Source organism: Pistacia vera, unplaced genomic scaffold (assembly GCF_008641045.1).
Source record: "Pistacia vera cultivar Batoury unplaced genomic scaffold, PisVer_v2 Contig196, whole genome shotgun sequence".
NCBI classification, from domain to species: Eukaryota; Viridiplantae; Streptophyta; class Magnoliopsida; order Sapindales; family Anacardiaceae; genus Pistacia; species Pistacia vera.
In genome coordinates this window covers 2,058,974-2,113,681 of record NW_022195997.1, presented here as the reverse complement: position 1 = coordinate 2,113,681, position 54,708 = coordinate 2,058,974, and the positions used below count along the sequence as shown (strand labels likewise).

Sequence of the window (54,708 nt, the reverse complement as noted above, 5' to 3'; positions counted from 1 at the left end):
ATTGATTAAAACCATGCAATGAAGCATCCTACCCCCTGGGAGCACACAAACCATCCAACAATAAAAAAAAAGTATCACTCAAAGGCAAACAAATTCAAGATAAACTTGAAACTTCATATTGTCAACCCCCTGCGTGTATGCGCCCTGAACGCACCCCTATGTGCGCACAACCCAACATGTGTGCAACTGATGGGTGATCTTGGGTGGGGATGATAGAGGTTTTGGTGAGTGGAAGCCGGTGAGGTGAATGGTGGTACTGTATTATCAATTATTTACATTAAATATATAACACAAAAAAACCTAATTGTCGTACCGTTAAATCAATAGACGGAATGACCACCTAAACTCGATAGATTTTTTATTGTCAATAAACTTATTAACAAAAAATAAGAAATCTAAGCATGCAAATTCCACTATATTGAATAGGCAATTCATGGGTCGGCACAATGGCACCTAATCCTCATATCATCAACAAAAATGGCCCAATTTTCAGAACCCAGTTCCCATGCCAAATTTCTCACCTTTTGAGGTCACAAATTTGCCCACCAATCAAATTTCTAGTGAGTAGTGAAAGAAGTTATAAATGTTTATTGAGATTTTTACCAAAAAAATATTCTTTATTCCCAAACTAAAACTTATATCAGTAGTATTATAAATGATTATTGAGATTTTTACCAAAAAAAAATTTATATCAGTAGTATTATTAAATGTTTACTATTATTTTTAAATATACTTATTTTAAAATTTCATTTAATATGTATAATGAAAATTTAATTAGGTTTCTTTTTCCAATTTATTTTAAATAGTCTATAATTTAACAACTCAAACAAATTCTCTCACAATCCATCTCTTCATCTCTCTCTCTCAATAGAAAGGACGAGCTCATTGCTCCATCGCCTGAGGCATCTTTCGAATTCCTCGGTCTCACCTATGGGGACCTTATTTATTACTCTGTTAACCCCTCTACTTTTGTTTCTCTACAAGAGACTGCCATTATAGAACTACCTCAAACCCCAGTTCCATATCAACAGGATTCCAAACCCAAAATCTGCCAAACAAAAAATTCAACTATATTACATAGGCCAATAAACTATATAATATTTTTAGAATTTCTTCCAATGAAAGGTGCTATAATAGGCAAAATCAAAAAGTTTGCGTATAATTATTCTTTAAAAAAAAAAAATCACCGATAAAATAGAATAAGTAGAACCAAAGAAACAAAGAGGTCACCAGATTATTAGAAGGATTTATCAATCAGAAAATTATCACTCAAAGGCAAGCAAATTCGACACGAACTTGAAACTTCATATTGCCTAACCCCTACGTGTGCGCCTTGCACATGGACGCCCATGCATGTGCATGTCCCCAGCACGCGAGCAACCCTGCACGCGCGTGACCCAATGTGTGCATGACTGATAGGTGACATTCGGTAGGGATGATAGGGGTTTTGGTGAGTGGAAGCTGGTGAGGTGAATGGTTTGATTTTCGACTTTTGGACAACATTTTATTCAAACCATTGTAACTTCTAATTTGTCTTAGTCCCCTGATGACTCTGCAATTGTTATAGCCCACATTATACGCCATCACATAGTATTTGGCATCTCTAGAGGTTCTCATTATGCCTCTTTTCATTTTCAAATGCTTGAATTTTTTAGTTTTTACTTCATTTTACATTAACAGGCATCCTACTCAAATCTGCTTGACAACACACATTCGAGGTATCATCTTGTTTGAGGACTATCTTTAGTGCAAAATTTATGAATAAACTCTCTATTTTAGTTGAGAAGGTCTAGGTTGATTTTTCACTTTTCTTTTATGTTTACACCACTTATAAATGTATGTTTGGTTTAAATGTACGTTGTTTAGACATAAAATTATTTAGCTTAGGAAGTATTCTCTTATATGTATATAATAACTTAATTGAAACTGAAATATGCTTCCTACCCTCAATACTGCCATCTTTCGTTTTGTGCTTGGCTTCTTGATTGATTGTTTGGATAACAAGTGGACAAGTCATCTTTTTGTAATTTTTGTTTCAATCTCTTAAACCCAAACAGTGGCGTCCTAGTTAACCATTATAATTTTGTTCAAGTTAATGCAATTTAAAACCATGCAATGAAGCATCCTACCCCTTGCACGCACACAAACTATCCAACAATAAAAAAATTATCAATCAAAGGTACATAAATTCAACATGTACTTGAAACTTCATATTGCCTACCATTTGTGCGCACACGCCTTGCACGCAAGCACCCTTGCATGTGCACAACCCAATGCGTGATCTTGGGTGGGGATGATGGCGTTTTAGTGAGTGAAATCTGGTGGATTGAATGGTGGTGTCGAGGTTGATTTTCGATTTCTGGACTACCTTTTATTCAATCCAGTGCAACTTCTAATTTGTCTTAGTCCTCTGACGACTCTGCAATTACCGTAGCCCCCATTATATGCCATCATGAGACATAGTATCTAACATCTCTAGATGTTCTCATTATGCCTCTTTTCATTTTCAAATACTTGAATTTTTCAGTTTTTACTTAACATTTTACATTAACAAACATCCTACTCAAATATACCAAATAACACATTCGAGGTATCATCTTGTTTGAGGACTATCTTCAGTGAAAAATTTGTGAATAAATTATCTATTTTAGTTGAGAAGGTCTAGGTTGATTTTTCACTTTTCTTTTATATTTACACCACTTATAAATGTATGTTTGGTTTAAATGTACATTGTTTAGGCATGAAACCATTTAGCTTAGTAAGTATTCTCTTATATGTATATATAACTTAATTGAAATTGAAATATGATTTCCTACCCTCAATACCTCCATCTTTCATTATGTACTTGGCTTCTTGATTGATAGTTTGGATAACAGACAAGTCATCTTTTTGTAATTTTTGTTTCAATCTTTTAGATCAAACAGTGGTGTCCAAATTAACCATCATAATTTTGTTCAAGTTAATGCAATGAAGCATTCCATCCCTTGCGCGCACACAAACCATCCAACAATAAAAAAATTATCAATCAAAGGCACATAAATTCAACATGAACTTGAAACTTCATATTGCCTACCACTTGCGTGCACGCGTGATCCTGGGTGGGGATGATGGAGTTTTGGTGAGTGAAAGTCGGTGGATTGAATGGTGGTGTCGGCGTTGATTTTCAACTTCTAGACTACATTTTATTTAATCCATTGCAACTTCTAATTTGTCTTAGTCCTCTGACAAATGTACAATTGTCATAGCCCACCTTATACACCATCATAAGACATAATATCTAGCATCTCTAAAGGTTCTCATTATGCCTCTTTTCATTTTCAAATACTTGAATTTTTCAGTTTTTACTTAACATTTTACATTAACAGACATCCTACTCAAATATGCCAAATAACACATTCAAGGTATCGTCTTGTTTGAGGACTATCTTTAGTGAAAAATTCGTGAATAAATTCTCTATTTTAGTTGAGAAGGTCTAGGTTGATTTTTCACTTTTCTTTGATGCTTACAATAATTATAATGTATGTTTGGTTTAAATCTACGATGTTTAGACATGAAACCATTTAGCTTAGTAAGTATTCTCTTATATGTATATAATAACTTAATTGAAACTGAAATATGCTTCCTACCCTGAATACTACTATCTTTCGTTTTGTGCTTGGCTTCCTGATTGATTCTTTGGATAACAAGTGGATAAGTCATCTTTTTTTAATTTTTGTTTCAATCTCTTAAACCAAATAGTGGTGTCCTAATTAACCATCAAAATTTTGTTCAAGTTAATGCAATTTAAAACCATGCAATGAAGCATCCTAGTACATTATACCCTAGCTCCTTACAAGACTCCACCTAGGTTATGCAACCTGTGTTTGATGATGCTTGTTTGCGTATTGTCCTTTAAATTGTTTCTTTCTACTGCTAGTAACTGACTGAAACCAATAGAGTTTGCATTTTCTTTGTAATATGATGTGATAGCTAAGAAATAAAATCATTTCTAGCTCTAGAGCCATCTAATCTCCTAATATTGTGATGCAGGATCTTTGGAGGAAACTTCTAGTTACTCATACCCATTTCCCTTGGCATACAGTACACAATTCAGGCTTACAAGAGAAATCTCAAAAGAACTTGAAATTGGAAAGTGAATACTATAGCATCTCAAAAACCTAGTCATTATCTTGATGTGTAAAATTGAGTTAGTTATTGATGATTTGCTTTCTTAAACATCATATCAATTCTTGGGAGAGTTCAGTTCCTCCCCCTTCCTCACCTCAAATTTGGTGATTTCGCCATTTGCCATCTGATTATTCTCTATCAATAGTGTTCTCAATTTTGGTGTGTAGTTTTTGTATCATGTTACTGACAAGTCGTATCGTGCATAGCATTTTTTTTTTTTTCAATAACATTATTTTTCCCTTCTGATGTTTGTAAAGTTTGTGACCTTAATGTACTTGTAGACTTTGTTTGCCCGCTATATCCTTAAATTATTTTGTCGTTTATTTCCTTTGAAGAGTTTGTGGGATGTCCATTTGCTTTATCGTTCTTCACTGAGAGCTATGAATTAGGGTTTTCATGGCAAAGAAGCAAAGTTATGAACAAATGCTTGCTTTAGTAATTCATAATTACAAGTCTTGGGGTTTAGTTAAGTTATTTTGGTAAGATTATTATTGCTTCGCGATGTGATGTGATGCGATGCAATCGATCGTGATTCAAGAGTTGATTGGAACGTATGATTGATTGAATGGTCCGGATATTGTTAGTTTATACATCATGATGATGAAAAGAATGTAAAAGATGATAGATCATTGACAAAAAATAATGAAAGTGAAGTGATCGATGAGACGAATCATATTGATGGTGAATGAGATCATGAAACATTTAGACTTCTGTTGTGACTCCAACTTGGATTGCGCCTCTCTTTGGCTTCTACTCACACGTCTACCGCGAGGTTGCATATTATATGATTCTTTATCAAATATTGTTCGACAAAAGATGCTGCAAGATTGAGCCAACATGAGTTTGCACTTTCATAATCATTTTCCTTCAACAGTTCAAAGATTGGAAAGCCGGATTCAGATTTCACTAAGATTGGAAAGTTGGATTTAGATTTCACTCACTGGAGAACTGGATCTAATAGGTGGAAAACCATCTAACAGTCAGAAAATTATCACTCAAAGGCACACAAATTCAACATGAACTTGAAACTTCATATTACCTACCCCTGTGTGCATACGCCCTACACACAAGCACCCCTAAACACACGTGACCCAAAGCGTACTCGACTAATGGGTGATCTTGGGTGGGGATGATAAGGATTTTGATGAGTGGAAGCTGGTGAGGTGAATGGTGGTGTCGGGGTTGATTTTTGACTTTTGGCTACCTTTTATTCAAATCATTGCAACTTATAATATGAAAATAGTGAACCAACTATAAGCGCAGTTTCAAGCTCAATCTTAAAACATAATTAAATCCTAAAACAGAAACATTGCAACTTCTAATTTGAATATTGTAAACTAACTACAAGCGCAGTTTCAAGCTCAATCCTAAAACAAAAGTGAATCCTAAAACATAAACAATTGCAACTTCTAATTTGAAAATTGTAAACTAACTACAAGCACAGTTTTAAGCTCAATAAAACAGAATGGAATTATATTGTGTTTATCAATCACTACCATCAATCAAGTAAATCATCAGTAGCTTCAAAGTTCCAATTCTACCATCAATCAATTAAATCATCTGCAATGTCAAAGTTCCAATTCGGCTAAGGCGGAGGCATCAAATTTAGCAAATTTCTATAGGTAGGTAAAGCGACGTCTCTAACCCTAGCTGATGAATGCTTCATGAGTGCTTCGATGACTACTCCTAGCTGCAAGATAAACTAAATAAGAATATGAGATGATAGTGAAAATACTAAAAATAATGAAATGCAAAGCAAAAGTTCCCAAAAATGAGTAGATGGTCAATTGAGCTGAAGAACTTGTTGTTAAGCATGTGAAGATGATTAACTTGTAACATTGACATTACATACGACGTAAAAGTGAAAACTGATTTTATATTAAATCAGTTTATTGTATTAATAGTCCACATTTTGCTTCAGTTTCAAACGTTTCTTTTCAGTTTTTGTATACATTATAACTAGAGTCATGGCAACCATTAAGTTTGGCCATTAAAGCTTGATGGGAGCTTTGGCTATAAATTGAGATTTTGGTCCTTAAGCTCATACACTTAACTCAAACAAAATACACCATCACATTGAGTGTTCTGAGAGCTTAGAAGAGCCAAAACGCGAGAGAAAACATGAGTGTGTGATTGAGAGCATCAATGGCTAGAGCTAAGTTTCTTGTTTTATCTTTAGTTATTTTGATTCCTTTAGTTTGTCAATTCTGCATCTAGGATCACAGATAATTCAAAATTTGGTATTAGAGCAAAAAATACCTTTGCCTTGATGTTTTGCAAAAAAAATAAAAAATAAAAATAAAAAATTGATGTTATTTGTTCATGGCCGTTCAAAAAAAAAATTCAAAGTCAAAGTTTGTTTTTTAGTTGTTTTTAATGCAAATAAATACTAGAAATCATTAGGAAATTGGATTTCTATCATTTCTAGGCTTTGAAACAATGATTTTGGCGTTTAAATGGTAGATTTTTAGCTGGGTTTGGCTACTGGGTTCTTGACTATGAACCAGGTCTGTGCGACCCGGTTGGAGGTTGAAGATGACAAAATTTTGATTTTTAGGCATTTATTTAGAAATATGTCTAATTTTGCTCTTTTTAATTATGCATATTGTATTCTGGTTTAGTCATATGCATTTTGGATAAGTTAAATTGTGCAAAATTCTAAATTAATTATGCTCATTTTATTTTTTCATGAATTGATTATCTCTTTTCTAAATTAATACATGCAATTTTTGATTGAGCATATATGGATAAAAGCATGAAATTAAATGTTATGAATAATATTATAGTCTTTAAATTATGCAATATTTTATGCTTAACTTATGAGAATATTTTGTGCATGATAATAACATGTTAATTATAGTTAAAATTATGCAATTTATTGTTCTTCTATTGAGTTTTTCACGTGTTATGGAGGAATATTCTCATAAAACTTAAATTTATAATGTCTTATGATCCATATAATTTTAATTGATTAGGGATTAGCCATATCATCTTTAGTTAAATAAAATTATATATTATGATTGTTTAGGATCACGTAAAGAATTATAAACATTAACTACAATTAATTATACTTAATATAAAATATTTTATCCCACAAGATTTTTTTTGTTATATTTATATAATTAATTAGGGTAGAATATCAAATTATATTTCTTAATTTACTCATAGGAATTAGAAGGAACATAATTTGATAGTTTTATCATAAAGATTATGATAGAATATCAAATTACTCTTATAATATATCCACTAATTATGAATTAAGAACATAATTTGATGATGAGTAATAGTAGCCTTACAAAGAGGCATACAAAAAGTCATACAAAAAGTCAAATCCAGCCCTTGAAAGAAGGGAAAGAGAGAGAGAGAAAGAGGCAATCATGAATTTCAAGGACAGGATTTGACTCTTTCTATGGTTCTTTGTATGCCTCTTTGTAAGACTAGTATTACTCTTTGATGATTCTATCATAAGCTATATATAAATCTGCTTGAATTAAAATTTTAGCCCACAAGCAAATTTTATGTCATTAGATTCAACTCTTACATGTTTTGCATTGGTAAAACATGCAATTTATTTAATTAGACCTCAAATTTTTGACATAAGCAATTTTAATTAATGCAGTTTCACAGCCTACTAATTTCTCTGATATTTGTTACGATATCCTTGAACTGAAAGGTAATAACTATAAGGTATGGAAGGAGAGAATTCTCCTCCATTTAGGATAGATGGATATTGATTATGCTATTAGGCAAGGCGAACCACCAACTATCATTGATACCAGCAGTCTAGTGGACATCACGCTTTATGAACGATGGGAGCAATCTAATCGCCTCAGTGTGATGTTCATTAAGACTAAAATTTCTGTTGGTATACGTGGTTTCGTCGATCAATATGAAAAAGTCCATGACTTACTGAAAGCCACTGATGATCAATTCATCACTTTAGATAACGCACTGGCAAGCACCCTAATCATGAAGTTTTCACTCATCAGACTCAACAACGTGAAAGGTGTGTGTGAGCACATCATGCATATGAGGGACATTGCGACTCAACTTAAGAAACTCGAGGTTGAGATGTCTGAATCCTTCATGGTGCACTATATCTTGAACACCTTCCCACAACAGTACAGGCCATTCAAAATCTCATACAACACACATAAGGACAAATGGTCAATCAATGAATTAATGACCATGTGTGTTCAAGAGGAAGGGAGGCTTGTGATAGAGCTTGGTGAAAGTGCAATGCTAGCAACAACGCGCAGGAAAGACAAATCTCAAGCCAATCAAAAGGGGAAAGGTAAAATACCACCCCAAGCTGATATCAAATAAGAGGCCAAATGTTTCTTCTATTAAAAAAAAAAAAAAAAGGACACGTGAATAAAGAATGCGCCAAATTTGGGATTTTTTTGTTATTAATATAATATCGTTAATGTTAATATTAACACCTGGTGGATTGACTCTGGATCTACAATCGATATTGCAAACTCCTTGCAGGGTATGCAAAATCTAAGGAAGCCAGTGAGAAGTAAGCAAAGCTTTTTATCCGGAAACAAGATAGGCTCACATGTGAAGGCTATAGGAACATGTGTTTTAAGTAGTGGTTTTGTATTAGAATTAGATAGGACTTTCTATGTTCCAAGTTTTTCACGAAACTTGATTTTAGTTTCCAGACTTGTACCTTTAGGATATTCCTTTAATTTTTCAAACACATTATTCAGTTTATTTTATAATTCTGATTGTGTTGGGAATCGTATTTTGTCTGATGGTCTTTATCATATTAATTTACAAGACAATATCACTTATAATTCAATGCATGTTCACACTGGGTCTAAGCAGTGTATTATTAACGAGGACTCCTCTATGTTATGGCATCAGAGATTAGGATAGATCTCCATAGATAAAATTAAGAGATTAGTGAATGATGGAATACTTAGTACTCTAGATTTCACTGATTTTGAAACATGTGTGGACTGCATTTAGGGAAAGCAGACCAACAAATCTAAGAAAGATGTAAATAGGGGTTCAGACATATTAGAAATCATACATATTGATATATGTAGTCAAGACATAGACACACATGGTCAGAGATACTTCATCACCATTATTGATGATTACTCACGATATATGTATCTCTACTTACTTTATAACAAGAACGAATTATTAGATATGTTTAAAACATTTAAGGCTAAAGTAGAGAAACAATGTGGGAAGCAAATAACGATCATGAGATCAGATAAAGGTGGAGAGTACTATGGTAGATACACTGAGGATAAACAAGAACCTAATCTGTTTGCTAAGTTTCTTCAAGAACATGGAATAATTGCCCAATATACCATGATTGGTTCAACGAACCAAAATGGGGTGGCAGAAAGAAGAAACCAAACATTGTTTGACATGGTGAGGAGTATGCTTATCAACTCCAATCTCCATAAATCCTTGTGGAATGAAGCACTAAAGACAGTTGTGTATATATTAGACCAAGTTCCAATCAAGCCTATCCCAAGGGCACCATTTAAATTATTGAAAGGTTGGAAACCAAGTTTGTAACATATGCTTGTTTGGGGGTGCACGTTTGAAGTGAAAATCTATAATCCACAAGAGAAGAAGCTAGACCCGAGGACCATTAATGGGTATTTCGTTGGATATGCTGAAAGGTCTAAGGGGTACAAATTTTATTGTCCATCTCATAGCACTAGGTTTGTGGAATCAAGATTCAAGGAATGCCAAGTTTCTTGAGTATGACTTGATTAATGGGAGCGGTCAAATTAGGAACAATGTTTCTCAACATGATCATTCAAATTCTCGACTTTCCACCTCAAGTGATAGATTCGTTATAGTTCACAGCACCCCTCAAGTATAAACCGATGTTGAACAACCAGTTGAACCACAAGCTTCTTATGAAAATGATGGTACAACATTAAGGAGATCCACTAGAACTATGAGGTCAACCATTACTAGTGATTATGCAGTGTACCTACAAGAATCTTACTCCAGTATTAGAGCTGAGAATGATCCCGAGTCTTTTTCATAGGCCGTGAGTTGCAAAGAGTTAGAACTATGGTACAATGCCATGAATGAAAAGATGTGTTTCGTGAAGAGTAACAAAGTTTGGGATCTAGTTGAGTTGTTTGATGGTGCAAAAGCCATTGGATATAAATGGGTCTTTAAGACAAAGAAAAACTTATTAGCCAACATATAGAGATAAAAGGCGAGACTCATTGCTAAGGAATTCACTCAAAAAAAGGAATCGATTACACAAAGGTCTTTTCTCCTATATCTAAGAAAGATTCCCTGTGTATTGTTTTAGCATTAGTGGCTCATTTTAACCTTGAGTTGCAACAAATGGATGTGAAAATGGCATTTCTTAATGGAGACTTAGAGGAGGAGGTTTATATGAAACAACTTGAAGGATTTCTCTCTAGTGATGGTAAGCACTTGCTCTGTAAGCTCAAGAAATCCACATACGGTCTAGAATAAGCATCCCGTCAATGGTGTTTTAAATTCCATGGAGTAATTTCTTTATTCAGATTTGTTGAAAACCCCATGGATCAATGTATATACTAGAAAGTTAGTGGGAGTGAGATATATTTTCTTGTTTTGTACGTGGATGACATTTTGGTTGCAACTAATGATAAAGGGTTTGCTACATGAGGTAAAACAATTCCTCTCTAAAAATTTCGATATGAAGGATATGGATGAGACATCTTATGTTATTGGCATCAAGATCCATAGAGATAGATTTCGCGGTATCTTGGGTCTATCTCAAGAAACCTATACCAATAAGATTTTAGAGAGATTTCAGATGAAAGAATGTTCACCAAGTGTGAATCCCGTTGTAAAGGGTGATAAGTTCAATTTGAACCTATGCCCAAAGAAAGATTTTGAAAGGGAACAAATGAAGAACATTCTATATGCTTCTGCTGTCAGAAGCTTGATGTATGCTCAGGTCTATACATGGCCTGACATTGCAATTGCTATTGGAATGTTAGGACAATATCAAAAGAATCCAAGCATAGACCATTGGAAAGCTACAAAGAAAGTGATGAGGTACCTTCAAGGAACCAAAAACTACATGCTTATGTATAGACGGATGACAATCTAGAAGTAATCAGCTATTCAAATTTAGACTTTCCTGGCTGTGTTGATTTATGTAAATCAACATCAGGATATGTTTTCATAATGGCTGGTGGAGCTGTATCTTGGAGAAGTATCAAGTAGTCCTTGACTACTACTTCCACTATGAAAGCTGAGTGCGCTTCTTGTTTTGAGGCTACTTCACATGGTGTTTGGATAAAAAGTTTCATATGTTGGCTTAAAGTTATGGATTCTATTTCTAAACCATTAAGAATGTACTATGACAATTCAGCTGTTGTCTTTATGGCTAAGAATAACAAAAGTCGAAGTAAACACATTGACATTAAGTACTCAACCATAAGAGAACATGTTAAAGAAAAGAAAGTGGTCATTGAGCACGTAAGTACTAAATTGATGATCATTAATCCTTTGACTAAAGGCATGTCACCATTGAAATTCAAGGATCAAGTAGAGAAAATGGGACTTGATTCCACTATGTAGTTGTATCTACAATGCTTGGATGAAACTCTTATTTATTGTCATGTTTTCTCATATTCATGTGTACCTTAATTTTATTTAAGAAAATTCAACTGTAGGACCAAGAATAAACATAAGGTTTATTCATTAAGTTGCCATATATATAGTGAACTTGAGAAATTAAATGCATTGTAATACATGGAAGATAATACTCATTTTTAGAAGACTTTTTGCCATGATTCATGGATTTGTTTCTTAAGAAAATAATGTTTTAAACGTGTGGACCAAGTGGGAGAATGTAACATTTACATAGCATACAACATAAAAGTGAAAATTGGTTTTGTATTAAATCAGTTTATTGTATTAATGGTCCACATTTTGCTTTAGTTCAAAAGTTTCTTTTTCAGTTTTTGTAACCATTATAACCAAAGTTATGACAGTCATTAAGTTTGGCCATTAAAGCTTGATGGGAGCTTTGGCTGTAAATTGAGATTTTGGCCCCTAGGCTCATACACTCAACTCAAACAAAATACACCATCATATTGAGTGTTCTAAGAGCTTAGAAGAGACAAAACGCGAGAGAAAACAATGGGTGTGTGATTGAGAGCATCAATGGTTGGAGGTAAGTTTCTTGTTTTATTTTTAGTTATTTTGATCCCTTTGGTTTGTCAATTCTGCATCTAGAATCAAAGATTATTCAACATAACTAACATTTGTCGCTCCTCCACAACTTGTGTAGAGGTTTGTTCCAAGGATGGGTGCGACGCGGGCAGAGGCAAGGCCAGGGAATAGGATCCCCAACCCCGTACCCGACACCCTAAGGGATTACTGGTACCCATTGCAAGTATGGTAAGGAATACCTATGCTTGCCCTACGGGGATGGGGTGACCCCTATTCCTGCCTCGCTCACCCCGTATATCAAGGAACTAACGGGGAAAATTCCCTCTAATTCCTCGAGTTAAAGGATCTCTTAACACACTAAACAGTTTCATTTTAATCAAGCACATTAAACAATTTCATTTCTACCATCATTAAACAATCATTAAAAGATATACCATCCGCGAAGAAAACTTTATCAAATTCAAATTCACACCCATCATCTACTTCTGAATTACACCAACCTTGAGCCTAAGGGGTCCAAAATGTCAACAAAGTGGAGGACATGGGTAATAGCATATATACACAGTTTTGATCTGAGATACAAAGTCATAATTGAGTGAAAATTGTACTCCAATTCTTGCAAACATCTGCCATAGATACAAAATCACTTAAACCTGACTTCTCTTAGATCATCTCCAGGATAGGATTAGGTAGATTTGACCAGAAAAAGAAAAAGTGAATATCTGAAATAGAATGATCCATTTCACTATTGTACGGTTACCCCCAATAGCAGTTTTATTTTCAGGAAGAGTATATGAACTAATTCGTAATTAACTAATAAGAAATAAAGACATCTCCGAAAATACAGTCGCAGATATGAACTAACACTAACACTTATATTGCAATTTGAAACGTTGTGTTTTGGATCCTAAATTGTCTTTTTCTTCTTATCTGTTTACTCAAAAGAATAAGATATTTCATAATAAAATTTTGATAAATTTTCATTTTGCAAATTTATTACATTGAATATCAAAATTAAAAACAAACTCATTTTACTTCGTCAATTAATTAATAAATCAATCTTACCATAATATACTTGGTCAATTAAATTACGTTAAAATTGATAAAACTACATTCCATATTAACGTAATTTACTTGATCAACTATATTATGTTAAAAATGACAAATCCAAATTCAATGTTAACATAATTTACTTGTACAATTACAATATATTAACATTGACAAAAATATATTTCATATTAACATAATTTACTTGGTCAACTAAATTATGTTAAAATTGACAAATTCAAATTCAATCTTAACATAATTTACTTGATCAATTAAATTATTTTAAGGTTGTTAGAACGATATCTAATCTTAACATAACTTACACTATTTCACTAGCTCCACTCCAACTAAAGAAATTAGAAATTAAACATCATAATTAATTAGTTAATTAATTACTTAAAAAGATAAATGAATTTGTGTAATTTAATTAAATTATTTGTGTTATTTGTTAGTCGTGTCAATTCATTAGAGAAATTTATGAAATTAGCAAATTTAAATTAAATTTCATTGATAATATATATATACTCATATGATCTTGATTCTTGAAAATATTATCAAATCAATTACTTATTTGAAAACATAATAGATTAATAATTTTTATTCTTTATTCAAAGTTAAAAATAATTTTGAATAAGTTATTATTAATTGAACACAAAGATTTATTTTTCGTCATTAGAACTTAAAATGTCAAAAAATTATAATTATAATTAATTGTATGGATGCAGGGTAGGGAATGTGCGGAGACGGGTACAAGGCTCAACAGGTCGAGTCCGTCGACAATCCCATCCCCGCTCTATACCCAAGGACAAGGAATTTCCTCATCCTCGTTCCCGTCCCCATCCTATACTTTTTTGGGTAATCCCAACCCCATTTGGTACGGGTCGAGTAAAACGCCTATCCTACTTATGACCAAATGACAAACGCTTTAACTTCTAAGATTAGTTATACTCAAAGGTCTTGTTCAAGAGAGAAAGTTACCAGATTTACCAACAAACATAGTAGTCCAATTTTTTTTACCAATTTGCGAGTATAATACAACAATTCCCCTTCATTAAACGGGAAATAAATAAGTTAAATTATTCATCTTTACATATTTGTCTTGAAAATAGTAAATTTGAATTGTGTTAAATTATTCTTCTTGCTATCATGCTTCTTGAAAGCATTCAAAAGGGGCCAACTAAATTCTCATTAGTCACAAACTTTATCATCTAACGAGTATAAAACCATCACAATAAAATAAACAAGGAAATTTATCATCTCAATATCAATCCTTGGGAGACCAAATTTCATTCAGAAGAGTACATGATCCTTCAATAATAATATTTCAAATTCATAGGTAGTGTGCTATACCTAATCATATTATTAATGAGAAGTCCTAGCATTTCACCATAGAAGTTCAACTAAGACTATGTTAAAATATAAACTGTTCACAATAACACAATCCCTGAAGGCACCAACCAAGTCAGGATCAATCATCAGATCTCACCTGCCAATGTCACCATAACCAGAATCAGGAAGTTGAGGAGAATGTAAAAGATGGTATATCATTGATAAAAAATAATGAAAATAAAGTGATATATGAGACGAATCATACTGACGGTGAACGGGATCGCGAAACACTTGGACTCCTGCTCTGACTCCAACTTGGACTACGCTCTCTTCGGCTTCTACTCACACGTCTGCCGCGAGGCTGCATATTATAGGATTCATTATCAAATATTATTCAACAATAGATGTTGCAAGATTAAGCCAACATGAATTTACACTATATGAATCATTTTCCTTCAAAAGTTAAAGATCGAAAATCCAGATTTAAATTTCACTTACAGGTGACACTGGAGATCTGGATCTAGAAGGTGATCTGCAAAAAATTCCAGAAACAATCCAATTCAATAGAACAATCCTTTATAACCTTTGATCCATAAGCCTCAACGCCATTTCCACCGCAATGTGAACACATTCAGAAATAGAAAATTACCATCAATCTTAGCAGCAATCAACAGTAAAACATCAAACCAGTATCGTATTATTGCACCTCACCATTTACTACCGATCCTTCCCCAGCATGTAATGTGAGCTAAAATAGACAAAAGATAAAAAGAAACCAGGCAAAAAGAGAATGGCGCACAATAATACAAAGTACAACAGGAAAGAAACACATCCACACAGTCTATATATATCACCAAATTAACGAGAATCCTGGGCAAAAGTTTGACAGAGCCAGAAATCTTGAACTTGTCAATAGCGCAGACTCATTGGGGATGGTGTCAAATCAATTGTACTTAAATCAGTATCCAGCTTTAAAATTGCTACCCATCCATCTTTCTTATACTGATCCATGCTAGCTTTCATTGGAACAGCATGCATAACATGTCAGAATTATTAAACCATTAGGGTTTTTCCAGAGGTGCTCATCAACAAAAACAGTATTACCTCAAGAACAAAATGAGTTGCAGGCTTTAGGCACCACATCCCATCAAGTTCCTAACATCCAATCCCAGGTCGCCGCAAAGGAGATCTAGCAAACAAACAGGCAACCTTCATAAACAAGGTAAGGCAACGGCTAACCCACAAATCCTTTTCTCAAATTTCCCCATTGAACTTTGAAAAATAAAACTTTGAAGTTTGAAGGGCAAGCCCAAGTTGTAGTAAGAAGGTATTTACAAAGAAAAACAGAATGGATCATTATGATAAGAATTGTCATAAAGAAATTGCAAGCAAAGTGACACTGAAATACTTCTCACAAGTCCAGCAAAAGATAATGTTGGGGTCCTTTTTGGAAACACAATAAGATTTCAAAGTGAGATGCACAAATCATGTGCTGGAATAAAAGCAATATTTGAAAAAAAAAGAGGAAATAAAAGCAATAAATATAAAAAGGTATCATTGCCAGAGATTATGGAGAACACAATGGAAAGATGCAAACGGAAGTCTATGAAAAACAAATAAAATGAAAATGTTTTAAGCACTTGTAAGAGGAAGTATTTCCTTCCAAGTGTCAAGCCTGGAGAATATGTAATAATAGGCAAGAATTGCAACTCTATAACTGGCAGGGAATCACACAGAGTAAAGATTTTACAAGCAACCATCCATTAAGCAACGATATAGAAATCAAATATATAGGGGTTTATATTACTGGGTGGTTGAAGTGACCACAAGCACTAGACCTAAACACAACTAAAGTCAGCTATTCTTTAGCTGAGTACGCTCATTAATTACCATATATGTCATTCGAAGTACCGACTTTGAGGATTACCATGTGAATGGAATATTTTGTAAAATTATGATGAGCTGACAACTTCAATAAGAGTGAACCTGAATAGGGGTAATATTTGGAGTCTAGAACCAGAAAGACTTTAAAGTTAAATCATGAGAAGATTGTCAAAATGTCAAATTTTAAAGAATAATGTGATGTCAACATATGCATAAACTCCTAGATGATGAACTGCAATAATCCCAAGCAGAGACCAAATAATGACAAGATGACAGTTTTGAAGGTTCTGGAATTGACAACTCAAGCTTGGTTTAACCACACAAAACTAGACAAGCCAGAATAAATCATTGACCAGCTCAACTTTAGCCAAGCTTGGTGTACTTATTTTGCAGTCTGATGTTAGCCCTACAGAGCAGGAACAGGCTAGCTACCACAGTTTCAAAAACTTGAAACTCATAATGCCTCAGGAAGGAAGTTCTATAAAGCATACAAAGGAAATAATAGCAGCTGCAATAATGCAGTAGGAATAATACAGCTGCTAGCTAGCCAGCCATGACATCAGTAAATTTCACTGTGTTTACAATGGGAAAGGTGAAAAGCCAGCAAGTTAAACTGAGCAGTTAACTATTTTTTCCCCTCGTAAAAGAAAAAAAAGAGAGAAAGTAACAAGATGATAATTGCTGCGAATTTCCAACTGGTGAACAGCAACATAACTGACAAAAGTTAAAGAACTTGACTTAAAGCATATTGTTATTCAGTGCAATTCCCAGCCGCATGATTATCTGTTAGCGATACTGGATGCTAAAAACTCATCCTATCAGACATAATTACGCATATTTAACAGGGAAAAAAGGTACTAACCAAGAAACATTAACAAACGGTTTTTATAAAGGGAGCTGCTACGTAAAAGCCACATGCAACACTTAATGAATACACACACACACACACACACACAAAAAAAAAATTCATTAAATAACTACATTTATGAACAAACTATTTATTGCATCTCAGAATTTCATTTTTATATTTTATTTTCCTAGGAAAAAAAATCAGCAAGACTATACCTTGAATAAGAGCGGCCAGGTGATCTTGAGTAAGAACTAGACCTAGCAGGAGATACAGATGGAGACCGACGTGAATATTTGGCCCTGGGAGAAATGCTGCATACGCTCAAACCCAGTCAATTTGTATTCTGCCTAAGCCAACTTTATAAGTTTTATTGTAAAAAAACTAAATCAGACCTCCTGCTCCTATCGCTGTAGCTGAGGCTGCGACTTCTGCTTCTTGAATAATATGGGCTACGACTTCGGCTTCTTGAATTATATGGACTGCGACTAGGGCTTCTAGAGTACCTTGAATCATACTCCCTCACCTAGATAACATGAAGAGGTAAGTACAAGCGATGTAGATGTGCATCCGGAATTCAGGATTTAGCACTGAAAAATTAACGAGGCATACCCGTACATAAGACCGAGAAAATGCATTACGAAACGCAGATCCATTGAGCTTCTTTATCTACAAAGTCAAAGCAGAAGAAAATATTACGAGAAACACTTAAAGAGGTTGTCACAGTCATTCTTCCAACCATCCCCAACCACATAAAACCAATAATGATTTTCCGATGAAGTACAATAAACTAACTTACAGCATATTTCATATCATCATAGGTTGTGTAATCCACAATTCCAGTCATACCTGCAAATATACCACGTTAAAGATACATAAATTTTCAAGTAATGATTTCTCATATGTTTAAAGTAACAATTTCTTATATGCCTTAAAAAGTCATCTACCTACATCAGAGTTCTATAATAAGCCATATCAGGTCAATCACCTTAATAGCACTGACCAAACTGTAATAAGTAATATATTCTCTCCACCCACAAAAATCCACAAATATTCAACAAGAGATTCTAATCACCCCCTGCAGTCTACCTGACATATCCATCTTAACTTCTTCAAAAATCAACTACAACTTTACTATAATCCGTAGTTGGTATTAAAAAAATGAACCATTACATTGCCTCTAATACCAAATGCCATTACCCTGCCAAGCAAGGACGTACCATATAGAAAACATCCCACACAAACAAAACTAAACACTGGAAATTTACTTACCCCCACGATCACGAAACACTTGAGAGAAACAGACATCCCCAGCTCTACGCATGTGATCCTGATCATTGAAGACATGAGCAATACTCAATTAATTAAAAAGGTCCATAAGCTCAATTATCCTCAAAATAAAAAGGCAATAGTCAATTCCTAATTAAATCCACACAAATTACAACACACAGTTATTGGAAATATCCATCACACTCACCTTAAGGTCTTGCCATGAAGCAGAAGAAGGTAATCCAGTCACCAAAACTGTAACATGAAAATTATATAAGATCACTCATCAATTGGATGTAGCTTTCTGAGAACACAAGTGCTGTCAAAGGCAACACATACCACGATAGTCGGTGCGCCTAGAAACTCCACGGCTACCTCCACTACCACTGTAACTGCTGTAACGATCAACTGATGATGAATGTCTTCGCCCCCCATGTGCAAGTTCAACCTAACACAAATCAGATAAAAATAAAAGCAACAATTCAATAAAGTAGGGAAACAAATAGAAACCGGAGGAAGTAAACAAGCAAGGAAGATTAGCTGCTCACCCGCAATCTGTATCCATCAAAATTATAGCCATCCCGACCACGAATTGCATCTTCAGCATCACGGTAATCCTCAAACTGAAATTCAGATGATAAAGCAAATTGAAAAATGCCAGAAAAAATGTAACCTATTAAATCCTTCCACAATTCAAGTACTTCTATATCAATCGAAAACTACTAACTCACCTCGACAAAGGCATAACCCGGAGGTCTGGGAGGGATCTTCAAGTCAATATCAACAATGGGCCCATACTGCAATCACAGAGTCAATACAAATTCCTTATAGTCCTTACCAAGCCAAAACATATATCATACAGGTTCACCAACAGCATCTCGCATTATTATTACTTATACAAAAAGAAACAAAGGCGACGCCAATAATACAAAAACTCACAATAAAATACAAATTGATTACCTATCTGCACTTAAGGTGGTTCGAAATGCAAATATTGCATCATAATAAAATATTCCTACTTATAATCAACAATAGTTTAGAACTTATGCAACACATCAACAAAAAGAACCAAGCTGAAAACAAACATGCAATGAGTCAAAATTGAAGTACAAACATTTTCCCCAAGCAGAATTATTTATCCCGGTTGGCTGAACAAAAGCAAAAGCCTATTTCACAACCTAAGCATAAGCATGATGACTAATACATAATTTAGTCGATGAAAAATAAAGGGTCCGAATATCATCCCATATCAAACAAGCAAATCATAATTCAAACTAAAACAAAAAGAAAAAACCTTGTAAAACAAGTCTTCAACTTCTCTCATTCGAGTATCTCCAGGAAGATTCCCCACGTAGAGTGTACGGCTCGATCGGCTGCTCATTTTCTGTGAAAAAGAAAAAAATCCTAAATCAAACAATAGTAAATGAAAAACTAAAAAAAAAAAAAAAAAAAAAAACATGGCGCAGCAACATAATAAGATTATGATTTTAAATGTTCTGAATGCCAGATCAAAAAAAAACCTTGCTGCGCGATTATGAGACCATAAATTTGAATAATTTAACAAAACTTAACTCAGAATTAATGAAACATAAAATAATTAAGTTAAGAAAACTGTAAACACAGACCTTTTCGCAGAAGAAAGTGGAGATAGAATGGTTTAGAAGATGGAGAAGAAGACGGTTCTGGAAGAATGCTCTTGTGGCATCTTTCAGTGAGGGCTTGAGGCTGAAAGAGAGAGTCGGGAAGGATCCTCTGGTGTCACGTGGACGGTTGTCGTTTGAGAGTTAGATTTTGATCCGACGGTTGAAGATGAGCAAGTTTGCCAAATAGGATGCCAAGTCGTTTAGCTGTCATAAATATGAACGAATTGTCGGATCAAGACTTGAATTTGCAATGAATCAAATGATTGATTCGAGCTCAATGGGCCACATGTGGCCCATTGACTTTTAGTCACGTGGAACATTTGCCTTACTATTTTGTGTTGACTAATTCAACCCAATGTCAAATTTGTCAACTACAATATATTAATATTAAATAAAATTTTCTAACGATTCTCTGACAGCTCATTTACCGTATAGAGAGATTGTTGTTATTTTCGAAAGGACGTTTCAATCCCATAATATTGGATTATTGAAAATTATAAATTACTGAAAAGTTACGTTATCATAAGATTATGAGATATATTTTTCTTTAATTGATGGGTATGTTATATTAATATGTTCTATTATAAAGAATAAATTAGTGGGTATGTTATTTAAATTACTGAATTATTTTTTAATTAAATATTATTATTTTTTTATATTGATTTTTATTTGGATTATATAACTCCTTACATTTAAAAACTTAGCAAAAATAACCCCATAATAAAAGTTTAGAAAATCAATAAAGTACTCTCACTAACCCAACCATCGCTGACCATCGATAACCACCGCAGGCCGTCGAAAGCCGATAACCTAACGGCGCACGGAAGGCAAGAAATGGTCTCCGTTTTCCTACCTTTCGTGAGCCAGAAATCTGGCCATAAATGGCTACACGTGACAGATCTGGCCGTCGATAGCCAGACCTAATCTGGCCATCAACGGCCAAGTCGATGGCCATTGACAGCCAAATTTGGCACACGGCTATTTTTGGTCTTCTGTGCATTGTTTCCACGGCGACGGTGGCAGATGGGTGGGGGTGGTAGCTTGGGTGAGCTACAATTTTTTTTAAATCTAAGGGTAATTTTGTCTAAAAAGTTAATTAATTTGGGTGAAATAGAAAAAGTCATATTCATGTAAATAAATTTAAAAATAAAGGCATTATTGTCCTAAAATTTTATTAATAAGGGATAAAATTATAACAAAAAAAGATAACCCCAGTAATCTTAGAATACTTAAGAAAATAGAGGTAATCAGATTACCTCAAATATTATAAATAGTAACTGTTATTGGTATTTGAAAATTATCGGTATCTTATATTACTTGACAACTAAACATAGTAATTAAGTAATATAAGATAACTTAACCCTAATAATCTCACATAACCCCCAACCAAACGTCCCCTAAAGAATTTTTATTATTATATTATACATCGTAAGAGGGTTTATGCCATTACCTCTTCATTGAATCACATTAGTATAAATTGTTTTACAATTTTGCTGTGGTCACATGATAAGCTCGTTTAATAAAACTTTTACTATAATTTATCAATAATTTTCCTCCATCATCTAGTAATAACTATCGCTTGATTGTTTTATTGTAATAAGAGTAATGCTATAGTTACCGAAAGGAGCACATCGAATTCATGCATCGAATGACATAACGAAATCCAGACTGTCAATTAATATTAATTTATAATTAATCAACAATTAGGATTACGTTACGTTATTTAGTGCATGAATTTGGTATGCTTCTTTCAGTGACTCTATTATTTTCCTTGTAATAATTGATCAATAATTACCTTCTATCGTTCAATAATAACGGTTATTATGAGAAGTGATTTTGAAAATTAACAATAGGAGAGGGTTTATTACCCCCACTTTGCCAACGTGGCCACATGGACGGTTGAGAAATCTCTCATTCAAACATGCAGATGACGTGGCTCGTAGATTACCATTTAAATTTAAACATAAAACCTAAAATTAAACACGTGTAATAACAACTAGACTCAAAAATCCACGTGGCATGATATGAACAGTTGAAACGTTGACGGTAAACAAAGGCTGTTAAATTGTACACGCAATTCCACCCGGTTTCTGCCAACTGTTTTTTATAAGGAGCTCCACAATCTCGACTTCGCTTCATCCTGCGTTTTCAATTTTCTCTTCTTACATTGACAAAATCACAAAAAAGAACGCACCTTGCATTCATTCTTTCTCTACAATGGCGGATGCTAAGACAAAGTTCGAATCTTTTAGGGAATGGATTGTTGAACACAAGCTTAGAACCGTTGGTGAGTTTTTTATATTCTTTTTTCCGATGTGGGTTTGTGTTTTTTTTTTTTTTTTTGTGTTGGGGGATTTTTTTTTTTTTTTGTTGGTTTTATTGATTTGTGTTGTTGTTGGTTTTGTTGACAAGGGTGTTTATGGCTTAGTGGGATCACGGGCTCTATCGCTTACAATTGGACTCAGCCCAATATGAAAACCAGCGTCAAGATCATTCATGCTAGGTGAAGTTTGATCCGTTATCATGAATTATCTATGTGTTTGTTTTTAATTTTCTTTCTGTTGTTGTTTGGGTGAAATTTTTATTTGTTTGTGTTGTTGATTTAGGTGGGCAGGTTTTATATGAGATGTGGAGAGAGTAATCAAATATTAGGAAAAACAAATTTTAACTTTTGAATATACTTGTGAATGTTTGAGATTCAATCAATTAAGGGGTTTATTGATCAAATGGTTTTATTTCTCTTTGGTGAAATGGATTTACATGAGAAGTTTTAGGCTTGAAATTGTTTTTATTTGTTTCATGGCGGAAGCTGGATTTATGTGTTGGAATGATTCAAATTGTGATTAGGTCGAAAAGGCGAAATCCCATTTCTACAGGGTGTTTTTAGTGTATGAAACTAGTTATCATATGCATTGCAATTTGATGTTTCGTCTGTTTTAACTTGTTCTCTGATTTGGTAAGTTTCTAATAGATTTTGTTTTGAGGCCTCACTTAACATGTATAAACACCCTGTCTGGAAAATTTGTCCATTCTTGAATTGTTACCCCGACATGTCATCATAGACAAGGTATTTTTTGAGTTACTGGTGATGTTCTAATTTTTATGCATGACTCTTTTTCGCGACAAAGAAAGATTGGCGGTGGTGAGTTTATGTTGATGTAATGGAGGTATTTTCACAAGTTGGGTGATCTGGTTGGTTGTGGATTTTACAAGTTGTTGGTTCCATCAGGAAGCATAATGGTTGTGGCTTTTTTTGGGCCCCTTAAAGGGATATGTTTTTCGATTTTTGTGTGTGTGCATTTGTAAGAGGTAGACAAGGTGATTCGAAGACTTGAGAATGAGAACTTAATTTTATCTAGTCTTATGGCTAACAGTTGTGAAGCTTGTTAAGACCTCACATGTTTTATTTCCTTTTATTAAGTCAGGGGTTCTTTAGCCCCAACAAAAAGGTTTATGGAGGTTGGAGTTCTAAGTGGACAAGGCCTTTACCTAGTAGGTTGAAGTTTAGTTTCTCCATATTGTTGTTGAGGCCTGGAACCATGATATATACAGTTGAATGCTTATTGCAAGCATCTTGTTTCTAGTACTTGCTTTGAAGTTAGCCCTTGGAATTCATAACAAAGACGCAATTATTATCCTGAACCTTTTTATCAGCTGTTTGTCACGAATGTTACACATTTCTATTTATGTTTTGGATTTCAGGCTTTGCTGTACTCTTTTCAACTAACTAATTATCTGCCATATACCAACGCAGGTTGCATGCTCAGGCTCTTACTCTGGCTGCATTAGCCGGTGCTGCAGTAGTTGAATACTATGACCACAAATCTGGACAGAAGGCTGAGCGATATGCGAAGTTCCTCCCAGCTGATGCCTACTCACACAAGGACTAAATAAATAACCTTTTGTTCGGCGCCTACTCATTCAAGGACTAAGTAGCCATTCGTTCAGCATATTCTTAAACAAATTATTGCTAAGCATATATTGAATGGATAGTTGCAGGAGTTTTTTTGTTGGAGAGGATTACATTGCTACTTCAATACATTTTTTTTTTCGGTGGTTGTATTGGTTGTTGAACATATCAAAAGTAGTACTGATATTTATTACTCAAATTGATCAACATCAAGTGTGTGAGAAAGATCATAGAAAAGAATGTATTTTCTCAATGTTACATTGCATAATCAGTAATATGCTTATTTCAGTTGAATAAAATTACACATTATGGCATCTTTATCAAGCACCTTCTACCTAAATTCTTTTTCTTTTTTATCTATTTATTCATGTGTTTGAGACTTGTGAAAGGGTGGGCTGGTGAATGCTACATAGCTGTTGGCTTATTGAATTTAGCTTCTGTGGAGCGAGTGATGGGGTAATATCTTTTATCCGTGGATCATTTGATGATATATATTATATCCATGAATTCTGGATTACCAGTTACAGTGTATATAGATTGAACATCAACTATGCCAAAATATTGTCTCTGCTTTGAGATAAATGGTGTGGAGTGCAGAGGATGATTGGGGATATGAGTTAGACAAAACATTGATTCAAGTATGATCTATTTCAATTTTCAACTCAAAAGTAAATTGATCAGTTAATTAGAAGAAATATTAAAACATTACACGTGCATTGTACTGAAAAAACTAAAACCTGCACATGGAGAACTGTTGTATTGTTCTATCACAGTAAGCAAGCCTAAATTTGTTGATAATACACAAACTAAATCAGAGAGAATGTAAAAACTTGTTAAAAGTAACAACAATCAGAAAAGATTATGTTAAATTTCAGAACCTATATGAGTAAAAAACTGCGACAACGGGTGAATTCCTATAAGACCAGGACAATAATCACTATAAGACAAATTTTTTTTTTTTTTTTTTTTTTTAATAATAAGAGAGAGGGATAAATTATAATACAACTTCTTGTTTGACTGGTTTTTGTAGCTTATTTAGTTTATTATTCCGTCCTAAACTCATAGTTGGAAGTACAAAACTGATTCTGAAGAGATTACCAAAAGAAACAGAAAACAAACACCACAACACATACAAATCGAAATCTTAACCTTTCCACTATATAATAACATTGCACGAGACTTTGATTTCACAAATTTACTATCAATTTGTTCATCAATCCATAGCTAAAGCTGCTTATTGATCAATATGGCTAAGAATTTCAACTTTGTGGCCTGCTCTCTTCTTCTTGCTTTGTTTTCTCTCTTTCTTCTTGCTCCTCCCTCCCCATGCCACGCTCACATTCTCAAATTTTGTAAGTTCAACGCCATATATCAACTCGGGGACTCGATTTCTGACACGGGCAATCTGATTCGGGAGAGCCCTCAATCTCCGTTTGCTCGGCTTCCCTATGGAGAAACCATCTTCAACAAGGCAACCGGGAGATGCTCAAACGGGTTACTAATGATTGATTATATTGGTAAGTAAGATCTTAACTTCTGTTTTGTCCTGATCTTCCCTCCATATTTGTATAACTAATTAATAATTAAACTGCGTTATAATTTGTAAATTTGTAGCTCTATCGGCTGGTGTCCCCTTGCTTGATGCCTACTTGAATCTAAACGCAACACACAGCCATGGCCATGGAGTGAATTTTGCGGTTGCTGGTTCAACTGCTTTGCCTGTGAATGTTTTATTAGAGAAAAGGATTTTAGCCCCCGTGACCAACTCTTCTCTCAACACACAGCTTGACTGGATGTTCACCTATTTCAATGAAACCTGCCCCAAACTCTATGAAGGCTACTGTTATGAGAAACTTAAAAGGTCTCTCTTTATGGTTGGGGAGATTGGAGGAAACGATTACAATTATGCATTGTTTCAAGGCAAAACCCTCGAGGAGGTCAAGGCCATGGTGCCCGATGTTGTCCAAGCCATTAAAGATGCTGCTACTGTAACTCTTCTTCTTCTTCTTCACTCCTCATAATTCTATGGTTATTAGAGTTAATTTCTCAATGGTACTGATTATTTAATTGATTTGGTTGCAGAGAGTAATCGAGAATGGGGCTCGTAGAGTTATTATTCCGGGAAACTTTCCCATTGGCTGCTTCCCAATCTATCTAACTGGATTCCAAACCAATGATTCTACTGCTTATGATGAGCTTCATTGCCTAAAGGGGTTAAACAACTTTTCAATGTACCACAATGAGTGCCTTCAACAAGCCATTCAAGAACTCAAACTACAATACCCTAATGTCGCTATTGTATATGGCGATTATTACAACGCATTCTTGTGGCTTCTGCGCCATGCTTGTTTGCTTCGTAAGTTTATTAATTAATCTCTTTTACATCTTTTAATATGAACCTTACGGAATTCTCTGTAAAATTGAACAGGTTTTGATGTTAAATCAGTGCAAAAAGCTTGTTGCGGAGTTGGAGGTGAATATGATTTTAGTCTAACAAGAATGTGTGGAGCTCCTAACGTTCCAGTTTGTGGAAATCCCCATGAAAGAATCAGTTGGGATGGCGTTCATTTGACACAGAAGGCTTATAAGATCATGGCATCATGGCTCATTCGTCACATCTTTCCAAAGCTTCAATGTTTTCACCACTGGTTTTAGTTTTGCAGGCTAACCATTTAATTTTCTTCATTAGAGGAATACTTTATTAATTAGTTAATTAGTAGCAATGACAGAGATTAGTTTTTTATTTTTATTTTTTAAATAATTTTTCAAGGAATTAAGTTGTTAATTTTGTTCTTAATTTAATATATTATAACATAGCAAACATTGACCTATTATTTTCATGGCTTTGAGGGTTACGCATTTTAGTGCTGTACTTAGCCTAACAAAGGTGATTACGAACTTAGATAGAACTTATTCTCAAAAACTAGTTTAAAGGGAATGACCACATATATATACTTACCCCACTAAATTAACAATGTAGAATAAATACAATTTTTAACAATAAGGGATTTCATATGCATACGCGATTGTGAAAACCAATCTTGACATTGGTGAGCGGCTATTACGTAGTTTTCATATCTATTTCAAATGAATTCTTACATTGGTTTTTGCCTTATTATAGTCTTTGAATGTTCAAAAAATTCATCTGTATGATGTCTATCTACTATTGCCATTTCTTTCATAGTTGCTTGGTTTAAAGCCTAAATTACTACCTTCAAAATGGTATGTAGATGAATGGGAAAACTACTTAAAACAACCCATTTTGAGTGGCGGGAATTGAAAATTAACTAACTTTTGAAGACTATGGTAGGGAAGAACCCTTCACCATCCAACCATGGAAAATAACCTTGATTTACTTGGTTTAAGGCATTACGTGCATGCAAATACACACATTGTGAGAACTACACTAATTTACATATGCTCGTTTCACCAAAGATTATCTTTGCAAACCTATATGACTTATTCTTCCAATTTTTTACCCTCGACAAACCGATGTATTGAAAATCTAATATACCAAATAAGGTAACAATAACATAACATAACGTAACAAAACCATCAAATCACTTAAAATGTTATTTGTTTGTCTTGATTTGGTAAAATCTCCCCTAAAATAAGATTCTAAGAAAGAACACCCAATCATCTATTGCAAAAGAGTATATGGCCAAACAAACAAGGCACCAATGTGAAATATTGAGTGTGGTTTTGGGCGCCCACACTTGATTAGAGATAGGCGTTTGCCCCGACCCCGCGAGGATCCGAACCAACCCAGCCTGAATGGGGGCGGAGAATCCTTGAAAAATTCGGGGATAGGGCTGGGGATGGTCCTTGGAAAAATCCCCGCACCCGGAGACGAGCCGGGAGAGGGGATAGTGCAATCCCCGCCTCGCCCCTCTTTTTTAAGAATTTTATGTTTTTTTTGTTTCCTTTGCGAGATTGTATAATATCTATTAACGTACTAATTTCTCACAATTAAAATAATTTAATATCGTTGTCGTGAGAACATGTGAAAAGTTTTGATTTACACGATGCAAAAATCCCCACGGGGAAAATTCCCCACGAAGCCCCATTCATCAAGTCGGGCCGAGACGAGGATGGTAGTGATTTCATCCCCACAGGCCAGGGACGGTCATGAGAAAAATCCCCGCCCATGAGGACGGTCATGGGAGTGGGTAACGGGGACTGGGACAGGGAATGGGGTCCCCGGATGGCACCCATCCCTACAATTGCTGTACTATTGTACTGTGAACTCTTGCTCGATGAAATGTTATTCACTGGCTGTGTTGTGAAGAAACAAACAAATAATTTCACCAGATTCCTGAGCTTTGGTGAATTCAGAATCTCAGATAAAAAATTTCACCAGATACTAGTTATTTGGCAAATCTAGAAACTATATAGCCTTTGTCATTGTGCCTATTCAAATAGGAACTTCTTCAAAAAAGCAGCTTTTACAGTCACTGATCTGATGCGATGTGATGTGTTGTGTCATTTTCACCTTCCATTTGCATCGGATTTACTGTGCTCCCTCCTTCCTTTCCAAGGCGCCTCATGTCTTTAAAGAATGTCTCAAAGTGCTTTAACTCTGTTATCTTCAGGTAAAGCTGCTGTCAAAGGCTTATGTTTTTAGACATTAGTAACCTTGTGCTGTCATTTTTTACTTGCAGTGGAAAGGGAAAAAGTGAATGTAACTTCAGAGATGGGACCTGGGAAAAATTTACAAATTGCATTCTAAATATAGGTAAACTGTGATTCAAAATATTTTGATTTGAGTTGTTGGCAACCCAAATTTCACTAGGACATGAAGTTTATAAGGTGGGGAGCCCATCATTTTTTCAATTAGTTCTTGGGAAAACACAGAAATGGAGAAAAACATAAGCCCATGAGCAATAATGGAGCTGGGTCCAGGCAGTAATGATGTGATTTTGCCACCATTAGCTGAAAATTTAATGGAGTTGGGGCCTGAAGATACCTAAATCTGGTACTTACAGTTATTGCTTACTTCAATTCAAATTTTTTTTGAACCATTCTAGTAAACTGTTTACAGGAGCTCAACAGTACAAAAGAACAAGAAAGATTTCCTGATATCTTCCAGGCTAGCTCTCCTGTTTGGTTGTCTTGGAAAGTTTGATGCTTTCATTTTCATCACTAGTTTTTGTTTTAATTTCATTGTACTTTTGTTGCAGAAATTAGTACATGAATGACATAAAGTTGATGTTATAGATAGCAGGCAAAAGCTAGGTGGTTCATATTAATGGTTCAACTTTTAAACTTCTATTCCCTGGATAAAAAAATGAAATGGGCAAAAATGATGACGGTGAAGAACCCAAAAGGAAGAAGCCAAAAAGAGGTGAAGCAAATTGTTTGGGATGAGATTTTGAGCATCAAACATATCAAAATCAAAGTCAATTGTCTCATAATCTTGAGCTCCTTTATGTCAATGTCTAGGAGACACAATGCCCCAACATAAATATAAGATCCAACTATTGATATTAATGATAAAGAAAAGCAAATTGGGTTGGCTTAAGATCTTTCCCAAAATCTCAACAAACATCTCATGGATACAAAAACTAATGTTGAGTGGTGAGTGCACATGCACCACAAGCTTGAGCCCAAGAAAATACAACCAAAATCACTTGAAGTTCTTTCTGGAATTGTGGGTCAGTGAGGGGGCATCCTCATGGAAATGTGGGTTCCTATGGGGGGGCCTCCACCACCTAACCATAATAGGGCTAGGGCTAGGGCTTAGCTATCTCAAAGTTGTTATCATATTATTGGTTCAATAATTCAAGATATTGCTTCATAAATTGTCCATTTTAAGTTACAGCATACAAGAAGCCAAAGATCTCACATTATCTTAAGCTTTTGAAAATAGGTAGAATACTATTCATTCATCTTACAATGCAACTGAGCTTAAAGAAAATAAGAAGAAAAAATATATATCTATACAATTTCTTTTGAAACCCCATCACAGATTGATTAATTAATTAATTACCTGGAAGAAACTGGATTCCAAGCTCTGGCAATCCCATTCATGGCACCATACCCTTTTGAACTAAACCCTAAGCACCCAAGTAAGCCTTGTCTGTAAGGCAAAAAAGTCTTCTTCCTCATCTCTTCAGCTTGAGCTCTATTTGCAGTGTAATGTAACTCATGTGGTGATGGTGGCATTCTCCTCTTCCCTATCCCATTCACTGGCTTCTTGACACTTCCTTTGCTTTTAGTATTATTACCACTACTACTACTACTACTATTTTGATGCTCTGAACCTTGATTGGTGATATCCTTTTGGTGATCTTTTGAAGCTGGAAGAGAAGAAGTTGTAGTGGTAGTGGTAGAGTTTGAGGATTTCTTCTCTTTAAGAACTGGTGAAAATGAGATTGTTGACCAGAACTTGTTGGTGCTTCTTCCTTCACTTTTACTTCTGTAAAGAAAATCTTTTAAAAACACCCACCTCTTTGAGCTTCTTCCAGCTGAAGATGATCTTGAAGAAGAAGCTGAAAGTGAAGCTGCTGCTGTTGTTGTTGCTTCCAAACCAGAACTTGACTGTTCATTCTTTCCATCATTCTTCTGATCATTATCTTTATCTAAACAAGAAGCACTTTTGAGTTGCTCAACATCGTCATCATCATAAGAAATGCTTCTCAGTGGAGACAAAGATCTTGTTCTTCTCCGTATAGATTTATCGCGCACAACTCTTAGATCTCTACCTCGATTCGACTCATTTGAAACCTGTACATTACATTCTTCCTCCTCGTCAAGATCCAACAATGGAGCCAGAACCTGAGGCCGCTCCAAATGACTCGACAGCTTCATGGGTCGGATCTTTCCATTCAAAAACAACTCATCAGCTGAACTCATCGACCCGGTTGAACCAGACCCGGATCCGAACTCAAAACCAAGAGCCACAGAACTACTACTCCTCCCAGTCCCATTATCATCCGGTGATGATGATGATGACAAAACTGGATAGGAATATGAAGCTGTTAAAGCAAAGTGCATGGGACTAGCAGGAGCACTGTAATAGAACCCACCATTAACGGGCTCGGATCCTCGACCCGGACTTGAAGGTGCACTAACATAAGGAGTGGAGCAAGTGCTGTCCATATCTTCAAAGAAGTGATGCTCTTGCTCTTGCTCTTGCTGTTTCCCCAAGTGGGCATGTTTTGGAAGGTCATTTATAGGGTTTTGGGTATTGTTGGAGGTGAAGTTTAAAGATTGGAGCTCCATTTTTGGCTGAAAATGGTGAGAGGTTTTCAGGGAGAAGGAGGGAGAGGGACAAGAAACATAGATAGCTGGTGCAAGCTTTGAGTGTGAGTTTGTGTTTAATTTTGGGGTTTTGGTTTGATTTATTTATATGACAAAATGGATTGTCCGTACAATAATTTTAGGCCACATATCTTTTGGAGAATATTTTCATGGAGAAAACAACTTTTTCCCACCCAAGGTTTACCTTAATGACTTTTCCCACCCCAGAAATTTTGAAATACCATTTTTCCACCCAAGGTTTATATTCCGTTACTATCTAAAATACACTTTACTTTCTTAGCCAGCATTCGGCGAATTACCAGGAGCCAAGGTGGGATGGGTTTGTAGAATGGAGGTCGATGGATCGAATGATAGTGATCGATTAAATATTTGTCATCGAAACTAACCAAAAAATCAACTAAAAATAGGAAATCTTGACTTTGCAATGGTTGATAATCAACAAGAAATCAGGTATCGGAGTGAGAAAGGTTTTATTGAGAGAAGACCGGAGGTTCAAATGGTGATGATAGAGAGAATTTTTGCAATCGAAATTAACCATATCAGCTTTGGTAATAACAAAATATAAATTTTGGGTGAGAAAGGGGTGTTTTGAAACTTTGTGGGTGGAAAAAGGTCTTTATCGTTTACTCTATTTTAATGACTTAATCATTTCTCACATTTTATTTTATTAAGTTTTATTAGGAACTCAAACCTTATTTTTGTTTTAACCAAGGTTACAATCTAAGTATGCACACCTCAACTAATCAACTTGATTAATATTAAAGGAGACTAGCATAATAACCTACTGCCATGGCCCTCACTTATATCGGGAATACTCAGATGTAGAATCGAACCTGAAACCGTGGGTCTATCCACGTTATCCTCAATTTGTCCTTACTAGTTAAGCTACCCGAGGATAGGTGGAACTCAAACTTTATCCTTATATGGAAAAAGATTATGATAATAAATGTCCCAATTTAACATTGTAGGGTATCTAATACATGGCACTTATGATGGTCACATAAGTGAAGATCCCAAAATTTCATATTTCAACAATGGAAATTCTAACGATACTTTTTTTTTTTTTAATTCAGTCTTTGTTAAAAATTATAAAGTCAAATTATAAAGAGTATTATAGTCTTTCATAACTTTACCCTTACCACATAACTTTACCCCCAAAAAAATTACTTGGATAATGAAAATACTAGCAACACTCTCTTTTTCTTTTTCTTTTTCTTTTTCTTTTTTTCTTTTTCTTTTTTACTTTTTCGAACGAACAAAAAAAAATATTAAGTTTGTATTATAATAAAATTAAAATTATCTTGAATTGACCACTTTATAAAGATCTAGTGATATATGTACATTAATAAACATTATAGTCAAATTTTATTTTATTTTTATTCTTTTTACTTTGTATAATAGAATATAAAAAATAAGAAATACCAACTTGCAAAGATAAGAAGAAAATCTTAATTATATTATTATATATATAATATTAACTCTACTTTATATTTCAAAAAAAAAAAAAACAAGGGTATTATCGTCATTTCAATTGCATACTAGTATTAATTAATCTAAGAAGATACCTCAAAAGAAGATGAAAATGGGTTGATTGGTGTACAATTTATTCTCCCTGTTTCAACGAAATCATATAAATGCAACAACCCCAACAAAGTCAATGCCTGCCAAACCCCAATTAATGCATTTAGTGTAAGGGTATATAGGACGTTACATTTTTCAACTTGTATTATAAAATAAATATTATATAGTTTGAAATATGAAAATAAAATGTTGATAGCATTGGGAGAAGAGTAGGGATCTTGGTGGACAAAATGTAAATATTTATTATTTATTATTATATTAAAAGTGAATTGGGTTCATAAAATGTCAAGAGAGCTCCACGTTCTCCTTTCATGTCACCCCACTCTTTGTTCTATTCTTTAATCTCTTTATAAGGTATGTACATTTACAAAATATTACTCCGTCACGTCACGGCTCTCCACTTAAATCTTGAAAGCCAGAAGAATTCGAACCTGTAAAATCTTAACCACGCATTTTAACGTTTATCCTATCACTTGAACTATTGGAGGGATTAGTGCTCTTTTTTCAAATGCCTTTGTTTATTTCTTTTCTTTTTTTGGTGATCGAGGGGATGTTTGGGCCAGCCTATACACACCTTGACAAGTTCATCAAAGTCCTGAAGTTAATGAATCGATATACCCTTTAATAGCCATTTGTATTAAAAATCGAGGTAACTTAAACTCATAATCTCTTAAATAGTACATTCAATAGTCATTGTCCAATCACTCGATCATTCATTATTGATTTATACATTTGTTGTTGAAAAGCAAGAAAGCGACCCATGAGAGTTTAGTCGTATAATTAGGTCCGTGGTTTATTCCTATAAAATTTAATTACTTTATAGACACATGCATAATCTAATCTAATTTAATCTAATCCTTGAAATCATAGCATATGGATCTCAAAGAGGAAAGAAAAATAGATTGTTCTGAAACTTATTATATAAAATAGAAATAGAAATAGATAAATAATGACTGACAAATTCTGAAGAAGAACAAAGTTATAGTAGGGTAGAGAAGCCCAAATATTCATAGGATCCTAACTTCTGGGCAGCTATTATATTTCAAGACCATCTAAAACCTCTCTAATTAATAATTAATCATTTGATTAAGGGACAACGACATTTTTCCCACCCAAGGTTTGGCCAAACATCACTTTCCCACCCATCAAGTTTCAAAATGACACTTTCCCACCCTTTGTTAGATTTTGTTATGATTTCTGTTAATATATTTACTAAAAAGGCGAAAATATCCTTAAGTATTTGACCTTATAAATTTTTTATTATTTTTTAATTAGCCAAAAATTTAAAAAAGAAAAAATAGGTAACCCCACCTTAAAAGTTAGGAGTAATGTTATAGAATTGTTTAAAGTTAAATGACATTAATATTTATTTATTTATAATGTCATCAATATCTTATCCACTATTATTCAATAATCTACTAAATTTATAATGTTTTTCATGATATAATGTTTTTATTTTTACTAATTAACATAGAAAATCAATATTCCTAATTAATTAAATAAATAAAGGAAAAAAAATATCTTTACACCTGAACTAATAAATAATCGAGTAAAGACTTTAACTTAACTAAATTTTAATTTATAATAAACTATTTAAAGGTATTTTCATCTTTTCAGTCAAATATTAACATGAAACACTAACAAAACCTGACGAATGGTGGGAAAACGTCATTTTGAAACTTGACGGGTGGGGAAGTGTCATTTTGAAACTTGATGGGTGGGAAAGTGTTATTTTGTCAAACCTTGGGTGGGAAAATGTTGTTCTCCCTTTGATTAATTATAAATTAATCAGAAAAATCAGAATGAACATGCCGATCTGCAAAGTCTTGCAGAGTTACAGGGGCTCTCTTTTGCAGCATCCAAGAAAGAAAGAAGAATATTGGTAGTCGACTCGATGGGGACCTACTAGAGAAGACTTTGTCAATAAAGAAATACTTCCACATGGTGTGTTTTCATATTTGTTTTACATGGCTTACCCATGTGGGTTTTTTTTTTTATTATATATATTCTAAATAAAGTTAAGCAGTAAAATATCATTGGAAATATTTGACTTATTATTTTTACCTATATTCTCAATTCTATTCTTCAAATAATATTTAACACATTATTCCAGAAATATTATCCTAATTTTTTTAATTACTTTAGACCTCATAAGGTTATTAATTTCATTAAATACCCTTGAAAAAAAGTTTAAAAACTAACAAAAACATCCTCGTGACCCATACTTGCCAGATTCCGGCAACCACCGTCGATGGTAGCAGGAATCTGCCACAACGGTGAATTACCGACTGGAACTGGCCGGTAATTCACCGATATGGCCGAAAAAGGCCAGATATGGCCGTCGTTGACCGAAAACGACGGCCAAAGATGGTCGTCGTTTTGGCCTTTTCCGGCCGTCGACGGTCACAGCAGGCCGTAGATCTGGCCTTTTTCGACCAGATCCGTGGTGGATCTGGCCGGAAAAGGCCATAACGACGCGTTACGACACAGACTTGACCGATCTGTGTCGTAACGCGATTTTCTGGCCAGATTCCGGCGGTGGTAGCCAGAATCTGGCACTGCAGGTGGTGGGGGATATTTTTGTCATTTTATATGTTGGGGTGTTTAATTAAATTAGTAAACCTAGGAGCTTTTTTATAAATTTTTAAATTTTACCTCGTAATACTCCCCTATTCAATTACCCAATATTATTCACAAAATACATTCTCGAAATATTATTATATATTTTTTAATATCTTTTAAACCCCCCTAAATTTGTTAATTTAACTAAACACCCCTAAATATTTTTTTTAGAAATTGCAAAAACACTCCGGCCACCGTCCAATGGTGGTGGCCGGCTGTCCGTATTTAATGGGTGGGTTGGGGGTGTTTTTGGTAACTTTTAATATTTTATTATATGGGTGTTTAGTAAATAAACAAACATGGGGAGTATTTTTGTTAATTTCCAAATCCTACATCGTAATACCTACCCAATTTAACTTTTTTCAAAATATTATTCTAAAAACTATCAGAATAATGAACCAAACAGAGCCTAAGAGTTACCCAATTTAACTTTTTTCAAAATATTATTCTAAAAACTATCAGAATAATGAATCAAACAGAGCCTAAGAGTCTCAAGTGAACTGTCAAGCTACCTAAAGGTAGTTCTTCTTCACAACATTCACGACATATTTTCTAAAACACACTTGTTGTCTTTCCTTATTTCTCTTTGTTATGACCAAGACTTAATGCTTTATATATATTATGCTAAATAGCCCGTCAGACTCATAATCATGCATCTCGACTAATTGATTACCGCAGCAAATCATCGCCACGATCTCTTCCTCAAATTGAGGATGCTTAGATAGGAAATCGAACCTAAGACTGTGTGTCTATTCACACTATTCCTAATTTGTCATTGTGATCGTAAGTACTTTTAATATTATTTGATCCAAAATAAACTCTTATTAATATTAAGGTCACTCATATGTGGTTAGGAACTCCTATTAATATTAACGTCACTCATATGTGGTTAGTCACTCATAACCAGTTATGAGTGACTAACCACATATGAGTGACGTTAATATTAATAGGAGTTTATTTTCGATCAAATAATATTAAAAGTACTTACGATCAAAATAGTGTTTGTGAGATTTAACTTACCATTTCGACCTCCATATTTGTCGAACATTACATTTTGACCTTCCGAAGAAACAATTTTTTAACTGGAGAGGTTTTTAAAGTTTTCAAGAGGGTTCTTAAAAATCTGTGGGTTTTGATTTGAATATTTAATATTGATTGATGTCACAACAACAAATAAAATGAACTCATATTAAGATTGGTTCTTATATGGGAAATCTTGGGGTTATTATTTTACTATTTTATATAGTTTTAAGCGGCTATGGTGTTATATTTTATTAGATTTTGACTGCTCAAGAATTAACCTATTTTTTGGCCTTAAATTAGTGAATGGATTTGGTCCACTTATATGCAGAGACTATATTTTATGGGATTTGGTCCATTCAAATTTAATTAAAGAGAACCAAAAACAAGAAACCCTAATCCAATATTTGGTGGGATTTGGTTTCAATATTGAATTACATCACATTTTCCAAACAAAATTATAGAAGATTTTAGTGAACCAACTATAGAGGATTTGAGTAAATCAACCAGATGAACTAGCAACCACAACTCTTGAGTATAATTATGTTCAGTTGGGAGTTGGGACTTTGCTATCATTAATGTTAAGTTAGAGGTTGAGAATCCTCTGAAGGGTCCAGCCTTTTAAGACATAAACTTACCAACAGAAGCTTTCTGCGGTGTGCTCCTATTTTTAAGGATATCACTAACACCATTGCCAACATTGTGACCACAACCTCAAATGTGGCAGGCCACTTCTGTCTCTGTGAAAACCATGGCTCATCCAACCCTCCTAGAAGAATACATACTTTTAACTGCAAAGACATGTCACACCAGAGTTGGAGAAGCTTTGGATTTTGCTATCATGGAGGAGAGGTATTAATATCGTACAAAAATTTTGCAACGTGGGAAGTTACACGTTGCAAAAACCTTGTCCTTATGATAATACCACAGTATATGTGATCAAATGCGACAGCTTGTGTAACGTTTGATATGAAGAGTTGCCTTAGAATGGAAATATACAAGCATGAATACATAATGGACATTTTCTGAATGATACATTTTCTTTCCTTCCAAAAAGGAAAGCGAACGAGATTCACCAGGTAAAAATTCATATAGATACACTAGAATTTGGAGAAAAGAAAAAAAAATACCTTAAAGAAGGGCTTTAGAAGAGCCAAAAATCAGAAACCAGTTCATCGACCAAAGAAGTTAATATATTATTCTCCATCTCTGTACCCTCTTCTAATGCTTCTATTTCAAAATCAATCCATTTGCCATATTGTGAGCTCATGTCCTTGTCTACAAGTTCGTCAACCATTAAATCTCCCATGTTATTCCAACCCCGTATTCCCTTGTATAATTCTTCTGCCAACCAATCCTTCCTTTGAAAGGGTGTTACACATTTAGACCAGCCCTTGCAGCTTCCGACAAAAAGTTGTAGGCCTTTGAAATCCAGGCATTCACGGACATAATCAAACAGAACCTTTCTTCCAAGTTGGCAGAATTCATCCCCATTGCTTCCCATTTTGTTTTTCTGATTCTCCAACTGATTGAAGAGATTTGGTGTTATTACTTGGTCAGTCTGACCCAATGCAAACTCATTCACCATTAGTTCTGAATTGTCAAGTATTTCCCTCATGTAGTCGAGTTCCCAGCTGCTCGATTCCTCGGCATCTACAAAACTGAATGATCTATTTCTATGCCTTTTTCCTATGTTCCCCACCAATATAGAAGATGCCGAGTCCGATAACTCTGTCTCCTCATCCACGGGAACAGATAAATTAGCAGGGAGCCAGCTGGATTCTGCTTGATCTCGAGCCAACAGAATGTGCTTGCTTTCTAAAAAGAAAAGTATATAATTTGGTTAGCAATCTTTCAGTAGACCATGCAGTTGCACTTAAGCACCAAGAAGCAATTCACATAATCATCTTGAACTGTTGTTTGGCATATACAAGCCTTATTATAAAACATCTGTTAATTTACCTTCAAACAATATGTAGATCTCATGTAGCAAAATAGATCCCCAATATGCAAAATATACGTATTAATCCAAATAATTCTGAACTTGTTGAGCACCATTTTCCCTATTTATCTCCAAAAACCTCATGGTTAATTCTTTTCTATACGTGCTTCCAAACTTTTACTAACTTAACATGTTTATATTTGGTTGCCAAGAAGTGAATAAAGGTAAGACCATAAATTTACCATCGGTACTGTTTCTGCTATCTGAGCAGCTCACACTCGTTACAGAGGGTTCAAGACTTGAAATGGCACTAGAACTTTGCCAATCTTCTGTTCCAGCATAATCTTTGTTGCTGCTACTGCTATGTATTTCCATTTCTTCAGGCTGCAGGTACTGTTCAAGGGAGATTGAGCGATGTAATGAATATTGCTTCAAGAAATGTCCGTTACATAAAACTAATTATCAAAATCATGCTGCTCTGCAAATTAAAAATCGAGGGCAACACCAGAGAGAAGAAACTTCATGGCAACCAAGGTAAAATACCTCATCTTTACCTTAGAATATGGATAGCTTGCTCTTATATTATGGACAGATAATAATAGAGAATATATAAAGATGACATTTTGACTTATGCAGGAAACTATAGGTTGCACAGGGTGGAGTAAAAAATTCTCAGTTGCACAGGGTGGAGTAAAAAATTCTCAGTTGCACATATCCCGACAGAAACTCAGATTTCTGCCTCTAGCACAGCTATAAAGCAACCTGTGCAATTATGCACCAAACAACTAAACATTCAAAGCCAAAATCTGTAGAACATGAAGCAATCAGTAATAAGCTAGTTTACTACTTAGCCAGTTAAGGTTAATTAATTGGCCACAATGGCACCTTCCCAAATGCATACAAAAGTAAGACTCATAGACTAGGAATCAACCTTTAACTCGTACAGTGATGGCCAGTAACTGCTACACTAAAACATTCCACTACTGCCTCCAGCATAGCAACATTATTAAGTTTAAGTTGGGGCTTAATTGAATTTAGTTGAGTTGTTTGGTCTAGTATAGATGTCTAACAAGTCTTTATCTTTAATCTTCTGACAAAGTGAAGGAGATCCAAATCTATTCATTCATTCAAGACCAAACATAAGTGTTTATGCATTGGAACACCTTCATCTGTCACTTTATCATGGAAAAACCCTGCTGCCGGGAAAAATAAATGACAAAGAGTAGATATAAAGCAAGTAACAACAACAGTAGTTATTACAATCCAATGAGACATACCTGCCACTTCTGGTTGATGCTAAGTGCCGCAGGGTCAATTGAGGAGCAACAGGAGTTGTCTAGGCCATCAAATGTATCTTTATCAAAAACAAGTTGAACACTTTTGTCATGTCGGGGAGATTTGGCGCTTATTGCATCAAGTGTGGTCACTGAATCTTGTAAATTGGATGCAGAACTACCGGTAGTACCCTCTTGGATCATATCACTGTGGGATGACTCAATCTTACTAGTTAGTTCCCTGAGTTTTTGGTCTAAAAGAACACTCAAAGCATCACCAGCACTTCCATTAAACCCAGGAGAAAAAAATGTAGAATTTTTTAAGTAGTGCTGATTATTGTTAGCAAAAGAATCAATATTGAAGCTGTAATTCCTCTCCATTACTCGACTGGAGGACTGAGAGTCAGCCATGGATCTTATGGGAGATGAAAATGTAAATGAAACAACGTCCGTTCCTTTCTTTCTATTATCTACACCCCAGTTCATGGATCCTTCAATCGCCACATTACACTTTACAGACTTTTCATCTTTCTTGTTCAATTCATTATCAGCACTACTTACTTCAAAGTGAGTATTCACAATTGCAGATTGTTTCTTTTGAGATAGATTCTTTCCTTTAGTTGATGAAAGGTTATTTCCAGTATTATTGGTTGTTAAGCCTGTCTTTCTGGAACCAGTTTCGGCATTGGCAACCACCCTATTTACAGTCCGCTTTGGCCCGATAGTACCACTTGTGGACTTAGCTTTTCTGCCTTGCTGATTGAGAACAGAAGTCTTTGAAGTTGAAGTGTCTTTATTCGATGTATAATTCTGCTTCTGATTATTCTGCTTAAGCACATTGCTAGTCCTGCTCCCAGAAGTTCGTTTCTGTACTGTCCTTTGGGTATCTGGTTGGCTCTTAAAAGACTGGTTTGCTTTCACATCACTCTTTTCCTTCTGGTCTGTAGAACTCCTATTACTACTGGAGGTTGATCCCTCTTTTCTCTTAACATTGACCTTTGCTTGTGCTGTAACTGAAACTGATTTTTCCTTCTTCCTAATGTTGTCAGGATTTCTTTTTTCCAGATTCATAGAAGCCTTGACTGCAGGATACACTGATCCACCACGGCTCGGGCCAATATGCTGTCCTTTTGTATACCTTGCAGAAACTGACTCATTAGATTTTTGAGGCCTGGACACTCTGTGCGCAGCTTCCATTTTCTCTTTCAAATCCCAAATTCTCAAGGGAGCTGTAGAAACAATCGATGGTCTTTTATCCTTGGAAATTGCCTGAGGACTTGCCTCAATTATCTTTGCAGCAGCCTCCATAATGTAGGCAGTATTTTTTGTCAGGATGAATCCAGGACTCTTGATGGGGGACAGAAGCTTATGGTGGGTGATTGGAATTGATTTAGCTGATTTTGGTGGGAGCATTTCAGTTTGAAATCTCTCAATTGGTCGGTTCTGCACTTTGCGCACCCTTGATTCAACATTATTCTGATTAAACCACTCTTTATTAGGAACCCTGATATACTCCACTGAGTGATCTTCACTCCACAAATCGGGGATATTCCTATTATAATGAGACGCTCTAAGAGAGCGTACATCAGAACATGGAGTAGAACAAGGCTCGGGAACATTAGATGTTGGCAACGAATCCAAACCCATAAGTCTAGCAACTACCCCAGGTGCTCTAGCCCCATATCCTTCATCACTAGTTACTGATGAAGCACAATTAAAATCACTACTGGCCTTATTACTTGAACTCGCTCTACTCTCGTCCACCTCTATCTGCTAACACGGGGAGAGAAAAGAATTAATTACAAACCTTTACCCTTATTCTAAATGCGAAACAATCAGAAAAGGAAAAAGGAAAAAAAAAATTAAGATGAACAAAAGGAGAGTAATTCCCACCACATGAAGCAGTGACTTAGCCATCTTTCCAACATTTTCTTTTCCTTTCTTTGGTTCGTCTACAACCAAAAAAAAAAGTCATGTCGCCTAATTATAACAGGGCAGTAATTTCTAAAAGCACATATGCAATTTGATGATATATGAGAACATAAATGTACCATCTAACTCAGGATTATTTGAGAACAGTTTCTTCCGAGATTTTCCATTCCAATCAAATAAGTGAAGAAAGCCCCCCTTTGAACGTTTTTTCTCAACCTCCATTATTTCATCTACCAGCAAAATGGAACAACAAATAAGTGTTAAAAAATAAAATTCCAGAAGATAATATAGACAAAAAATCATCATACTTTTATCCGTAAATTTTCTAAAAAGTTCAAAATCATAAATGTAATAAATAAATAGCACAGATTTAAACCAAAACTATGCCTAGTTTAACCTACATTGCTCATTCAGCTAGAAAATAAAGCTTCAAAAAGCCCCAAAATTAAAGAACTATTTAACATGCAAACCACATCTTTGATCTTCTTAATCTCACATTTACAAAACCAGCGAACAAAATTAAGCAAAAGAAACAGACAATTGCAATCAAAAGGGAGCATCTTCAAACAGCAGCAACAAAAAAAAAAAAAAAAAAAATCATGAACAGAGAATCATATCAAGTAAAAACCCACCCAAAATCCTTTAAACGCAAAAGCAAAATCCCACTTTGCAAACTTCAAGCTCCTTCTCTACCTTCCTTAAGCAGCAAATTAAACACAATGGCAGTACAGAAAAACACCAAAGTCCAAATGGGTATGCTTCAAAAGGAACAAAAGAGACAAATTTTGAAGCATCTCAACCAATCTCACCATACATTTGTTACAACCACAGAAACCCCATTTAGTAACTCCCGCCAAGCACTTTCATTTCTGGTGACTTCTGAGTAAAGATTGGATTTTTTCTATTAAAGATTAGGATTTAAAAATAAAAGAAAAAATTTTGCTAAAAAAGCAGTAAAGAAAGGTAAAATCAGAAGAAAATATGGGTGACATTAGCAGAGATACTGCGAGAGAAATTAGGGTGAAATAAGAAATGGGTCCCTGAAGAATGGAGTACAGTAATTAAGTTTAAGTGGGTTGTCAGGACAGACAGTGGGGAAGTGAGTAGGAAATGTTTTGAGTAATAAATTCTAACTAAGAGACAGAAACTCTGTGCACCGCCGTAAATATTTTGAAGAAGTCTGAGGCTCTTTTCATGTGAAAAACTTGAGTTAACTCCACAGAGAGAGAGAGAGAGATTATCATATCTATTGCCTGATATTGGGACCCAAGAATTGGGGGTCTCTCCTAGCCAAATAAAGATTAGCTTCAGAGAGTTCTCACCAAATAATAGACCAAATATATACATATAGGTTAGTTTATAAGTTTTAAGTTATCTTAATTTTGTAGACGGATTATAAGTGACAGATTCATAGAACTTAAAATTAAATTAATATAGATAGACTTAAAACAGACAATATTTATTTGATCAGCATATAATTAAGCAGACGAAATATATTGCGAGAGTCAAATTGCAAGTAAACATAACATTTTTACGAATTGATCAATTACGAGCTACATGTCAGAATTATGAGAGAAAGTTTACGAGATTAAGATATAAATGTAATATTACCATTACTTATTCTTGTGGGCACTTTTAGGGTTATGTGAGTTTGTTAATTTGTTTTCTTTTGTATGTGGGGGCATGAAAGGTGCACTAAAAAGTTAATGAAGAAAATGGTCCTGCTCTTAAATATGTATGAAATTCTATCAACCATTAAGGCTCTTCTTTCTTTTAATCAGTGGCGTTATGTAATGTGTCAAAACTTGTCATTATGTTACCAACTTTATCTGCAATAACTTGTTGCCACTTGCCATCTTGAAACCATTTATAATACTCTTTCTTCTAGGTGAGAAAAAATAGAGGGGCGTAATTTAATAAACCCATGAATGTTTTACAATTCTAAACACCTCCCCACTAGCTTGAGAAGTTAACTCTGACCCCATTCCATCAAATTTCCTTTAATAAACTAAGAGATGACCATTCTAGACTTCAAAAACCCTATATTCAACCAACAGCTGTAGTTGAAGGCTGACCCTACCTCGATGTGGTTGCATGAGCCATTTTCAACTTTGTCGCTTTTGTTAGAGGTTGTTTCTAACCTCACGACACTATCATAAGTCGTGTTTTGCCTCATGGTGGAGAAATTATGAAGAAGACGGAAATGAGAGAAGGATAAAATAATACTTAGGGTTTTCATAAAAAAAGGTTGGAAGTTTGAAAGTACTCTTCCCACAAATGAAAATATCAAAATACCTGATTCATCAGTTAACTTTAATAGCAAAAACCGACCGAGTGAAGGTTAGGGTCCTATCTCGAAACTAGAAGGGTTATATGGAATTACAAAATATTTGAGGGTTTACTATAATCTCACCTATTATTATGTTATGTGTTCTGACCTTCTCATATTTTAATTCTTGGAGAATTAAATATTGAAACCTGCCCTTTGTCTTGTCGAGTCTCTCCTATCCAAAGACTCCAAAATCCAATAGAATTTCATAGAGAAAATCAAAAGGCTTATAAAAAATCAGTAACTTATTTCAGGGTAAAACATTTATGCATTTTTAATCCAAAACTTGTCTTTACCATTATGGACATTTTCTAGTAGTCCTTGTTCCCAGCAAAACTTTTGGCTGCAAGTTTGAAATTTCAGCACCAAAAAGTCAATACAAATGGAAGAATTTTTGCCTTCATAAACCCAAGATTAAATACAATAATTTCAGTTTCGCTTTCAATCTTTGAATAATGATTTCTCCCTTGCATATGAAATGACAATTACCAAAACTTAAATCAGCATGCTCAGATCGAGAATTTAAAACTATACGTCTATCTACACTATCATCAATTTACTCTAATAAATATCTTCTAATATCATTATATATATATATATATATTTTTTTTTTTAACCGAGGTGTCTAAGCCATTAATCATCGAGAGAGACTAATGCAACAACCCACTGGCATAGCCTTCACTTAAATCACGGATATTCATATAGAGAATCGATTCTGAGACTGTGTACCTATCTACAACATCTCTAATTCACCCTAATCATCTGGGCTACTCACAGATAAATCTCTACCATCATTGTTATTAACACATTTTACCAATCACCCATTCACCCTCTATCGTCATGGTTACGTTTGAGATTATGTTATTTAACTAACACAGTTACCATTAGCATGTCAAATGAAATATCGAAACCTTTACAAAACATGGACGAAAGGATAAATTATTATTTCAAATATGGATAAAGGTATTTGTACAAACTCTTTATACAAAGAAAGTCTGTACAAAATGACGTGACACATCATGTGAGTGTCACGTGACATAAAAACCTATCTAATATTATTATGACATTAAGTTACGTAGATCTCAATGTCATATGATATACCACGTTAGTTTGTACAAACTCTCTTTGTATAAGAATTTATGCAAATAGCATTACCTTTCAAATATTTATAATAAATATATAGATAATGAGCTAACCAGTTAGTGCTAGTCCCTTGTCCTGTTGAGACTCTATGGGATAAGCAAATCATACGGAAGATTTCAACTTTGGACCCCTTAAAGCTAAAATGGGTGATGAAGAAAATTTTGGATTCAACCAAAGTGGTCACAATTTGATTATTATTATTATTATTGTATCGAGCGACACATGAAAAATAAATTATTGGGTCGTTGACATATCATTATCTAACCTAATCTAATCAAATCTAATCTCTTTTGCTAAATTTAATTAATAAAATGTTAATCACACCAAACACTTTTGTGCACGGTGGTTGCATGTGCTCTTTCTCAAAATATTCTTCACAAGTCTTTGTCAAAAAATGCAGATCTTAGATCTTAGATTCATACTTTGACTATAGCCGGCTGTGTGTTGGCAACAATTTATGAACATATTGAAAAACGTTTTAGGGTTTTAGAAACGTTTTTAATCTATTTTAATCGAACGTTATGAGATCAATAGTGCCGAAAATACTCAAAAAAAAATTTCTTAAATATATTTTCTTTGTAATCAAGGTGTCCGAAGTCTGGACCACTTTAGGATCCCAAGAGACTAGTTGAAGTACGTGCAAACTAACCCAAACACCCCCGAATACCAAAAAAAAAGTGTCCAGACCAACTTACGCACATCTCAACTAATTGCTTAGATGGAAAATCGAACCTAAGACTGTACGTTTATCTACACTATCTCCAATTCGCCTTAACCATCTAGACTACCCATGGATGAGTTCTTTCTTAAATATGTTTAATGTCAATATGAACATGGAATTTGTCTTTTGATTTGAGAGCGTAAAAGAAAACTATCACAAATGATGATGATGATATTTGAGCAGCCAACTGGGTATAGTTGGAAGTGGAATTAATGGCGTTTGAGTTGTGAGATCACTGACGACTTGTCATTTTTCTTTTAGTTCATAAACAGACAAGTCGTCCATTAAGGAAAGAACAGTATGTCCTTCATTCTATGAAAAAGTGCTATATTCAACACCTAAAAAATGAAAGCAATGGCAAACATTTTTGAAAGGACATAAAACCCATCTAATCACATTGAATTGTTATAATATTATCATACAAAATCAAACAATGGGATTATATGAAGAGGTGTCTGATCCTGATTCCTCTACTAAGTCTTAACCTTGATCATGCGTTCCTCCATTATAGGATATTTTTACAGGTTATGGATAAGGATTGGCATCTTTAGTACTCCAGAAAGGATATATGTTAAGATGGCAATGCCATTTCCTAGGTCAAAAGTAAAACGCTGTGGAGAGAAGATAGTTTAAGAGTATGGCAATGAAGAAGGTAAGTTTAAAAACCTGCAATGGGTTTGAACATATCTCAGCTGCAAAAAGAGGAAATGTGTGTGCTCAGAGGGACGCCTTGAGACAATTATCACATGGACTAGGACCATATTTGCAGGTTTTCCTGTCAAAAGACTCTCCAAAGTGTTGGAGTAAGGTTTGTCTCCTGCATTCGACCTACAAAATTCAGATTAGCGAACAATGATTCATAAGAATAAACTTGAGTTTCAGCAACAGTGGGCAGAATTAAATGGAGTGAGAATTATCTTACCTTTAGTTCACAATACTGCTGCATTTTTTTAGCTTGAGCCATTGCGGTTTTAAAGCGTTCACTCTTAAAGCCTTGACCATTCCGCAACATACATACAATCCGACTAAAATCCTTCTTCTGGTATAGAACAATACATAGAGAAGGAAGATTATCTCTGCCAGCCCTTCCAGACTCTTGATAGTAGCTTTCAATCGATTTGGACAATGTATTGTGGACAACAAAGCGCTGAAAGTTGATATAAAGAAAAACATATATCAATACAGGGGAAAATAATCAATGTGGTATGCCAGAAAAACACATATGCTGATAGCAAGATTCTGATAACAATCACTAACACTGCAAGCTTTGTATGACTATGATAGTGCACACATTCAAAACTGCTTAAACTTTTAAACAACAGTACCATTATATCAACTGTTACTCAGCATTATATACAATATACTTCATTTTAAGACTATTATATTTACTCGTTTTCCATCAGATATTAAACCAATGTTACTGTATGTCAAAATGCCACCCAATAGCAGCCAGTATCACTGTCACTGTAACTGACAGGAAACAACTATTTGATTATTTGATAGCTGATTCATTTGCAATTACATTAATGAACCAGCACCAAGAGAAAACAATTAGCTTCACAGTTTGGAGAAAATATCACCTCACAACGTGTCAATAATGCAATCACAAAGCCGAATTGAAAGCCAGAGAAAAAACATCAAACAGAGAAACTGCAGATCTTATCTAGACTTACAACGTCTGGTTTGTCTATCCCCATCCCGAAAGCAATAGTAGCACAGACAATATGGACCTCTCCAGTGTGCCATTTCTTTTGAACAGAAACTCTTTGACGAGCAGCCAGACCAGCATGGTAATATACTGTTTTAATCTTGCATTTGTCATTTAAAAAGTTTGATACCTCAACACATTCATTCTTTGAAAGGCAGTAAACAATTCCACACTGATTCTTGAAACGATCCTTGATAAGCTGTCCAAGCTGCTTCAACGATTCCTTGGTTTTTGCAATCACTTCATACTTCAAGTTGGGTCTATCAAAGCTTGTCTCAAGGACAAGCGCATGAGGAATCCTTAAAGCTTTTAGAATGTCCTGCAGAAGAATCGGTTGTGATAAGAGAAACATTATTCAGAAAGAGACAGTAGAAAGATGCCCAATATTGCAACCCAATTACCTCACGAACTGAGGGGGTTGCTGTGGCCGTTACAGCCATCACAGGAACATTTGAAAATTTTTGCTTAAGACACCCTAAGCCCCTGTAATCTGGACGGAAATCATGTCCCCACTGGCTGAGAAGCACAAGTAGAGCAAGTAGAAATTAATATGAGGAAGTTTCTTAGTTCCTAGATATCAAAAGTACAAATTAGGAACGTTGCGCTGATTGATTCTCATTGTTTTCATTGTTCAGGACCCTGTATGTCTGCAAAACCTATCTGTCATATGATGGCTATGCCTCAACATCATATAACTTTTCCACTAAAGGCACTGTATCATGACTAATTCACAAATATGTTAACAGCTACAAGGAATAATTTCAGAATCACTGAACAATAAGAAGAGCAAATGACAAGATGATTCCCCCATTTTTCTACTAGTAGTTACCACAATGCAAAGAACATACCTTACACAATGTGCTTCATCAACAACAAAACCTGCAAGTTGTCCCTGTGATTAAGTGGGAGCATCACATCAGTAACCAAAATTTTTCATAATCTTAAGCTACTATATTTTTTAAATGTATTCTGCCATGATGGAAAGACCCACCTTCCGGTGTAAGCATTTTAGCACCTCAAGGAATGACGGGTTTCCAGCGATCCTTTCAGGAGTCACATACAAGAGCTTACATGACGGTTTATCTTTCCGAGAAACACAAAAACAAAATGTAAAAGTGAAAACGAATTGACGAAGAGTATCTAGTCAGAAAAGAACATTTTAAATTTGAATAATCACATCAGTACTCACAGAATATTGATGTCATAATCTGAAATAAGTTTTAGCACAGAAAACAGATTAACCCAAGCAAATCTAAAAAACAACGCTTATACACCTCCTCAAAAAGAACTTCTAGAAATACACAGGGGCAAATTTTTATATGAACTTAGTGCAGAGAAAGAACTGAACCTTGCCTTAGCTCTTGGAGGACAGCTGCCGCTTGGGAAGCAGTTTGTTGAGAATTCAAAAAAGTTGCTGGTATTCCAAACTTGAGGTTTAAAGTTATTATCTGATCCTGAATAAGCGAAAGTAGAGGAGATATGACCACTGTTACACCTGGTTTCAGAGTCGCTGGAAGCTGTAGAAATAATGACATAGTTACCAACATTACATTTGTGCGAAGATAAGAAGACAGCTGTTGCACATAGGAAGAAAGAAATATCACCTGGTAGCATAGACTTTTACCACCTCCAGTCGGCATGAGAACAAAGCAATCTGTCTTCGCAATAGATGCTTTACAAGCCTGATGCTGCAATGGTCGAAATGTTCTATTGCCAAATATAACAACATTCGCGAATTCCATGTCATCCAAGGCTTGTAACTCTTCAAAACTAAGAGTCCCATGTTCACCTTTTGATACCTGAGAGCATTGCTTTTTATTGGAAATAGATGACTCCGAAACACCAGTGATGCCACTCTCACAATCCTTCAATATAAACCAACCATTTCAGTATCCAGAATTACTTAGACCCAAATTTAAAAAAATAAAAAAAATTGAAATCCAGTGAGCCTAAAGTAACATAACTAAACAATACACAAAATTAGCCGAGGTGAATGATAAGTTGCAGCAAAGAGCTAAAACTACCATTCACTAACTCTTACCAAGGATCTTGAAAACTGTTTAGCCAAACTTCGAGTGCAGGAACGACTGTTCTGATCCTTTTGCTTGGGAATTCTGAAGTCCAAGTCTTCATCATCGCTTGAAGAGTCCAACTCCATCAAAGTTGGGCGCTTTCTAGGCTGAGGTGAATCATCCACAATGTCAATGTAATTTCTAGTACTGTCATCATTATCAGCCGCACCATTATTCAAAACCCTTTCGTCTAACATGTTATTCAAAGCTCCACAAGCTTCTGATTCCATAGCCTGTAAATCATCCCAGTCCTCACTGTCTTGCATGGTTTCAGCCAATGCGGCAAGAAAATCATCTCCACAATGCTCCACAGACACAAAATCTCGCCCATCATCACCTTCACAACAATCAAATCGTCCAAGAAAACTTTATATGCTTCAATTATGACCCATATCATGTTTCAAGCTATAATTTTTCCGTAATGTTACCGTACAGAAACACCAAATAAACAAAAAAATATGTATACAAAGTACCGTAGAGAGAAATCAAACGATTCAAGCACTTCTTAGAGGAAGCTTCATCAAAGCCAAAATCAAGAGCCAAGCTTAGCAATCGAACTTTCTCGAACTCAAGATCATGGCCGTCCATATCCGACGAATCGATTTGATTGAAGGGTGATGAAATGATTGAAAATCACCCGCGCTAAATTGTGCTATGGTTGAGACCTAGAGTGAGTGTTAAACCAGCTTATATTTATTGAGAATTCGAAGCTTCAAGACGTCACCGTTTAAGCTTCTCTTCCCGCCTTAATTGTTTTATGATTTTATCCGAACCCATAAAATTACCCGAAACAAACGGGTTTGGATTTGTCTTAATTTTTTTTTTAAATGAGTAAAATTATTCCAGCCGAGTTTGTATTAATTTTGAATTCGACTTGATTTGGTTAGGGATTATGATTAGTTTTGCTTTATTTGAAACCAAATCGAATCAATCCACATATGATTCAATTTCATTCAACGAGCATACTATTATACAATGATAATTTGAGATTGACAATTAGTTTGGCTTGTGGGCCACCAATAATGCTAGGGACACCGAAAATTTTACACCGAAAATGTGTACCGGCCTACGTGTAACACGTATCTGATTTGTTTAATAATTTTTTTCTAGTGAACAGCCGTCCATCAAATTTGGACGGCCGTTCACTTACATGGACGCCCGTCCATATTATATGAACGAGCGTCCATATACAAGGGAAGGGACGCCCGTCCCTGATTAAAATATAATAAAAAATTTTATAAACATTAGAGACGACCATTCATAAATTTTGGACGACCGTTCTTTACATTTGGACGGGCGTCCATTAGGAATGGACGCCAGTCCCTTACCTTTGGACGGGCGTCCATTAGCCCGTCCATGCTTTAAAAAAAAAAAAAAAAAAAAAATTCTAAACCTCTTCTACTTTGCTCTTCTTCGTCGTCTTCATTCTCCATCTCCTGGATTCTCATGTTAGTTCTTATATTACTGCCAGTTGCATTAATTGCTTTCCTTTCTTTTGCTTATTGAAACTGGCAATAATCAATCACTAACAACGAGCATTATTGTTACATTCCATTTTTTTGGTCAAATCACACACTTCTCTTCCGCCATTGGTCAAATCATGCACAAAGAATATCAACTTCGGCTTCATTCCATGGCACCTTGACATCAACAAGCTTGAGGAGTGTGTCAAGCTAAAGGCGTGAGCATCACCACGGTTTGTCCAACATTCATGCGGTTCCCAGTCTTAGTACAGCCTCTAGAAGCTTTTAGAACATTCTGCTATTTCTCAATTCCTCACAGACTGAACAGAAGAAAAAAGAAACAATGAGACTGGCCAACCATATAAGCAACAATTAATTCATACGAACAATATGCAAATTAAAATACATTTTCATGGGCGAGGATGGCAGAATAGAAGCACATACAGCAGAGAGAGAGAGAGAGAGAGAAGAATCAAGAAACCCAGATTTATATGGTGATGTTGGAATGCCAATTAATGCAACTGGCAGTAATCTAAGAACTAACATAAGAATCCAGGAGATGGGAATGAAGACGGGATGGGGAATGAAGACGAAGAAGAAGACCAAATTAGAAGAGGTTTAGAATTTTTTTTTTTTTTTTTTTTAAAGCATGGACGGGCCCGTCCAAAGGTAGGGACTGACGTCATCCTAATGGACGCCCGCCAAACTACGGGACGGCCGTCCAAAATTTATGAACGGTCGTCCTAATGTTATAAAATTTTTATTATATTTTAATCAGGGACGGGCGTCCTTTAAATGGAGACGCCGTCCCTTGTATATGGACGCCCGTTATTAATATGGACGGGGTCATGTGAGTGAACGGCCGTCAAATTTGATGGACGGTCGTTCACTAGAAAAAAATTATTAAACAAATCAGATGCGGTTACAGTAGGCCGGTACACATTTTCGGTGTAAAATTTTCGGGTCCCTAGCATTATTGGTGGGCACACCCCACCTCAATTTTTTTTTAAATTTAATAGTACATTTTTGGATTTTGTTATCCTAACAGAAATTTTTTATTCTGTTACGAATTTATAAGATGTAACATTGACATTTTTATATATTCAGCGAGAAGTGGTTTAAGTGGTATATATATATATAGTAATTCTCTGACTCTCTTTGGGTTAGACGGCAAACCCTTTACCCAGTTGAGTTAGTATATCCAGGAAGTCTTATGTTCAAATCTCTAGAAAGGTATCTATCACATTTATGCAATTACTTTAGTTCATTGGTGTTTCGTGACCTTAGAAATAGGCAAGCTCCAATAAGGCTTGGATACCTCAATTACCTTAAAAAAAAAAAATCTCTAGTTAGGACCATCATGTTAATCACCTCTAGATTCTTGCATGTAAAATATCACTTCACTCAATGAGTTAGTATAATGGCATTCAAGCATAATTAGGGATGGGGTTTGACCCGCATTGCCAAGGATCCGGCTCGAACGAGGTAGGGATTCAAAAAAATCGGGGAATGGCACAAGGACAGAGAAGAAAAAATTTCCTGTCCACTTTATCCCTGCCCGCCCCAAACTATATATTATTGAAAATTTATATTTTTTCCATTAGATTTTATATAAAGTTAGCATCCCATGATTTCAGAATTATGATTTTAAGTCATATGTCAAAATTTGTAATGTTTATCTTAAATTTATTATTGTATATTTTAATTATAGAATAAAAATAACCTAAGATGAAATGGTACGATTAATATTAACTTATATTGCTATTGGATAACTAATTTATTATTATGTTTTTATTCGTTTGTTATATTTCTTAATTCTTATTGTTAATTTATTTACATACGATTGGTTTTTGCATGTTTTTCTTTGATAGTATTACACGAGATTAATTATTAAATATTTAGTAAAGTTCAAATATTTAATTTAATTCATGCTGAAATATCTAAGTATCTTGTTTGCTACATGGCGACATTGAGTCATGAACAATTGAACACGGTACAATTAAAGTGTTAATTTTACAAATTTTATAAAAATTATATATTTTATAATACTTTTTAATTAATAGGTTGATCTTTAAATTACCATCAATATAATGATGTTTAATTAATTTTATCTTCTAAATAATATTTTTGCTAGTGCTTATATTAATAAGAATCTAATAAAATGTCGGCAACAGCCTTTGACAAAAAACAAAACTCTTCATGCTTAATCAATAATAAATTTGCTAACACATAATTTGATTTAGGAAACTAACACAAACTGTTCACCAGTTCAGATTGATGATTCAATTCATTAGCAAAACACAGAGCCTTTATATACTAAGAAAACAGATAATATTTATTATTATTTTTTTTGAGGGGGTTACCGAGGGTGTCCAAGCCAGCTTATGAACACTCCGACTCGAACAAAGTGTCCTAATAATATCAACACACGCTGCAAACCTTTAACCCTAAGCCTTATCCACTCGGCCAACTCATTGTTGGTTGATAACAGCTAATATTTGTTAACACATAATATTAGCTCCAACTAATTAACTGCTAGTGCTACAACTGAAGAAACATACGAACTAAATATTAATGGAAAAACACAATGCCTACATGGATATAGCTAGCTAAACCTAAACTAGGTCCACTGGAATCCACATTACGTCCTGACCAAATAACCTCTGATAACTTTGTTAAAACAATAAAGTCGTCAATTTGTACAGCATCCATCCCATTTCGCTGCTCGCAACACCAACCTGCTCATCAATCCCTTTCCGAGTGCTCGCAACACCAACATGCTCATCAATTTATTACCATCCTTGAAACAGCCAAATGCTCACCACTCTCATAATACGTACTTGCCACACCAAAAGGCTCATCACTCTCATTACAAGTGCTCGCAACGCCATTACAAATGCTGCAAACCATTACAAGTGCTCGCAACGCCAAAAAGCAAAAGATTATCACTCTCATTGCAAGTGCTTCATACACCAAAAGGATCCTCTCATTCAACAGTGCATCCCCCACATGGCCTCTCATTCATTACAAGTGCTGCACACCAAAATGTCATCTCTCTCATTACAAGTGCTTGCCACGCCAAATACTCATCTCTCTCATTACAAGTGCTTCGCACGCCAAAATGCTCATCACTCTCAGACAAGCCTCGCAACACCAAAATGCTCAACACTCTCATACAAGTGCTCGCAACACCAAATGCTCATCATCTCATCACAAGTGCTAGCAACACCAAAATGCTCATAATCTCATCACAGTGCTTGTCCAACGCCAAAAATGCTCATCACTTCATCACAAGTGCTTGCAACAGCCAAAATGCTCATCACTCTCATCACAAGTGCTCGCAACCCAAAATGCTCTCACTCTCATCACAAGC

The 54,708-nt window shown here is 34.9% G+C and overlaps 6 protein-coding genes across 11 annotated transcripts; 2 read left to right on the top strand and 4 right to left on the bottom strand.

The window, feature by feature from the left end:
• Positions 1 to 14,615: 14,615 nt before the first annotated feature.
• On the bottom strand, positions 14,616 to 20,493 carry LOC116127848 (serine/arginine-rich splicing factor SR30-like). Of its 6 annotated transcripts, none has more exons than XM_031413507.1 (14): positions 20,338 to 20,493; positions 20,007 to 20,096; positions 19,444 to 19,509; positions 19,261 to 19,335; positions 19,052 to 19,160; positions 18,921 to 18,967; positions 18,716 to 18,773; positions 18,243 to 18,292; positions 18,056 to 18,112; positions 17,839 to 17,969; positions 17,662 to 17,757; positions 15,211 to 15,244; positions 14,978 to 15,073; positions 14,616 to 14,869 (listed from the first exon to the last, which is right to left on the bottom strand). In XM_031413507.1, exons 2-14 carry the CDS (start codon positions 20,091 to 20,093, stop codon positions 14,852 to 14,854), a joined length of 924 nt encoding a protein of 307 aa, XP_031269367.1. In that variant the 5' UTR covers positions 20,094 to 20,096; positions 20,338 to 20,493; the 3' UTR covers positions 14,616 to 14,851. The 6 variants fall into 6 exon arrangements, 2 of the variants coding, with proteins under 2 accessions (XP_031269367.1, XP_031269368.1); XM_031413508.1 differs by having other exon boundaries at positions 14,982 to 15,073; positions 20,007 to 20,098; positions 20,338 to 20,481; XR_004127649.1 differs by lacking the exon at positions 14,616 to 14,869 and adding an exon at positions 15,817 to 15,901 and having other exon boundaries at positions 14,976 to 15,073; positions 15,211 to 15,728; positions 20,007 to 20,098; positions 20,338 to 20,481.
• A 1,984-nt stretch (positions 20,494 to 22,477) lies between these two features.
• Positions 22,478 to 24,263, top strand: LOC116127977. The gene is made up of 3 exons (XM_031413640.1): positions 22,478 to 22,642; positions 22,768 to 22,858; positions 24,110 to 24,263. The coding sequence occupies exons 1-3, from the start codon at positions 22,573 to 22,575 to the stop codon at positions 24,243 to 24,245; spliced, it is 297 nt and encodes a 98-aa protein (XP_031269500.1). The 5' UTR covers positions 22,478 to 22,572; the 3' UTR covers positions 24,246 to 24,263.
• Positions 24,264 to 25,482: 1,219 nt separating this feature from the next.
• LOC116128037 (GDSL esterase/lipase At5g03980-like) lies at positions 25,483 to 26,969 on the top strand. Its single transcript, XM_031413710.1, has 4 exons — positions 25,483 to 25,782; positions 25,880 to 26,253; positions 26,348 to 26,621; positions 26,694 to 26,969. The coding sequence occupies exons 1-4, from the start codon at positions 25,512 to 25,514 to the stop codon at positions 26,918 to 26,920; spliced, it is 1,146 nt and encodes a 381-aa protein (XP_031269570.1). The 5' UTR covers positions 25,483 to 25,511; the 3' UTR covers positions 26,921 to 26,969.
• Positions 26,970 to 30,247: 3,278 nt separating this feature from the next.
• Positions 30,248 to 31,489, bottom strand: LOC116127923 (uncharacterized protein DDB_G0271670-like). Its single transcript, XM_031413578.1, has one exon. The coding sequence runs from the start codon at positions 31,487 to 31,489 to the stop codon at positions 30,251 to 30,253; it is 1,239 nt and encodes a 412-aa protein (XP_031269438.1). The 3' UTR covers positions 30,248 to 30,250.
• A 6,406-nt stretch (positions 31,490 to 37,895) lies between these two features.
• LOC116127922 lies at positions 37,896 to 43,108 on the bottom strand. Its single transcript, XM_031413577.1, has 6 exons — positions 42,709 to 43,108; positions 42,019 to 42,129; positions 41,861 to 41,919; positions 39,971 to 41,737; positions 38,936 to 39,086; positions 37,896 to 38,569 (listed from the first exon to the last, which is right to left on the bottom strand). The coding sequence occupies exons 1-6, from the start codon at positions 42,713 to 42,715 to the stop codon at positions 37,896 to 37,898; spliced, it is 2,769 nt and encodes a 922-aa protein (XP_031269437.1). The 5' UTR covers positions 42,716 to 43,108.
• Positions 43,109 to 46,429: 3,321 nt separating this feature from the next.
• On the bottom strand, positions 46,430 to 50,519 carry LOC116127971 (ATP-dependent DNA helicase Q-like 1). Its single transcript, XM_031413631.1, has 10 exons — positions 50,346 to 50,519; positions 49,842 to 50,209; positions 49,405 to 49,665; positions 49,149 to 49,317; positions 48,792 to 48,883; positions 48,649 to 48,692; positions 48,202 to 48,316; positions 47,766 to 48,119; positions 47,015 to 47,239; positions 46,430 to 46,920 (listed from the first exon to the last, which is right to left on the bottom strand). The coding sequence occupies exons 1-10, from the start codon at positions 50,458 to 50,460 to the stop codon at positions 46,810 to 46,812; spliced, it is 1,854 nt and encodes a 617-aa protein (XP_031269491.1). The 5' UTR covers positions 50,461 to 50,519; the 3' UTR covers positions 46,430 to 46,809.
• Positions 50,520 to 54,708: the final 4,189 nt, after the last annotated feature.

Excerpts from the sequence above, each read along its gene's own strand:
- LOC116127848 (XM_031413507.1), bottom strand. The coding sequence starts at position 20,093 with ATGAGCAGCCGATCGAGCCGTACACTCTACGTGGGGAATCTTCCTGGA. Across the intron at positions 19,336-19,443 it reads CGGGTTATGCCTTTGTCGAG|TTTGAGGATTACCGTGATGC; the intron begins GTGAGTTAGTAG and ends TCTGAATTTCAG. Across the intron at positions 15,074-15,210 it reads CCAGATCTCCAGTGTCACCT|CCTCGCGGCAGACGTGTGAG; the intron begins GTAAGTGAAATT and ends TATAATATGCAG.
- LOC116127977 (XM_031413640.1), top strand. The coding sequence starts at position 22,573 with ATGGCGGATGCTAAGACAAAGTTCGAATCTTTTAGGGAATGGATTGTT. Across the intron at positions 22,643-22,767 it reads ACACAAGCTTAGAACCGTTG|GGTGTTTATGGCTTAGTGGG; the intron begins GTGAGTTTTTTA and ends TTTGTTGACAAG. Across the intron at positions 22,859-24,109 it reads GTCAAGATCATTCATGCTAG|GTTGCATGCTCAGGCTCTTA; the intron begins GTGAAGTTTGAT and ends ATACCAACGCAG.
- LOC116128037 (XM_031413710.1), top strand. The coding sequence starts at position 25,512 with ATGGCTAAGAATTTCAACTTTGTGGCCTGCTCTCTTCTTCTTGCTTTG. Across the intron at positions 26,254-26,347 it reads CCATTAAAGATGCTGCTACT|AGAGTAATCGAGAATGGGGC; the intron begins GTAACTCTTCTT and ends ATTTGGTTGCAG. Across the intron at positions 26,622-26,693 it reads GCGCCATGCTTGTTTGCTTC|GTTTTGATGTTAAATCAGTG; the intron begins GTAAGTTTATTA and ends AAAATTGAACAG.
- LOC116127923 (XM_031413578.1), bottom strand. The coding sequence starts at position 31,489 with ATGGAGCTCCAATCTTTAAACTTCACCTCCAACAATACCCAAAACCCT.
- LOC116127922 (XM_031413577.1), bottom strand. Across the intron at positions 41,920-42,018 it reads AAATAATCCTGAGTTAGATG|ACGAACCAAAGAAAGGAAAA; the intron begins GTACATTTATGT and ends TTTTGGTTGTAG. Across the intron at positions 39,087-39,970 it reads GCATCAACCAGAAGTGGCAG|TACCTGCAGCCTGAAGAAAT; the intron begins GTATGTCTCATT and ends TCCCTTGAACAG.
- LOC116127971 (XM_031413631.1), bottom strand. The coding sequence starts at position 50,460 with ATGGACGGCCATGATCTTGAGTTCGAGAAAGTTCGATTGCTAAGCTTG. Across the intron at positions 47,240-47,765 it reads GGATAGACAAACCAGACGTT|CGCTTTGTTGTCCACAATAC; the intron begins GTAAGTCTAGAT and ends ATCAACTTTCAG. Across the intron at positions 46,921-47,014 it reads AGCAGTATTGTGAACTAAAG|GTCGAATGCAGGAGACAAAC; the intron begins GTAAGATAATTC and ends TGAATTTTGTAG.